At 43.5% G+C, this 58491-nt stretch overlaps 1 protein-coding gene and 3 long non-coding RNA genes across 14 annotated transcripts; 3 read left to right on the forward strand and 1 right to left on the reverse strand.

Annotated features, from left to right (window-relative positions):
- Nucleotides 1–2032: 2032 nt before the first annotated feature.
- On the reverse strand, nt 2033–41261 carry ptprc (protein tyrosine phosphatase receptor type C). Of its 11 annotated transcripts, none has more exons than XM_028961245.1 (37): nt 41110–41261; nt 23410–23544; nt 19784–19810; nt 19413–19487; nt 19029–19055; nt 18663–18737; nt 18317–18343; nt 18090–18134; nt 14091–14162; nt 13681–13758; nt 12972–12986; nt 12633–12890; nt 12274–12465; nt 11748–11846; nt 11517–11624; nt 9778–9906; nt 9548–9691; nt 9182–9408; nt 9036–9096; nt 8574–8682; nt 8456–8487; nt 8007–8107; nt 7834–7924; nt 7574–7647; nt 7461–7497; nt 7286–7383; nt 7005–7130; nt 6761–6918; nt 6327–6462; nt 6063–6212; nt 5877–5967; nt 5660–5793; nt 5055–5189; nt 4859–4981; nt 4616–4776; nt 3452–3587; nt 2033–3046 (listed from the first exon to the last, which is right to left on the reverse strand). In XM_028961245.1, the coding sequence occupies exons 2-37, from the start codon at nt 23468–23470 to the stop codon at nt 2735–2737; spliced, it is 3924 nt and encodes a 1307-aa protein (XP_028817078.1). In that variant the 5' UTR covers nt 23471–23544; nt 41110–41261; the 3' UTR covers nt 2033–2734. The 11 variants fall into 11 exon arrangements, with proteins under 11 accessions (XP_028817078.1, XP_028817077.1, XP_028817076.1 ...); XM_028961244.1 differs by lacking the exon at nt 41110–41261 and adding an exon at nt 23677–23788; XM_028961243.1 differs by lacking the exon at nt 41110–41261 and having other exon boundaries at nt 23410–23660.
- Nucleotides 23353–25210, forward strand: LOC114768858 (uncharacterized). The gene is made up of 3 exons (XR_003743153.1): nt 23353–23563; nt 23981–24154; nt 24842–25210. It is a non-coding gene; the product is annotated as an uncharacterized LOC114768858 (long non-coding RNA).
- LOC114768857 (uncharacterized) lies at nt 35254–37923 on the forward strand. Its single transcript, XR_003743152.1, has 3 exons — nt 35254–35382; nt 36401–36712; nt 36860–37923. It is a non-coding gene; the product is annotated as an uncharacterized LOC114768857 (long non-coding RNA).
- A 357-nt stretch (nt 41262–41618) lies between the features above and the next one.
- LOC114768856 (uncharacterized) lies at nt 41619–43422 on the forward strand. The gene is made up of 2 exons (XR_003743151.1): nt 41619–42275; nt 42712–43422. It is a non-coding gene; the product is annotated as an uncharacterized LOC114768856 (long non-coding RNA).
- The last annotated feature ends 15069 nt before the right edge of the window (nt 43423–58491 follow it).

The following is a 58491-nucleotide window of genomic DNA, read 5'->3' on the forward strand; positions in this document are numbered from 1 at the left end:
TATTATATGTTATAGAATATCCAGTGGTGGCCTAGCAGCTTAAGAAACAGGTTCAAAGTACCGTCTGTACACAATGCTCCCACGGCGCCTTTCATGGCTGCTCTACAAGGGTGATGGTTAAATGCAGAGGACACGTTTCACTGTCTCACCGTGTGCTATGCTGTGCTGTGTATCACAATGACAAAATCACTTTCACCAACCTCTACACATGTAAAATGAAATTACTTTTAAGCTATGGTTAAAAAAACTAGGCTAGTATGATGCTTGTAAAATGTCATTTATGCCAAGAAAACATTGCCAATAAAATAAAAAGATTTTTTTTTTGCTAACTCTACACGATTTACTTACAACTTATGTAAATCAACATATGCAAATCATTAAACACTAAATATTGCAAACACCCCAGGAGGGGTAAGTGAACTGTAAACACTGCTCTAATTGAACAAACTGATGAACAGTGGGGGGAAAACAATAAAAAAATAAGATTAAAATATAATACACTTAAATTATTATTTATTTTACAAAGCCACAGAGATACGCAATGGAAGGATCAAAGAGAAGCATGGGGTTGCCAACCCCTCCTCTAATTGAAACTACTCTAAATTGCCATTACATCAATTATTACACATTGTAGACCAAACTAATTTTTTATTTAAGCGAGCATTACGCCAACAGCGCTCTGAAAAAGGCCGAAAAATCCAACCCGCGTACCGTTCATATTAAGCAGATTTGGCAACACACGTTTATTAACGTGTAATCTTGTACTGCAGCGACAGGATGTGGATGTATGTGGTACTGCAAGGCCTTCTTGCGTTTTTTAAACTAATACATTTCGAATAGGAAATAATTGAAACTTAAAATAAAGTTGATGTATTCATTTATATCCATTTAAACAGTTTCTTATTTTACTGTTCATCTCAATTTACTGCTGTCTTTTATTCAACTATATTTCCTTAAACAGCATATAACCAGCTTTTTAATCATTTTTCATATATGAGTGTCACATTAATCATATCTGTTTTTTGGAAGAGTTCGTTGCAGACAGGTGACACTGAAGATACAACCGAACTTGATTACAAACACCAACACCTTGAAGAAATTGGGGACGGTGCTTTGCTCAATGGCACCTCAGTGGCACCTTGGCGGTTTGGTATTTGAACCAGCAACCTTCTGATTAGGGGTCCGTTTCCTCACCCACTAGGCCTCCACTGGCCCCTGTGTGTATATATGATATGTACATAATACTTATTGTAAGATGCTCTGGATAAGGGCGTCTGCTAAATGCCATAAATGTAAATGTATAAATATGTGTGTGTCTGAATGAAATGTTGTATGTGAAAGTGGTTAAATGTGAGGATGGGTTTCACTCTTTTGAAGTATCTTTCTGAAAGCCATGGTAACGTGCAGGCAACTGGGTCACCTTAAGCGCAGAGAGAATTTTGAACAGATGTTCAGAGCACCTTGACGGGAAATCAGCACCAGCACCGCATCTATCCTGAATATCTCAAGTGACTAACGTTTAAATATGTCAACCGACTTACACTGGATTCCTGGTGTCTGTGGATACCAGAATGGTTTTTAGAATATATGAAATTCAATTTAATTATCATGATTTATATGCAGTATTTCACATTGTGGACATTAATGGATGTGTGTTTAGATGTTTTGAGGGGACAGCAAATTTTGACTGTTATACAATCAGTACACTGACTATATTGTGTGTAACTACTGATTGTAAGCTCGGTTAAGGAAGCGACCCCGTAATCAGAGGGTTGCCGGTTCGAATCCCGAGCCGCCAAGGTGCCACTGAGCAAAGCACCGTCCCCATACACTGCTCCCCGGGCGCTGGTCATGGCTGCCCACTGCTCACTAAGGGTGATGGGTTAAATGCAGAGGACAAATGTGCACCGTGTGCTGTGCTGCTGTGTATCACATGTGACAATCACTTCACAATATGGGCATCTGATAAATGTAAATGTATTATATTTTAATTTCATCCCATTTACTGCCAAATAAGAGTCTGTGTTGCATGTTTCAGGTATTTTAAACAAAGAGAATTTTAATTTCATGCTGCATTGTAACGTTCACCTGCTCAACAAAAGTATTTTACATCTCAAACCTCACAGCTGCACAGGAAAATAAGTGGCAGAAGGCTGATGGGATGTCCCACAGGTGTGTATGTGGGGTGTGGTCCTGATGTGTTCAGTGCATTGTTCCATAGAACAAACTGTCCACAATAAAGCATTAGCAAAACATTGGGGTATTTGTCAGAGTCAAGGATGGACAAATGTCAAAGGTTGGCCATTAAAAAGAGGCCATTTGATCATTTGTAGATGCTAAGAAGGAGTCCTGCGTGTCCCTGATGGACCTCCTAACATGGAAGGATCCTTGACTTTGAGAAACACCCTTTAGTTTGAGTGCAGCTATGTAGTGAAAAGTTAAGCCAATGCTCATGCCAATTATATGCAAAAAGGAATATATTAGAAAACCATCCAAAAACATACAAAAAATGTTTAGAACTAATCCTCAAAAACATTTATAATTTAGTTATTTAGAAATTAAAATTATTTTGTCATATTTTAGCTTTACAATACATTCAGTGAAATCAATATACCGTTTCTGACTATCCTTTTTTACTTTAACATTTATCCCAATACAAAAATACTAAAAAATCATTTCTATACATATGGAGGCCATTTGAATTCTATTTCATTTTAGTTTCCCTGAGTTGCTGTTAGACCTCGACTGTAATGGTCGGGCCGTTGGTGGGGCTCGGCTGGTCGGGGGGCTCGGTGGTGCTCTCTGCCGGCAGCAAAGCGGTCTTCTCCGTCTCGCCATCGGGAGACTGGGCTTCCTCGTTCACAATCTGCACAGAGTCCACGACCGCGGGAGCCGGAGCTGGGGCCGGGGCCGGAGCTGGGGTCGGGGCCGCCTCTGGGGCCGGGTCAGTGGTCGGGGTCGAGGCTGTGCTGGAGGTCAACTTCATGTCACCGTTCTGTATGGGGAACGCCCTCTCCATGGCTTTGTACAAGAACTGGTAATCCTCCTGTTCAGACAAAACAACAGGGTGCTTTTTTTTCTTCAAACCTCTTTGTCATTTTTGTTTGTTATTTTTACATGTTTTACGTTGTCACATTCATATCATTATATTATTACACCAATTGCTAGTTACATGAAACACAAATAATTTTTGCTGCAGAAATATGAACTTTTTCAACACTGAGCAACACTTGGCACACTGACATAGAATCCAAGTCACGGTGAAGTTGCAGGTGTTGAGGTTGAACCACATCCTTTACTGCCCGACAGGTCACTCGGTCAGCACTGCCGTAACGACTCAGTGCAGAACTGACACATGATCTTATTCATCATTATAATAATATAGTAACAGCAAAGCAATAATAATAAATTAGTCACTCTGCTTTGGGGAAATGTGAATTTGTCCACTTACGAAATGGGCGACGACTCCCCACCTCTGCTTACGCAGAACCTTGCAGACCTGGAAAACGTCGATCAGTTTTTCAGTGCTGGCGCTGTCCATCATGTTCCACAGGGCGCAGAAGGTCCCACTGCGGGACGAGCCATTACTGGGAGAGGGGGGGGGTGGCAAGAAAAGTTAAATTTGTGCGGTGGTCCAGAGTAGCGCATGCACTAAGATAAGATAAGATAAGATAAGATAAGATAAGATAAGATAAGATAAAGGGAAATTGCATTGTCACGGCAGAAAGTGGATAGAACAAAGGTAAGAGAAGCAAAAAATAAATATGTATATGTATTTATCTACACAATGTCCAATCGGTATCTACACATGTACAATGGGTAACTACCATAATACATAACTACCTATACAAAATGAAAACCCAAATCAATCTACTGCCAGTAAAAATGGCCGTGTGTCACATCCCAGTTCCTCTGGAACACCCTTGTCTGGCTCTCTGTCTGACTGCTAAAAATGAATAATAACGTCTATTATCACCTGCATGAGTAAAAACCGCCTGTGAGAGCTGAATTTACTCAAGGATTTTTGGTTTCTGTTCACATTTATGTTTAATAAAGTCATCTTGCAACGCTACATCTGACCCTCACCACTTAGAGGGGAGGCTGAGATCCCGTGATCTCCATACACTCCCATTTAATAGTAGACTGACAATATGTAGTGAATATTCCCTCTCTGGACACGGGGAACAACTCCCTAGAAAAAACCCACATGAAGGACTAATTCAGAGAGGGACCCGCGTCCCGGGCCGCAAGAGCGAGCAGTAGGCATCACTGCAGTGGGCTGACAGGAGTCATGGGTGTAAGAAGTGCATCATTTCTACGATTGTCCACGGCCATGATGATGCTCAGAGTTCATCTTTTGAAACAGTGGGACCCGGGTTGTGTCCACACCTGCACCACTTGGTTCATCTTTAACCATCACCCTTGGTGAGCAGTGGGAAGCCACGAAAGGCGCCCGAGGACCAGTGTGTGGGGACGGTGCTTTGCTCAGTGGGACCTCAGTTGCACCTTGGTGGTTCGGGATTTGAACCCACAACCCTTTGATTATGAGGCCACCTCCTTACCTGCAAGGTCATAGGTGGCCCCATTTGATTATTATGTATTAAAATCCACTCACTCGCAGTGAACCATCACAGGGACGCTCCTCTCCTCCTCGCGGCAGCCGATGCCCTGCTTGATAGCCTTGATCATGTTGGTCAGGTCCTGCGGGTTCTCGGGGAGGCCGCCCTGGGGCCACTTCTGGAACTGGTACTGACAGACCTCATGGGTGCTGGTTTTCTGAAGGGGGTGGAGCCACGCTGTTAGCTGCCACTCTTTGATGTGAAAAGATAACAGGAGAGCGATGAAAGTGCATTTTTACCTTGGAATGCAGAAGCTTGATGTTCCTGGTGATGAACGTTGAGGAGCTTGTGGTCGACGTCACCTGGACCTCCATGTCCCCGAACGTTTTCTTCTCTTCGCTCCAGTACTCAGCGCAGAGCTCCTGGAAACGTTGAGAAACATGAAGCGAAGCCACTCTCGCGTCCCCAGGACTGTCCACGAGATCTGTCCATTACCTGGTCTCCCTCCGTGCATGGGGTGAGCATCACCACGTGTTTGACGCGCATCTGGTAGATCATTTCCAGGAAATCTGCAATCGTGCCAGGCAGTGGTCCCTGAGCAGTTATCAGACTTTTGGGACACCAGTATCCCTATTGCAGGGAAGTGTTAATAAAGATTAAATATTAAAAATACTAAATATTAAAATGTCAAATTTACAATATACTTTATAGAAGATACATATTTTATATTCCACTGCAAAACCATGAACTAATATTGGTGTGTAATGTATGTTTATAATGATTATTAACGATATCGTGGTGCAGATTAATATTTAAAAAATGGTTAAAATCCAACCCATCTCACCTTCATTCTGCCTGGTTTCAATGTTTATAAATGTGAGATCATGTGACCGGCTGCGGCTAAATATCATTGTCATGTCATTGAAAGTGTCTTTAAGTCTTTAATGTCAAAGCAATCATGAAACATTTCATTATATATTATTATATAATATATTATAATACTGAATTATAAAAATGTTAGTTTCAACCATGCATTAATGGGTTGACATAGCTTGACATTGGGTGACAACTCCACAAATCAATTCTCTGCGCAGACTTACGTCAATGAAAGAGGCATTGATGTATTTGGTGGGTTCGTCCTCTTCCTCATCTGATGAGTAATCTTCATCTTCCTCGTGGTCACTAGCAGTGCTGTTCTCGGTGTTTAACTTTATTTGAACTCTGTTGTAATCATCTGTGAGCATAAAATGTGTCCAAATTTATTTCAAAATCCACAATTTAGTGGGAATGACTGACTGCAAAATGCTCCGTTGTTACATGGAATAAATGAAGAGTGGCGGTTCTTCTTCTGGTTCTCTTCGCTCATCCCGTTGTTGGAGGTTCTCCAGTTTTTGTACTTTGGAAGTCTCTGCGTAATTGGTGAGATAGAGAAATAAACCCTCAGTATCATAACACTGAGTTTCAAGGTTTGTGTGGCTGAATGCGGGGAAAAAGGAAAAGAACCTGGAACTCCGCCTCCATCAGCGTGGGCTCGTTCCTGGAGTCCCGTTCATTGAGAGTGGTGAAGGCGGAATGGAGTTCACTCAGCGGGATTTCCGTCTCTCCAAACTGGTTGTGCTCAATCAGAGCCTGGTGGATCAGGATATACTGAGCCTGGGAGAGCACACACACACACACACGCACACACACAGTGCGGATTAGATTTAACCCGTGACACCCCGAGTCTTGGACCGATGGCGGCGGCCATGGTGACAAGGCTGGCCTCACCTCCACCTGCACCATGAGGCAGCGCTGGCGCCGCAGTTTCACCACATATCCGTAGATATCCACCCGCCCCTCGGCCTCCAGACTCTCCATCATGGCGTCGATGCCGATGTAGGTTCCTGTGCGGCCCACGCCGGCGCTGAAATGTCACCGAATCACAGTTAACAGTTCCAGCTGAGAAGATTTCTACCCAGAGCACCACTTTCCATGGGAGGGCATTCATGGGAAATGTTTGGCCTTAGAAATATTTGTTCTTCTTCTTCTTTTTGAATTGATTGTTTCAGCAACTAATTATCCAATACAGGGGTTGGTAGTAACCCAGCGGGAACCCACACTTGTTTAAAAAAGCCACAGGTTCAAACCCCACTTTCTGCCATTGTGTCCCTGAGCAAGACACTGAACGCTGAGTGTCTCCCGGAGGAGACACACCACCTTACCTGCAGTGGACCACAATCGGGCCGCTGAAGAAGTTCTTGAAGGCGTTGACCCTGCGGCGGAGCTTCAGCAGGAGCTGCGGCTCGCTGGGGACCCCGTGATCGGGCCAGCTGGTGAACTGGATGTGGGTCACCTCCCTTTCAGACACCTTCTCCTTGCGCTTGCAAACACAATCAAACAGGCAGGGGGGTGAGGATCTCGGCGGGCGGCCGGGGCACGTCTCGTTCTGCACCTTCAGGAACTCACGTTGGTGAGAGTGAGGTGGCTGATGATGTAATCAGGGCACTGAACCTCCCCCTTGATCTTCACCACGAAGTCGTCGTAGATCTCCACGTCTCTGTCCACGGATGGCCAATACTGGGCACATTTGTTCTGCATGATGCAAAGAAGATATTTTTTTTGTTTGTACGATAATTCATGTATCATAATCGCCTGACACATAAATGGATGTTATTAAGCATCACGTAATAAATTAGGCTAATTTAGAATGACAGAATCAAGTATGGGCTTGAGTATCATTTACTCACCCTGTTCCCCTCCTCACAGCGAGTCACCATGACGATGATCGAGGACTGCTGCTCCCAAATCATTCTCCAGAAATCCACGATGGTCTCATCCTTGGGGCCTAAAAGCATGAAAACAGAGTGTTGAGGAAGCCATGCCAGCCTGTCTTCTGTGATCAAAGGGGCTATCGATTAGTACCTTGGGCGGCGATGTATTTCTTTGGCTCCTTGAAACCCTGTGGAGGTGAAAAACACCAACATAAAAGATGGGAACCGTGTAGAGCAGGCCCAACCCACCGAACGAACACTAACCTCGATAAAACTCGCATTTATGTAATCAGACCCGTCTCCCGCAGTCCTGGACAGCTGGACACAGTTGTAGTCGTCTAAAGAACAAATGTATACCTCCATTAACAAAGCACAAGATAAACCTCCGTGTTGGTATTACAGTCAAATCCAGCCCTGGAGACCCACTGCTGGTAAAACTGAGATGGGCCACTGAAACTGACAGTGGGACCCCAGGACCAGATCTTTAAACACCACACGATGGCATCGTCATGTGCAATTCTTACATGGAAGAATGTCCACGTAGCGATTCTTCACTTGGTTCTCGTTCCTCTTGGCTTCCTTTATTGTGTATTCGCTGAAAATCCGCGGGATGCTCTAAATCGAACACGAGGCAAAGTGTCAGGGCCCGCATGCCTCCCAAATCAGTGAATTCAGGAAAACGAGTGTGAACGTGCACCTGAAACTCGTGCATGAAGAGGCGCCCTTCATCAGCGATCTTCTTCTTGTAGGTGTCCAGGAGTGTTTCTGATGCAATTGGGTCCACATTCAGCAAGGGCTCTGTGTACGATATCATGACAGCCCGCTAGTCACTGGGCAATGAAACCACAGCTATGAATAAGCTTACAGTCGTACAGAAGAAAATTTTTTTTTTTTTTAAGACAAATAAATGGGTTTGAAGGACAATCGTTTTCTTATATGGAAGCACCACTGGATGCAGCTGTCTGGCTGTGAACATGTGTGATCAAAGTAGCATGGTTTTATGTCGCCCCCTTGTGGTCTAGGAAACCTATTACTCCAGTGTGCATTAATCAAAATTCAACTGATTGATTTCTTTCACAGGTAAACTAAAACTTTTAATCAGTAATAATGAAATAATAAATCATTAAATTTAACAAAGATTCATACCTCTGCTAAGGGGGATCGCTTCTCCTCTTTCACTGTGGGTAAACAGAGTTTTTGACTGTAAAAATCACTGAAATTAGTTGAAAAAGCTTGCAGGTACGTTAGAAAGCTGGCTTCTTACTTTGAGTTTTTCTTCTGAAGGATGTAAATTTTATGGAGGACGAAAAGGAGAGCGATTGAGGTGAGGATGATGAAGAAGATAAGGATTCCAATGACTGCTTTGTGATTGTCTGAAAAAGGGTTTAAAGTGTCAAAAAGCATAAAAAGCACACAGAGTTTGAAGAACATTTCAGTTTGAATATTATGCATTATCATTTACTGATATTTTCAATCACGTGGTCTATTCAAAGAAGGGTCATCGTTTTGGGAGTTATTATTCAGGTTCTCTTAGAATTAGATCAGAAATATTCAATTAGTGGAGCGGTACCCAAAATATTTGTGTTAGTCTATTCCAAATTTTTTGGTAAAAAATTATGTAAAAATATTATGCTAACATGGTTGTATTTTTTTAATAATTGTGTGTACAGTGTAGAATATAACTATAGAATATTTTAGAAATGCTTAAATTATAAGCAATACTTACAGCTTGTAGAAATTTCCTTTTCTCTAGCATGACTGCACAACTCCTCATTACAGGCTCTAACCTGATGACAAGAGACATTTTATTCATTAAAGTGATTATTTGCTGACAGTAAAATTTGATGAATTAAAGCAACATTTCATCCATACCTCAACCGTATATGTGGTAAAGTAGCTGAGGTCTTCAAATGTAAATGAACAAGGACTTTCCTTTTTTTCACTTTTGACTGCATTTTTTGAACCAGATAAATAAAGTTTTGCATAGTAGGTCATTTGCTGTCCTTTCCACTCTGTAGGTTTTAGCTCTACACACTTTACTGTAATGGCATTATTGGAAGACAATTCTGCTTTTCTTAGCTCTGTCATCTCCCCAGGTCCTATAAAATCATATGGATATATAATGAACAACAAAACTTATACATTTTTTGTGATCTTGCTGAAAACATTATGTAATATTTGGGTATTCATTTGACAATGTTTTTTTTACATGAATTGAAAATAATATTTGACACTTACTGCCTGGTTTGGTTTTGAATGGGTCAATTGGAATTGTCTTTACTTCTTTACCACTATAAATCACAGTAGTTGTGCATTCATATTCTGTATATGGTTCCAGTTTGCTGAGATTCTGTGACTCATGATATCGACCATCAAATTGAGCTGAAGAACAGAATTATTTAATTAATGTTTACATTTTTCATATCTTATGATATTACGGTGAAATAAAAAAAAAGCTGCAAACCAACCTATATGGGGGCCAGGAATACAAGCAACACGATAGATAAATGACTCAACGCTACAATTACTGCTCCTCTTCATCAAATTAAAAACAGCAGACGTATTCTCAATATTTATTTCCAAATCTTGATTCAAATCTGCAGGAGACATGAAGCATGTTATTATCCATCAAACACGTCACCAAGTGTGTCCACTGTACTGCAGATGGCGTCCTGCGTTGTGTCTCTGTGAGAGACGACATAAAGATCAGTTCTTGACATTTAAGGAGAAAACGAGTCTAGATAACTTAAATGAATGTATTAAGACAACTTTGTAACCTCATGACCCTGAACATGTGATATATTAGTAAGTGTGGTCGTTTCTGACTTCTGAACACAACACTCATTATTTCAAGCAAATCTGACACAACATGCGCAACATTTTTAATGTTCTTTGATTTATTTTTTTGGAGATTCTTTTTCCCTAATGGCATTATTTCAGATGAAATCCAGCGCACTGTTCTTTACATTTATTCAAATTGTTCCAAAAGTCTCCAAACATCAGGCCATGGCATCTATGACTGAGGTCGATCTCAGGATGATTGCCTTACATTTGACTCCATAGAGGGTCATTTACTGCGAGGACACAGGACTATAAGAAAAGCCTCTATCTTCTGGAGTAAATTGTCCAGAGATTGTGTGAGTTTGGTAGAATCGCGACCCCCATTTCTTGGATAGCATGGTCTTCTTGTTTCGTTTTTTTTTTTTTTGCTTCATCTTTCAGGTGTAGTATTCCACTTGTCTAAACTCTTCTCTCCTGGTTATTTCCATTAACCACATCTTTGCATAACCATAACCTTATTATAAATACATCTTGGTTGGTTTGGAAACGAGCAGCTACTATAATAAAATGTGTATCTGGACAGCTCTATATGCTCTTTTCTGTCTCGATTTAAAAAAAAAAAAAAAAGGCTTTTCATCTGAAATTGTTCAGGAAGAAAAGTGCACAGCATGCGAATAGAACTGATTTAAAAATGAAAGTGCCAATAATTCATGCAACGATCCTCCCCGGCGTCCAGCGTGAGCTGGGCATGATTACCGGCCCCAGGTCACTGAGTGCAGGCCCCGCCCCTTCCTGATTAACCTCTACCCGGTTTCCCTCCTTTATAGGAGTACCTGCACCAGTGTTCCGGGTCCGGTATTTGCCATCTGTCCGTCACTGTGTGTCTGCGTGGCGTCAGTATGTGGTGTTGCTGAGTGGGTTTTGTCGGTGGGCGAACCCCTAGTAGACCTCGCCTGCGGTTTTACTGAGTCTGGACATTGGGCTGGAGTCAGTGTGACTCTGGAGTGTCTCTGTGTAGGTGAAGTGTGTGTGTGTTCCCCGAATGAGTGTAACCTTTCATTTGCCCAAAGTACAGCCCTATGTGTTTGTCCAGTTTAAAATAAAATGGTCCTTCCCTTCTTTGGTGTCGTGACACTACAAGAATTGGGGGAATGACAAGGTATCAGAGTCTTTTTCTCTACACACAACATGTCATTGTTTCATAGAAAATAAGGAAATTCTGAAATAAGCACTTTAAATAAATCAGCATTTGCCCAATATTTAGGGGACATAAAGACTTAGATAAACAGTGGTTTTATTTTGACTGGTTTATATTGGTGCCTTGCACAGTACCGTATGTATAAAATATACTGAAACATGCCTATCATAATAGCAGGAAGACCACAGTGAGCAACATAATAATAAAATAATATGTAGTTTTACTCACCACATGTGGGTTTATATTTCACAGATGCGATAGTGACGTTTTTGTAAATCCCTGTACATGTGTATTCTCTGTAGGGTGTCAAAGTTTCCACAGTTCTATGGTTCTCAGCTGTAAATGCATGAAAATGCAAAAAAAAAAAAGAATTTTTTCATTTGCTTGATTAACTCTTCTATACATTAATTGACATATTTTGCAATACCAATGCAAACTGGACCACATTTGATGACTTACCTTCACAAGTGATTGTCACATATGTTTGATTGCAATTTGAAGGTAAGTTTTTATATGTCCAGTTGGCGTTAAAGCCACCCAGTTGTGGGAGTTTAATAACTGCAATGTTCAGAATTCAGAAGATAATAAAGTCATAATCAAACACATACAAACATTCTGTTACATACAGAATGGATACAGAAAAAATATGAAATGATTCCAGAAAGAGAGGCTGCAGTACAATTACTGTATTGTAAATTGTAGTATTTATACCCTGATTTACTTGTTTGAATGAGAACTATATTTTGCCAGCAGGACTCTCTGTCCTTCAATGTACAATAAAGTGGTGTGATTATCTAACATTATCTTTCTATGGTTTGCCCATATTATAAGAATTAGTGAAACACAGTGAGAATAATGTAAAATAATAATAATAATAACAACAACACTGTAATGTTATATATATTATAGATATATAATGTCAGATATATAGATGTTTGTTGAATCCCTACATAGCAGAGAAGAGCAGAATGAGATGAACTCATACCTGGGGGGATGAACACGATCTTATTTACTTGCTGACATCCCTCTTGGTTTAAAGTGAAGGCTTCATTTTTGCATGTGTGATCTTGACTTAAATCGAAACAGTTTTCTTTAGAGTTTTTCCAGCTGGTTTTAAAACACACTTGTTGAGATGTTGAGCGATTGAGGTGCCATTCTGTAATAAAATCATCTTCTTCTAAAAAGTAATGATGAAAAACAGGCTTTAAAGTCGTCAGAGATTCTAATGAGGGTGTTTGATATTGGCAGATTGGAAGTAGAGTGATTCAGATTTAAACTTGGGATTTAGAACTGGGTTTTAAACATAATTTAAATATCTGGATAAATGTATATTTCTGCTCTTACCTAGTTCTTTTGTTTTAACCGTTGTTTGATTCTGATGGACACAAGTGCCATGGGTGTCTGTACAACGGACACTGATGTTGTACGTGGTGCACTGATTCAGTGGCTTCAGCAAACAGCCATCCATGCCGATGAAATGTTTGGAATGATTCTTGCTTGAGTTGCCGTGAAAGTAGTCCACAGAGCAGTCCACACCAGAGATGTTCACATTGATCTTTATACCGTTGTCAATCGCCTCGGCTATTAGCCGTGTTCCATTTCCTGAAATATACCAGGGTGGCGTTGAAGACCCACTACGACACTGCAGAGAACATTTGAAATGATAAAAAACATGCAACTCACCACAAGTGTGTGCTCCTGGTGGGGAAAGGAGGAAGAGAGAATATGAATTAGGAAGGGCCGCTCAGACATTTAGCAGAATTTACAGAAAAATAAAACACCAAATAATGAAGCGCACAGGGCTGTTTTTATAGTTGGGTCCGGAATTTTAAGGTAATAATTCTGCTGAGACTGCAGGCAGAAGTGATTTAAAGATAAGTGCACATGAGTGAATTAGCATTTATTACGCTTTTTAATAATCACCTTGTGAAATTTCTAAAATGCTTTACTTTATTATATAAAAAAAGATGTGATTTCTGCACTCCTTCTCAGCATATGCAGCACGTATTTATGCAAGAAGTAAACAGAGGATGGACAGAGAAGTGCTTCACCTTATTATCACCTTACGGTCAATGAAGAAATGTGTGATGATTGTGTTTTTGTTTTTTTTTATGAATTATCTGCACTGTGTATGGATTTTAATGTAAGCAACCCACTCACACACTGGAGGAAACTCACAAAGCATTACCGAGCTCTGTTGGGGAAGAACCCATGAGGCACGGGTGCTACAGCTGAGGCAAGTGCTTTGTTACCTGGAGAGGTGGGGGTGATGGAGCTGATGTGTGTGGAGGAATGTATGATAACTGGCCATAACTGTTATGGTGAGAGGTGGTAAGTTCTCCTCGATGTGATGGTCATGATGCAGAATCTACAGGAGGGATGATGCTGGTACCTGGTGTCTTGTCTATTGAAGCGGGGATGAGTGGAGGTGAGGTGGTGTTAGTGGAAGTCGAGATGTCTGACGTTTTAGCTTTGTGAGGGAGAACCAGGTGAAATTACAACAGGTCAGGAAGGTAGAAATAAAATGAATATTTTAGAATGAAAATTAGGAGATTCTGGTCCATTGAGGGCAGCAGCTTCACATCCTCACTAGATGCTAAACCCAAAATGTATTATTGAGCTTTATTGAAATTTTTAGAGTAAAAATTTGTACATTGGACATGTCAAATGTTTATGGTTATGGTTACGTGGAACTCAGACTGGACAAAACCATTTGAAAGACGTTAAGCCAGGAACAGACAAATACGGGAACCTGAGATCCATGTCTGCCTGGGTGCAGACATGCTGCAGGGCGTTTGTTACCTGGAGAGGTGGTGTTGGTGGTGGTGTTGGAGCTGCTGTGCGTGGAAGATTGAATGGTGGTGTTTGTAGAAGCTGAAAAGTGCATGAAAGAAAGGCAGCTCAGGGACGTGGAAAAGTTTAACATGTTCTTTTTCCAGTTTGAACTAACGGCCTCCTTAGATTAAAAAATGTTCTTCAATTTGATAGCAAAAGGATCACTGACTTTACTTTATGGCTTTAGATAGAAACATACTTAATGATGTGTAGACCACTTTAATCACGTCAGAAAACATGTATTCTTTTTGAATAACAGCAAATATCTTGTTAGTCATGGATGGTTTACACCACACTGGCCAGAACTGTGTTAATCTGGGACAAAGTGGTTATGGTGAGAGGTGGTAAGTTACTGGGCTCCTGTTCAGTAACAAGAACTGACTGAGTTTTCAGTTCTCCTCGATGTGACGGTCATGATGCAGAATCTACAGGAGGGATGAAGCTGGTACCTGGTGTCTTGTATGTTGAAGCGGTGATGAGTGGAGGTGAGGTGGTGTTAGTGGAAGTTGGGGGGACTGAAGTTTTAGCTGTGTGGGGCAGAACCAGGTGAAAGTACAACAGTTCAGTAAAGTAAAGCCATAGAATTGAAACCAGACTGGATAGAGTAGAAAACAGGAGGGTTTGGTACATTGAGAGCTGAGACAAGCTTCAGATAAAATGTGATCTTTTAAAAATAATTTGGTCTAGAACTGTAAAAAATGTGTTATCATACCATTTGTTATGTGTTATCATTTGTTATGAGGTCACGGTGCCCAGCCCCACCAGGGCACACTAGTTTGCTGTTTGTATTGTCCCAGTGCCCTTTATTGTTTCTTAGGTTTCATTCCCCAATCTAGAACGGACGTAATGTGTGCCATGTACCAGTGTTGTGTTGTGTGTTTCCAGCCACTGAGAGCCATGTTTTCATTCATAAAAAAATTTCAGTCTCACAATGTTGAGGGCATTTGCCTCCCCCAATTCCAGGTGTGGCATGACAGAACACAAGACACTGCAGGTGTAGAAGGCGACGACCAGGGGATGAGGGCGTCCCTCACGTCTCAGCATAGGCATCAGTGGGCAAGGGTCGAGCAATGGTGCGGTGAGCACAACATCTGACCACCATGAGCCTCCACCCTTACCGGCTGCCACCTGTCCTGGCGACCCCGACGCCAGCGTTTGTTGGCATTCTGGTTTCATTGGGGCTGACTGTGCCACCACTGATGGTCACACTCCCCATGCTCCCCAGAGGGTCAGCAGTGAGAAGTCAGCCCCGCCCACGTGTCACAGCTTTTACGTGCATATTTGTGCTAGAAATAAATCGCTCACACCCCCATTCCCCCCGGCTACCCCTTATCTACTCTGTGCCCCTGCCTGGTCCCCCCCAGCAAAAAACATTCCTGCCCACCGTGAGGTGTAGCTGCCTGAGTGCCCGGGCCCATGCTGGAGTGGAAGGAGGAGAAAAACCCAAAGATGCAAAGGCTGGAATAACAGGGATTCACACTAGTCTGTAGCATGTCTGGAGCATGTCTGGAGCATGACTGGAACTAGTCTGGAACATGTCTGGAACATGTCTGGAACTAGTCTGGAACATGTCTGGAACATGACTGGAACATGACTGGAACTAGTCTGTAACATGTCTGGAACATGTCTGGAGCATGTCTGTAACATGCCTGTAACATGTCTGGAACATGTCTGGAACTAGTCTGGAACATGTCTGGAACATGTCTGTAACATGTCTGTAACATGTCTGGAGCATGCCTGGAACTAGTCTAGAACATGTCTGGAACTAGTCTGGAACATGTCTGGAACTAGTCTGGAACATGTCTGGAACATGTCTGGAGCATGCCTGAAACATGTCTGAAACATGTCTGGAGCATGCCTGGAACATGTCTGGAACATGTCTGGAGCATGCCTGGAACATGTCTGGAACATGTCTGGAGCATGACTGGAACATGTCTGGAGCATGTCTGGAGCATGAATGGAACATGTCTGGAACATGTCTGGAGCATGCCTGGAACTAGTCTAGAACATGTCTGGAGCATGACTGGAACTAGTCTGGAACATGTCTGGAGCATGCCTGGAACATGTCTGGAACATGTCAGGAACATGTCTGGAGCTTGACTGGAACTAGTCTGGAACATGTCTGTAACATGCCTGGAACATGTCTGTAACATGCCTGGAACATGCCTGGAACATGCCTGGAACATGTCAGGAACATGTCTGTAACATGCCTGGAACATGTCTGGAGCATGACTGGAACTAGTCTGGAACATGTCTGTAACATGCCTGGAACATGTCAGGAACATGTCTGTAACATGCCTGGAACATGTCTGGAGCATGTCTGGAACATGTCTGTAACATGTCTGGAGCATGACTGGAACTAGTCTGGAACATGTCTGGAGCATGCCTGGAACATGTCTGGAACATGTCTGGAGCATGACTGGAACATGTCTGGAGCATGTCTGGAGCATGAATGGAACATGTCTGGAACATGTCTGGAGCATGCCTGGAACTAGTCTAGAACATGTCTGGAGCATGACTGGAACTAGTCTGGAACATGTCTGGAACATGTCTGGAACTAGTCTGGAACATGTCTGGAACATGACTGGAACATGACTGGAACTAGTCTGTAACATGTCTGGAACATGTCTGGAGCATGACTGGAACAGGTCTGGAACATGTCTGGAACATGTCTGGAGCATGTCTGGAACATGACTGGAACTTGTCTGGAACATGTCTGGAACATGTCTGTAACATGCCTGGAGCATGTCTGTAACATGCCTGTAACATGTCTGGAACATGTCTGGAACTAGTCTGGAACATGTCTGGAACATGTCTGTAACATGTCTGGAGCATGCCTGGAACTAGTCTAGAACATGTCTGGAACTAGTCTGGAACATGTCTGGAACTAGTCTGGAACATGTCTGGAACTAGTCTGGAACATGTCTGGAACATGTCTGGAGCATGCCTGAAACATGTCTGAAACATGTCTGGAGCATGCCTGGAACATGTCTGGAACATGTCTGGAGCATGCCTGGAACATGTCTGGAGCATGACTGGAACATGTCTGGAGCATGTCTGGAGCATGAATGGAACATGTCTGGAACATGTCTGGAGCATGCCTGGAACTAGTCTAGAACATGTCTGGAGCATGACTGGAACTAGTCTGGAACATGTCTGGAGCATGCCTGGAACATGTCTGGAACATGTCAGGAACATGTCTGGAGCTTGACTGGAACTAGTCTGGAACATGTCTGTAACATGCCTGGAACATGTCTGTAACATGCCTGGAACATGCCTGGAACATGTCAGGAACATGTCTGTAACATGCCTGGAACATGTCTGGAGCATGACTGGAACTAGTCTGGAACATGTCTGTAACATGCCTGGAACATGTCAGGAACATGTCTGTAACATGCCTGGAACATGTCTGGAGCATGTCTGTAACATGTCTGGAGCATGACTGGAACTAGTCTGGAACATGTCTGGAGCATGCCTGGAACATGTCTGGAACATGTCTGGAGCATGACTGGAACATGTCTGGAGCATGTCTGGAGCATGAATGGAACATGTCTGGAACATGTCTGGAGCATGCCTGGAACTAGTCTAGAACATGTCTGGAGCATGACTGGAACTAGTCTGGAACATGTCTGGAGCATGCCTGGAACATGTCTGGAACATGTCTGGAGCTTGACTGGAACTAGTCTGGAACATGTCTGTAACATGCCTGGAACATGCCTGGAACATGTCAGGAACATGTCTGTAACATGCCTGGAACATGTCAGGAACATGTCTGTAACATGCCTGGAACATGTCTGGAACATGTCTGTAACATGTCTGGAGCATGACTGGAACTAGTCTGGAACATGTTTAATAGCAGAAATGTGAACATTTGAACATTTTTGTTAGTGTTGTGTGAATGTGAGGAGGTGTGAACTGATGTTAGATACTTGAGGAGTGGTCTTAAAGTAGAGATGAAGGTGTTACCTGGACCCTCATCTATGGAGGTGTTGGTGGAGCGGCCAGGTTGGTCTGTGTGGAAGAACCAGGTTAATTTAAAACGTTATTAAAACTTTTATCTAATCTATAATCCACATTTTACAAAAGGAACCACACTAACATGAGCCAGGATTACAGTCATAATCTAGTCTAGAAGTGTTGACTGGCTTTAGGTCCTGGGTGGAAATGTAAAGATCAGATAGCATGATATTTACCTTGGTCACCTTTCTTGGGTTTATTGTCTGTTTTTGAGAACAGAACAAAGACCACAAATCAAGAAGGAAACTTTATACTATTATAGTGTTCGGTGTACAGAGACGTGTACTCATATTCATAATTGTTCTATACATCAAAAATATGAGCATTGAATCAGATATTCTGGTTTATTTTAATGCTCTTTTCCCAAATTAAGGGGACATTCTGTGTTTAATAGCAGGCATGTGAACATTTGAACATTTTTGTTGGTGTGTTGTGTGAACGTGAGGAGGTGTGAACTGATGTTAGATGCTTGGTGTCCAGGTGAAGATGAGGAGTGGTCTAAAGCAGTGATGAAGCTGTTACCTGGACCCTCATCATTGGAGGGGTTGGTGCGTGTGGGTGAGCTGGTGCGTGTGGGTGAGGGGGCAGGAGTTTTGTCTGTGTGGTAGAACCAGGTTTGTTTTAGACTTAAATTTGGTCCATTTAGACACCAAACACAATGATAAGAAAATACAAACCAGATTATCTCACAGAAATCCCCCAGCAGGATTCACACTGGGACAGACTCAGTTTATATATTTGATCAACTTTTATCTAATCTATAATCCATATTCTACAGAAGGAACAGCGCTCACATGAGCCAGGATTACAGCCATAATCTAGTCTAGAAGTGGTGACTGGCTTTAGGTCCTGGGTGGAAATGTAAAGATCAGACAGCATGATATTTACCTTGGTCACCTTTCTTGGGTTTATTGTCTGTTTTTGAGAACAGAACAAAGACAACAAATCAAGAAGGAAACTTACAGAAATGCAGTGGAACCATTACAAAACGTTCATAAATAAACTATTATAGTGTTCGGTGTACAGAGACGTGTACTCGGTATCATAATTGTTCTATACATCAAAAATATGAGCTTTGAATCAGATATTCTGGTTCATTTTAATGCTCTTTTCCCAAATGAAGGGGACATTCTGTGTTTAATAGCAGGCATGTGAACATTTGAACATTTTTGTTGGTGTGTTGTGTGAACGTGAGGAGGTGTGAACTGATGTTAGATGCTTGGTGTCCAGGTGAAGATGAGGAGTGGTCTAAAGCAGTGATGAAGCTGTTACCTGGACCCTCATCATTGGAGGGGTTGGTGCGTGTGGGTGAGCTGGTGCGTGTGGGTGAGGGGGCAGGAGTTTTGTCTGTGTGGTAGAACCAGGTTTGTTTTAGACTTAAATTTGGTCCATTTAGACACCAAACACAATGATAAGAAAATACAAACCAGATTATCTCACAGAAATCCCCCAGCAGGATTCAAACTGGGACAGACACAGTTTATATATATTTTTAGATATACTTTTATCTAATCTATAATCCATATTTTACAGAAGGAACAGCGCTCACATGAGCCAGGATTACAATCATAATCTAGTCTAGAAGTGGTGACTGGTTTTAGGTCCTGGGTGGAAATGTAATGATCAGATAGCAAGATATTTACCTTGGTCACCATTGGTGGAGTCAATGCCTGTGTTTGAGAAAAAAAATAAATAAATTAATGAAATGCAGTGTAACCATTACAAGGACTTCATAAATAAAGTGTGTAAGTGTTCAGCATACAGACACAAGTACTCAGGGTAGAATAAAAAGTCACAATGAAGGTGAGCTTTGGATCTGTACACCATTGAAATATTCCATATATTGCAGTCCAATGTCCATTCGTTCTGTACCCTATTTATTTCAGGCAGTAATGCACCTCCTAAAATCTCCAGAAACAGTTAATGTTACTGTTGTATCTAGAAAAGTTCCCAATTCACTTTGGTCTTATACACAAATGATTTTTTTTTGCACAGCAAAGATTTTCTGTTTCAGATCGAATAAAAAAAAAATCGTTTTGTCCTGGAAAACAAAGCCAAGTCCATATTGAGTAGCTTTTTAGTGACAATAGTGACAGTCACAATAACCCCGCAGTTTCACCCCATATCCCATGAACCCCCCCAAACAATTCTGGCAGTAAATTACCATCAAAAGTCACATAATTAGTGAAATGATGTCCACATGTGTGCAATCTATGTGTCACATGATATGTCGGTATAAAAGCCACCAAGCAAGAGGCAGCACACCGTGAAGACCAAGAACCTCTCCAAACGAGGCAGGGACCACGTTGTAGGTTATAATAAAAGATTAAAATCCTCGATGATCCCCTGTGTCAGGCTGTCTGTGATTTGGGACTGAGGCGGAGGTTCACCTTCCAGCAGGACAATGAACCAAAGCACACGCTCAAGTGGTTTAAGGGGAAACATGTAGATGCAGCCAAAAAGTCCAGTGCCTAAATCCAAATGGGAATCTGTGGTTAGGCCTGAAAGTTCCTCTTTACAAGCTGTGGCACATAGGTAATGAAATTATGATATTTCCGCAGCAGTAATGCATGAACACGTGCCCGTTTTCTCGCGTGCAGCGCATTGTTGAAGCCGGGGTTGCTTTGTGTTTTAAGATTTTTTTTCCAACTTGTCAAAGCTGGAGTGCAGTGCTCGGTGCATGCAAGCCTAGCAGGGCACAGTGTAGAGGAAAGAGGCGTAGTTACTGGCGGTTTCGAAGCCAGCGGCTTAGCCTGGTTAACACGGCAACGTGTCATGTACAAGATCGGCTCTATTTCAGCGCTTAAACCACAACTTCCTGCAAAGAGTGTGTTTCTGTCTCTTTCTCTTTCTCTAAAAGCCTTTCTCTCTCTTCTGTCCCTAATTTCAAGATTAAAAAGTAAATAAATTTAGTTTCACATCAAACCTATGTATGCGTTCATATAAATAACCGTTTATATAAGCCTGGCCTACTTTATTCTGCATGACACTGCAATTTATGATCATTTTCTCAACTTGTGTTTTCTCATCTGTCTGAAGTGAGACCTTTCGCACTCACAGGAAGTGTGTGGGGTCTGACCTTCCTATAAGGATACAAGCAACCAGCTTCATGGTTAGTAAGTAGATGTTTGGTTCAATAGTCATTCAAAATGAAGAGAACAGTTTTTTCTCTTTGTTGTAGCTGTATTGAGATGTCTCTCTCTCTTTATTGTAATAAATAAAACTTAAATTTGTACTGTGCCTTTCAAGGAAACCAACGCCACTTTACAAAATGAACCAAAGGACATTTAATAATGAAGTAAAATGTGGAGACAACTATAGCACGATGGAACTGGGGCAGTGGTGGCCTAGCGGTTAAGGAAGCGGCCCCGTAATCAGAAGGTTGCCGGTTCGAATCCCGATCCACAAAGGTGCCACTGAGGTGCCACTGAGCAAAAGCACCGTCCCCACACACTGCTCCCCGGGCGCCGGTCATGGCTGCCCACTGCTCACCAAGGGTGATGGGATAAATGCAGAGGACAAATTTCACTGTGTGCACCGTGTGCTGTGCTGCTGTGTATCACATGTGACAATCACTTCACTTTACTTACTTTACTTAACTATCAACGATTTCTAAAGGCCTGTTACCGTTCAAGTCTGTTCTCCAAAACACCACTGAATAATGCAAACTACAGTAAAAAGCTACATCTGAATGGACCGCACCAAGAATTCCTTTATACTGGGGGATATATCGAGATTAGCATTGGATGATTCCAGAATTAAAATTCAGCCAAAAATACATCGCAAATATAACTAAATCACAAAAAAATTACCTAATTTCACAATGCTTAATTAGAAATTAAATGGAGATACTGTGCAGCTGTATACTGCCTGAGGCCTGTAGGTTTTAATGTAAAGAAAACGGAATAAGTAACCCAAGTATTTTTAACTTAAATAAAATAATATGAACAAGTCATTAGCGATAGGTAAGTAATACATAAGATTTAAGAAATGTGAAATTCATTAAAGTGAGTATAGGCACATGGTCTTTGAGGATAAAAAATAAGCAAACTATGTAAATCATTAGCTATTCAATTATTTATGATGTCGAGAAATGCTAAGAGAGGCTTAAACTGGCCATTCAGATTTGCATCAGATTCAATAATAAGCGATCATCAACGCTGTAATCAAGCGGCTCCTCTTTACCCAGCCAAGCCAATGCCAGAGTTTCATGTACAGTAAGAGAACCATACCATACATCCTTTAACTGATTTCCTTAAACTCCATTTTACAGACAGACCTGCCAGGAAGAGAGAACATCTCAAAATGGTACAAGGAAGTGGTAAGGCCTAAGCCTGTGATGCATCAAAAAAAGAGAAGAAGAAGAAGAAGCAGAAGACACAGACAAATGAATGCAAGCCAGTACAGTGAGGTGCTGAGCCCACGAGTGAACACCAACGTGAGGCAGAAGTGGACTGGCGGCCAACAGAACAGGAATGGTCGGGAAAGAAAGTGAGATGATGATGAATGGACGAGGGCGGCAGAGATAAAGAGAGACAAAAAAAAAAGAAAGAAAAAAAAAAAACAATCTGTCCCTTCCAGCGCTTATAGTTTTGTTTGAGGTGACACATCCTGTCACCTCTCTTATGGGTGCTAGTAGCCTAGGGAGTAACACACTTGCCTATGAACCAGAAGACCCAGGTTCAAATCCCACTTACTACCATTGTGTCCCTGAGCAAGACACCTGAGTGTCTCCAGGGGGGGACTGTCCCTTTAACTACTGATTTTAAGTCACTCTGGATAAGGGCGTCTGGTAAATGCTGTAAATGTAAATGTAAGCATCTTATCCTTCACAGCCTGACCTCCAGGTAGCACCAGCAAGGGCAGCGTATAAAACCAAAAATTGAAAATCATGTCTGGATCCCCTGATTATGAGAATCCATTTAGCAAAGTATTAGATGTATTAGAAATAAGACTCAGAACAGTGCAGATAAAGGGCAAGAAGTGCACTTAATTCAAATTATTTATCCACTTTAAAGTATAGATGCTGGTGGAATCATTGATTTCTCTCCTTTTACTTCTCATTTCTCACTGGCAAAGTGAAACCCAGTTCTGCTTCACTATTTAATACATTTGAACAATCAACGTCTAAAGATTCAAATCTTTTTTTTTTTTCTGTTTTCTGATGCCTCGCGTAAGAAAAAGGGACAAGCATCAGATGTTCGGCAGCAGACATCATGACGCACAGCCCGATCTGCCGTTCTTGAAAAAGCAAGAACCGTGTACTTACGCAGGGCCAGGCCCATCAAGGCGACCAGCAGCAGAACCTTTAATCCAGAACGTCGATCCATGTCCAGGCGTTAAAGCCGCCCATACGACACCATACGTTCCGCCTTGGACCAGCTCAGGGGCCGCGCTGTTGTTCCTGCCGTCAGAAGAAGCCGGTAAGGATCTCTGTTCGTACAGCTCGCCTTATCTGTCCGAGCCAATTTCCTCTTAATGGCTCTTGTGGCGGAGGAGCGCACAAGACGAAAAGTTATGTCAGTCCGACACTTACCTTCACAACTCAGCCAAGGCCCTTTCTTAACAGGAAGTTACATTTTCGAGCTACGCCACAAACTCTTGCCCCGCTGCTCGCCTTTTTTTTCCCTCACAAGTCTTGTTTTTGGTCTCCTGTTTAGTTTAAAGTTTATTCATTTATTCAAAGACATAAAATACATAAAAAATATACATATAAAATACAAATCTTATGTCTGTCTGAATTCTATTTAGTTCATGCAGCCTCATTTTGAAAAAGGCACAGAACTAAATAAAGAAATTTCATCATTTCAAAAGATCTTTTATTATCTCCTTTGGCCAAGAACATCAGAGGAATCACCAGATTGAGAAGATGAAGCTCTGCTCAGATCTCAGATCAGTTCGGGGGCATCGGAACATTTCTGAAACAGAGTGGTCACAGCATGGGTAACGTGTAGCTGCCCTGACCCCCAACCCGGGACCTGAGGTGCTTCCATGCTCCTTCACAGACACACAAAGTAAAGAATCATATCACTGCAGGATGAAATATTATAACGGCAGAAGCTAAGTCTGTAATAGTCCACAAAGTCATCTTTTTATTTTTAACAAAAGTTATTTTTCCTACTTTTCACATCTTATTGATTTTTTACAATTATATTCGTTTGTAAAAAAAAAAAAAAAAAGGAGTCATATTTGCACACTTAGCTTCATTTTTTCACTTTTTAAGCATCATTTATTACTATGGATATGAATATGGAGCTGAATCTGTTAGTGAGTATGTCTGGGTGTCTGCTGTAAGAGAAGAAGTGATCTGATAACAAGAGGAGTGGGTGTCTTGCAAAGATCACTGCGAGTGTGAAAGCATTGTAGGCTCATGTGATCGAGCTCAACCTCTTTTTTTTGTGTTCATCGTTCGATGACACGTCGGATGGGTGAAAGGTGGGTGCTGACGGGATCGCTCATTAACTCCACCAAGCCCTTCGCATGCAAGTTCTGACGGAACTACTTCCTTGAAAATGTTGGTTGGTTTCACAGCAGTTTGAGGAAGTGAAGAGTGTCTCATTCTAACACGTCCGGCGGAGATGCTGCCCACGCCCACTGACATTTAGAAATAGATTTGCTTTCCTTTTTCTGTAACTTGTAGTGTGGGGACATTTTGCTTGTCTATTGTTCTGAAAGTCACCATGTTGTTTCTGGCAGATCAGGTCTTTGTGTGGAGCTGCAATGGCTCACCAGACACCACGTGACTCTTCAGAGGTGACAGAGGAGCCATATATATAGACGGAAGAAGGCTATAAATGTAAATATATTCTCCTGAGAGAAGAGATCATAAGGAGAGTACACCCCCTCACCACAGCAGTGTGACCCCTAGTGAACAGACACGGTTTTTCACTGACCTTCTCAGCCTTTTCTGGTGCCAGTTTGCCATCCCCAGCTGTTTCAAGAGGACAAACATCATTCCCAGAGAAAACAAGATGAAGTGGTCGTAAAGTCACCTATTCACCTATTGTCATGATGGCTGGACATGTTGAGGAAGGAGGACACCATTTTTTTTAGGGGTGGTAGTAGCCACACTCGCCTATGAACCAGAAGACCCAGGTTCAAATCCCACTTACTACCATCGTGTCCCTGAGCAAGACACTTAACCCTGAGTGTCTCCAGGGGGGACTGTCCCTGTAACTACTGATTGTAAGTCTCTCTGGATAAGGGCGTCTGATAAATGCTGTAAATGTAAATGTAAATGTAAGGACGCACACACACGACGTCACGAGAGACGGGATTTATTACACGGATCACACGACAGGGGAAACATCACCAAACAACGTCCCAAACAGGGCACTTTTACACAGGCAGGCACGGGTGAAAAAAATCAGGACTCATAATAACACAGGACCAACACGAAACTCCGGAGTAGCCCCTTCCCGACCTTCCCCGCTTCACTCGTGTCCCCTCAGCGCCCTGGCCGATTCAGTTGAGCCAGAAGCTTGAATCGGCGCGGAGAGGGAAGCAGTGAATCCGCCAGCCTCGCTGGCAGCCGTCTGCTGCTCTATTTTTAACGCCCCGTCGTTTTAAATACGATGGCCATCCCACCGATGTTGCCAGGAGCTGCAGCAGCGGGACTGGTGACCTCATAGAACTCTCTGGCAACAGCGCACGCCGCCTTCCTCTTTTTATGGAGCGTGATGGGCGAGTGCTGCACGCTTGCTTCATTTTTGAGCAACGCCGCTCTGCCGTCGCAGCGGGGGGGGGGGGGGGGTTCCCCGAAGGAACTGTAACATGAAAATGAAATATGGGCCGACTGCTGACATGTTCCTCTTCGATCACACATCTGTTACCACAGTGGGGTCGGAGTTGATACAGAAATATAAGGATGCTGGCAGAGCACTCGCATACTCACACGCACAGACACACACACGAACAGTGGGCTTTGATGTTTCTGATGCGCCATTCATGAACAATCTATGTCTGGGGGGCGGTGGTGGCCTAGCGGTTAAGGAAGCGGCCCCGTAATCAGAAGGTTGCCGGTTCGAATCCCGATCCGCCAAGGTGCCACTGAGCAAAACACACTGCTCCCCGGGTGCCTTTCATGGCTGCCCACTGCTCACCAAGGGTGATTGTTAAATGCAGAGGACAATCACCTCACTTTATTATATTTATAATAACAAAATTACAGTAAGTATTGCAATTAAATTAGACATTTGGGGAACTGGTGGAATTTTTCTTTCCTTCTATTAAAAGAAAATGTTATAAATGCTGGACTTTTGATGATGGTTATTATGTGTAAGCAAGAGCGACTGAGTGATGAAGGTAGGCTTGTTGAGAGGCCAGAAGGTCTGAGATACAAGAAGCTGTGGCTCACTGGTTAAAACAATTGATTGATGTCAAAAGTTCAAGCACTACTGAAACTTGGCCATCGACTCGACCATACATATACAGAGCACAGTACGTTTGGGGGGAGGAGACAGGTCAGGAAGATAGGGTAAACCAGAGCAGGATACACATTAGGATAGAGGAGGGGGATAAGAATAAATAAATACAAAAACAGATTGTTCTCCAATGGAGAGTACATTGTGGGAACAATTTATAAAAAAAAAAAAAAAACCCACACCTCAACAGCATAAGCACATAGACTGTACACAACATATAAAGTAAAAGACAATTGCCACAGGGGAGGGGGAAAAAGGGCGGTGGATGAAATCCCACGTAAACGAGCATCAGTCCTGGTGCTGCTGCCAAAACGGCGTGCACACAGACCCACCAGTTCACGCCGGAGGGGTAACTGACCACATCCCTCCTGTTACGAGCCGGTCTAGGGGCTCCGGCCCATAACAAAACGTAACCTACTAAGACGAAACGGAGAATTTTAACAAGTATTTTATTGACAACTAAATATATAAAACAAAGAAGAAATACATACGAAACGAATTACAACGAATAACGACAAACACCGAAGCAGGCCGACACAACAAGTTGCGTCGCCTCCTAGGGGAAGCGCAGGGGAAAACAGAAGTGATGTCAAAGGGAAATGGTAGGGAGGCGGGCGGGGTGGATGGCACGGCAAGCGCCGCCCCGAAAAAGGAGACTGAGACTCCTTTTATTCTGTCCCACAGCAGGAACAGGTGGGCTGAATTTGGTAAATCACCAGGCACCTGCAAACAACACAAAACACAGAACAGAAACACACCCCAAAATACCAGGACGTAAGACCCCCCACCACTAAAAATAAATAAATAAATAAATAAATAAATAAAAATCAACATTTACTGATGATCAAAAAACATTTATTGGTAGGAGCGTGACTAGGCATCCACCAAAGCGTTATCAGAGCCCCTTTTGTACCTGATCTCCAGATTAAACCCTTGTAAATATTATGGGCACTGCTAATCCATGATCAGCAAGATAGGCCACCTCAGCTGCCATCGCAGCCCTCTTTGTGGGATTGAGGCGGTATGCATGCTGCTTTATGGGAGCATGGTCACCCACGTCAATGTCATGCCACAGGACATTACAACAAGATGGCACATCTGAAAACAAAGAAGGAAAGAGGCCTATTACATTTTTAATCTCACAAGCATGCTGATCAGAGAGATGTGACAGAAACGAGTCCAGATCAGACATGATTTCAGAATTCTGGAGACGGGCACAAGTCACAGGAACGTCTCGCAGAGTAAGGCCTTCCTCCTCAGGACTGTAGCAGGGAATCACCGCAGTGGATATGGCTGCGACTGGAACGGCTCCAGCAGCTACTTTCTCCACATCCCTGGTAACATAAGACTTGAGCATATTAATGTGACACACTCTAGTTTTACGCCGTCTATCAGGCGTACGAATGACATAATCTGTTTCACTCAGTTTAGACACAACTTCATAAGGGCCAGAAAACCTTGCCTGTAAAGCAGATCCTACAACAGGCAAGAGCACAAGCACTTTTTCGCCAGGCTGGAACTCCCGACTCACAGCCTTACGGTCATAACGCCCCTTCATTTTAACTGAGATTTTGATAAAGCTTCGCGTGCACACTCACATGCTCGATGCAAACGCTCACGAAATGAACTCACCTCAGATACACGCGCAGAAATCACAGGCGGAGGGTCGAACGAGTATCAGATAACCCAACTTCATCTTGATACCTACGAGCTTGAGCTCGAGTAATGACACACGCAGGGTAGACTGAAGCCAGACTTGAGTCCACATCCATAACCAACATCGGTACGTCTACGACCTCCGGAACTGGAGGGACTTTTCCTGCAGCGACATCATTTCCCAAAAGAAAGGAAACCCCTTTCACTGGAAGCCGAGAACAAACCGCAATCCTAAAAACACCCGAGACCAATTCACTTTTTAAGTGCCGAGTGTGCAATGGGACTCTAGTGAAGCCCATTTCAATTCCCTGCACCAGCACGTCGGAATCACAACAACTCTCCGTAGAGAATGGGAGAACCGAATCTAAAACGAACAATCGTGCAAGCACCAGTATCATGCAGAATTTTAATAGTAACGTTATCTTCCACACGACCAGTAAGAGACACCGTTCCATTTAAAATAAATGACTCATAGCCAGGATCAATCGTTAATGTTCTCTGAAGTGAACGTGTGCACCAGCCCAACTGTCTTTGGGAGTGATTTGGACGATGCTAGATTCTTTTTCTGCAACCGAGGACAGGCAGCAATTAAATGACCCGGCTCATGACAATAAAAACACCCACGAGGGTCTTTGGGGGGTGAAGATTTTCTGAAATTCCTCCAGCTCTGTTTCGGGCTGGAAGGTGGCGAACGAATGCAGCGTGAGGGAGACGAAGAGAACGGGACGAACACACTTTTATGTGTCAGAGCATACTGATCAGCACAAACAGCAGCTTGAGCCAAAGTGGTAACCTGTCAATCATGCAGATAGGTAGCGACAGCATCAGGAACACAGTTTTTAAACTCCTCCAACAGTATTAACTCTCTCAACTGTTCGCGGGATGTAACGTGCTCTGATGTGCACCAGCGGTCGAACAGGTTCTCCTTCTCACGTGCAAATTCAACATATGTAATTCGGTCAGTTTTACTCAGTCGACGGAATTTTTGTCTGTATGCTTCAGGTACCAGTTCATATGGAGTTTAAAAATCGCAGTTTTAACAGTACTGTAGTCTGAACTCTGCTCAACTGTGAGGGCAGAGTAAACTTCCTGAGCTTTACCAGACAACACACACTGTAATAAAAGACTCCAGACAGCAGTTGGCCATTTTAATGTGATGGCAACTCTCTCAAAATGACTAAAATACTTTTCGACCTCCCGTTCGTTGAACGGAGGGACGAGACGAATATTACGGGACACATCAAACCCATAATCACCTGGATCAGAAGAAGTCTGGTCCACAGGAGGGACGTGAGGAGGAGACACAGAGCCAGGAGGTAACAGCGACACGGGAGGAGCAGAGGCCACCGCCGGAACTGCGGCGTCTTTACTAGTGGACAATTCTAATTTCTTTAAAGCAAAGTCCCGCTCTTCCCTTTCGCGCTGACTTTCAAATTCCCGGTTCCGCTCTCTCTCGCGTTCCTCTCACTCTAGTCGTTTTACTTCTAATTCGATCTCCATTTTAGGAATCTGCAACTCTTTCTCGATTTTCCTTCTCCCGCATCTGTAATTCCATTTCAGAGACGCTACTGGCTGCAGGTTGCGGGGACGCTGGACCCTCGGTCCGCGCCACAAGTACGTTAGTGCCCAATTAAGCCCGTTCTACAGCTTTAAAAAGAGATTCCTTCAGCTTTTTAATCTTCGTTTGTTAATTCAAGAGACGCGAGAGACACAAACGGAACGATATGCAGCAAAAACATATAAGACTGCGAACGGACCGAAACGTGCACTTTCTCCACAAATCCCGGACGAAGCCACCAATTTTGTTACGAGCCGGTCTAGGGGCTCTGGCCCATAACAAAAGTTCACAAAACGTAACCTACTAAGACGAAACTGAGAATTTTAACAAGTATTTTATTAACAACTAAATATATAAACAAAGAAGAAATACATACGAAACGAATTACAACGAATAACGGCAAACAAAACAGAGAAAAACAAACAAACACCGAAGCAGGCCGACACAACAAGTTGCGTCGCCTCCTAGGGGAAGTGCAGGGGAAAACGGAAGTGATGTCAAAGGGCAAAAGACTGAGGCTCCTTTTATTCTGTCCCACAGCAGGTACAGGTGGCCTGAATTTGGTAATCACCAGGCATCCTGCAAAAACTCCCAAAGTACCAGGACGTAACACCTCCTCATCTTATAGTGTGACTTTCCCTTTACATTTACAGCATTTATCAGACGCCCTTATCCAGGGTGACAGAAGTTACAGGGACAGTCCCCCTGGAGCAACTTAGGGTTAAGTTGACACAATGGTACTAAGTGGGATTTTAACCTGGGTCTTCTGGCTCATAGGCGAGTGTGTTACCCACTAGGCTACTACCATCCTTCCCTTCTGATAGACGTATTTTCAGAGCAAAATCCACAATCAGCATTGTGGATGACCAGGTCCACCTCTGCGTGGAAGGTTATCACTGCGAAGAAAAAGGCCTTCACAGTTGCTGTGTGTTTAAAATGTGGTGTAGTTATTATTCTTTATATTATCAGCACAGTACTGTTAAAACCCTTTGAAAATGCACTCACTGTAATATAATCTGTAAGGCAAGAGTTTTTATAATGATGGAACATTGTGAAAAGTCCAAATCATGGCCCAGCACCACCAAGCCATGTGTTGACATCCACACAATGAAGATCTTGCTGCTTTTAACACTGACAACAATAATTATAATAATAATAATAATGCACAGAAAACACCGTAAAAAGCCCAAACTTGAGACTGCTGGATGACTGCTTGAAGTATTTTAGCAACGTCTTAATTCACCACCGGAAGAACGTGAGACCATGCATGCTGTGCATGTCAGAGAGAGGAACTCAGCATCTGCGGTCGAGTTAGGCGAACACAGGTCAACGCTGGCTTCTGCCGCCTCAAAATGCCGCCAAAGCGTCCATTTTGTGACGTCGACAGCCACGCGGCAGAGTGAAAGTCCCTGGATCTTGGTCTGTCCCCCTCCCCACACAGACAGTCAAATTCATGCCTCTTCTTACCAGAATAAGTACTATTAAAGACACAAAAGATATCGGCAGGGCAGATCGGCCGCGGTTTCACTTCCTCACACAGTCTTCCGGCTGCCGTGAGCTACTGTAACACATCCTGTGCGCTTCACGGGTTTTTAATGAAACGTGTAGTTTGCGTTGGAAATCAAAGCTGTGATTGCGCTAAACTGAGAGCTTCAAGCTTCTAACTTTGAACAGGAGCCAAGTTCGAAGTTATAGGCAGCTTCAGAAGTGTATTAACTTTAATGGAGGTTATTGTTATTAATATTTTACCAGTCAGAATAAAATGTTGTCCTTTCATGTATGCGTCATAATTTATAGATTTTTAACATACACTCAATTCCATGCTATTTTATGTGTTCAATGTAAAAAAAAAATCCCAGTCTCAGATTCAGCCACTTGAGGGCCGCATAAAAGAAAATTCCCAAAACCCCTACTCAAAATCCTAAAGCTATAAAATTAACAAGTACTTCAAATCAAACATTAGGCACAGTTTAACAACCAGGAATCACCCACAAAAGGCAGGAGGAGTGAAGGAGCCTTGAAGGAGCCTGCAGGAGCTTTAGGAGAATCCTGCTTAGACAATTCACCATGCTTATAAACTGTGACCTCCAGGCTGGGCGGAATCGACCCTGGGAAGAAGGAAGTGACAGACTACCTTCCCACACTATTTCCAGAACTGTCATAAATGACGTCACCGTACGTACCAAATTAACTGTCTGAAGAACTAGCTCATCTTGTGACAGTGAAAGTGAACTGAAAGTGATTAGTTGTCACATTGTGACACAGCACAACACCCAGTGCACACGGTGAAATGTGTCCTCTGCTTTTAACCATCACCCTTGGTGAGCAGTGGGCAGCCATGACAGGCGGCCAGGGAGCAGTGTGTGGAACCTCAGTGGCACCTTGGCGGACCAGGATTCGAACCGGCAACCTTCTGATTACGGGTCCGCTTCATTACCCACCTTTTCAGCTCCCGGTGAAATTCTCACCAGAACCTGCCTGCATTGTCCCGCCTGCAACTCTACAAATGTGTTTCCCATGTGCAGACAGAAGCCGCCGCCCACAGCTCATCGTTTCCCGTGTGATTTGTCTGTTTCCAGTCGGTGGCTAATGGCTGCCCACTTTGTGTTGCTTTTGAGTAACAGTCAGAATGCAGGCAGGGTGGTAGTAGCCTAGTGGGTAACACACTCGCCTATGAACCAGAAGACCCAGGTTCAAATCCCACTTACTACCATTGTGTCCCTGAGCAAGACACTTAACCCTGAGCGTCTCCATGGGGGGACTGTCCCTGTAACTACTGATTGTAAGTCGCGGGGTGTAAGAAGAGTGAGCAGAAACAGTCATACATGATGCATTAGGAGTGAATCTATCAAAGGCGTCCCCCACAAGTTCCATGTGGCTTTTTCACTGCTAAGTAAAAAGTTAATGCGCTGCTATGCATTGTGGTTTAATTAACCAGGAAGTTTCTAGAACAATCAATTCTCGTTCGTTGCATGTAAGCTTGGTTTTTCAGTGTGTGATGGCAATGACAATGACATGCAGCGAGAACTACACTGTAAAAAATGTTGTTATTCAACAATATTGTTGTACAAAACAAGGTTAATAAGCACATGAGGTTCATAAATCTTGTCAGTAATTAATAAGCGAATAAAGTTGAGAAGGCATTGTCTAACTTCCAGACAATGCCTTTCTATACATGAATTAAATGAATTCTTCATGGCACGTCAGAGGCAAAATAATTCTGCCATTTTTTGTAAGGTAGATCTTCAATAGTTGAATAAAAGCATTACTTTACACAGCAGAAAGAAGCGATTGAAAAAAGCTTCATCAGTGGTTGCTTCTGGGTCTTTTCACAGGCAGCAGAGGGGTCTATTTCATAATGGCAAGTGTCCAAGTTTGGCGTGGGTGTTACGTCCCGGTCTAGGTCAGGAACGTGAACAATTATGAAAGAGGGAGGGAAACGTCACAACCGTTGGAACGAAGTGATTTTTAATAAAACAAAACAATACAAGTCACGCCTTGACACACAGTCAGGTCACGAAAAGCACCAGGTAGACTAAATGGGAACAGGGCATCTGTCCTGCATATTTTCCCTTTCTCCTTCTCTCCCTCCTCTCTCCCTTTTTCTCTCTCCGCGGCACGCCGTCTTTAACGGCCTCATTCCGATGGGAGCGCGAATCAGCGTCAGGTCTGGGAGGAGTTCCGTAAATTACAGGCTCCTCCTACAAAAAGGAAAAACACCAACAAGACAGAACATACAGACCACACATCACATGATCCCGGGATGTAACACCCCCACCACCAAGAATCAACATCCCCATGTTGATTAATACCACTTTTAAACGCAAAAGGCCCGTGACATGGTGTCCGCTAAAACATTGTCCCCTCCCCGCTTGTACTTAAACCCTGTAGTACCAAGGACCAGCGCATAATACGCTGGTTTGAGTTCTTCATATGGGCTAAAAAGACTAGGGGATTGTGATCAGTAAAAACCAGGACAGGGAGTGGTGTGGACCCAACATACACTTCGAAATGCTGTAGTGCTAAAATCAGGGCGAGAGCTTCTTTCTCTATGGTACTATAGTTCAGTTGGTGCTTTAAGAACTTTTCAGAGAAAAAGGAAACGGGATGAACGACCCCATACTCATCCTCCTGTAGAAGCACCGCTCCTGCTCCAACAGCACTGGCATCCACGTCTAACTTAAAGGGGCGCTGGAAATCTGGGGCAGCGAGGACTGGAGAACTGCAAAGAAGAGACTTCACAGCCTTAAACGCACCTTGACAGTCCTCAGACCAAACAAAGGATGAGCTGCTTCGAAGCAGCTCGGTTAACGGCAGAGTCGGACAGTAACGGAGTACATTTACTTGAGTACAGTACTTAAGTACAATTTTGAGGGATCTGTACTTTACTCGAGCATCATTTTTGGGGAGTACTCATGACTTTACTCAAGTACATTTGAGAGGCAAATATTGTACTTTTATTCCGCTACATTTACATCCATAAGCGTGAGTACCCATTACTTCTTTTAAAAAAAAAAAAAAAAAAAAAGGAAAAAAGAAATTTGTTGTTTCCCTCTCAAACGCGATTGGATTGTGCAGGCGCCACTCATTGGGACAGCCTATCAGCAATCACCTTCAGCTCTCCGCCAAAGTCAACTCCATGGTCAGATAATGATTTAGATAAGAGACGAAACCATGGACGAAACAATGGATGAAGACGCAGCAGGTCCATCCCGGGAATGTGCCAACCCGTCCGTAGCCCCACCTCGCCAAACTATTTCAATTTTCTGATGTCAAGGTACGTACATTGAAATAAACTTCCTTACATTTCTAAGCTACATTCAAGCTACAGAAAAGTGCACTAAATGATTTGCTAGCTGTGATAATGCAGCTTTTTACATTCTCGGTTACGTTTGGGTAGTCGAAGCCAATTTGCCAGCTGTAGCTAGCCACTCAGATGGCTAAGTTTGGCCTAACAATAATTAACATAAGCCAAGGCGAGCTAATCGTGTAACATGCTATGCTAGTTGCAAGCAGGGCATTTCAGCTCACTTATTTCACCAGATCGAATAACTACATAGAGCTAGCCCTACAGGGGCTATTTACACAATAGTGTTTGTTGAACTGTAAGGCTTGAATGCCTGTTCAAGTGGGGGAACGCTCTTGAGTGTACTTATACCTGTCTTGTTATACCATAAAAAATTGCTGTAGTATTTAAATACATGAGAGATATGCTACCCAAAGTCTTGTATTTGCCTGACCTAATATTGCAGCACTTGTTAGAATGTCAGAAGCACCTAAATTAAAGTTAGTTGCACCAGTAAATTTAAAAAGTTAGTCTGGAACCATTGGAAAATTATGAACAACCAGCACTTCATAATTAATAATACTGCTATCTTTTCTAATATTTATTAGTTTATTATAGTGTAAACTGAAATATTATACTGTGTTTTACAGAGAAAGCATGAGACACATCTAGAGGAATACTGTCAACTGACTTCAACAGCCTGCAAGAGGCCATCAGAAGGTGGAACAGGCTTCAAGGCGAAGCCACTGAAGCTGCTGGAGGCCAAGCAGGTGTCTCAGAAGACGGTTGATCGGGCTATCCTCCGCTTCATCGTTCAAGGTCTCCAGTCCTTCTCCCTGGTTGAGACACCATCCTTCCAAGACCTTATTGCAGAATTACAACCGAGTAGTGCTGTCATGTCCCGCACAACTGTGCGCCGCAAGATTGATTCAGCTACATCTAAAATGAAAGAATGTCTCAAGAACTAAATGAAAAAGGTACCATACATTGCCACCACTACTGATTGTTGGACGGCCAGGAGAAGGAGCTTTATAGGTGGAACAGCCCACTGGCTCGATCCTTGCAGTTTTGAACGTCGTTCAGCTGCCCTTGCTTGTCGTCATCTAAGGGGCTCTGACATTCATGCAGAGTATGAAATAAGTCTAAAGGCTGTTAGAACTACAACAGACAACGGGTCGAATTTCGTCAAAGCGTTCCGTGTCTTTGGTCAGCAGGACAAAAATAATAATAATGAAGAGTTAGTTGCAGAAGGCACAATCGAAGAAGAAGTAGGAGAAGATTGTGATGCATCTGATGGTGAAGAGGAGGTGGAATTCATGGATGTGGAAGCCATTCTGGAGGAAGATGATGGGCTTCAGAATCAGCTGCCGAAACATCATCGGTGTGCATGCCACGAACTAAATTTAGTTTCCACAGTTGATGTTGATCGGGCTAATAAGACAGAAGCTTACAAGAAATTGTCCAGATCAGCCTTTTCTAAGGGTCAGGCACTCTGGAATAAAGCATCAAGGTCTCCTCAAAATGCAGAGCTTATAGAGGAACACTGTAAGCTTCACTTGGTACAGCCTAATTCAACTCGGTGGAACTCCTCTTTCATGGCCGTGGAACGTGTGGTCAGAATTATTAGAGACCAAGGAGAGGGGTCTATGAGAACAGTCTGTGCTGCACTCAGTGTTCCAATGTTAATGTATAATTGTGTTCTTATTTTTTTTAGAGTAATGCTTACCACATTATCTGCTGTAGGTACATTAACAAATGAATAAATGTCCAGCATTGCACAGTGGTTCTGTATAAAAAAATTTTAATATGTGTTTGTTTATTTTCTTGTTTTCATTAGGTACAGTCCGGCTGACAAAGCTTTTTTAGGGGAATATGTCACCACCATGAGTCCAGTTGCGAAGTCCTTGAACATACTACTAAGTCAACATTCAGATGGGCTGGCTGCTCCCGACAATCACCACCCTCACAACCAAGCTTGAAAAGTCCAGACCGTCGCTCAGATTTTGCAAGCAACTTGTTGATGCTCTTCTTGAAGGTTTGAGGAAGCGGTTTGTGAGCATGATGTCAGAGCCAGAGCTAGATGCAGCAGCGATTCTCGTTCCAAGGTTCAAAACCTCTTGGACCAGCAATGACACAGTCCTACAGCTTGGTAAGGAAAATGTTGGGTTTTTTTGTTTTGTTTGCTTGCTTTTTCCAAAAACTTGACATCCAACAATGATTCTATGCAGCTGTTTACTTAGAGTAATAATAACAAAAATATGTGTTTGTTGGTGTGATTCTGTGTTTCTAAATCAAGGCCTTAGTTACATCAAGGAACATCTGCCAGAACACTGGTATCAGTGGTATCAGTACTCCTGATACCACATCAACCTCTTCTGAAGATGACTTCTTCTCCAGTGTCAAGCAGACGCATTCCCATGAGATAAGTAAGCAACTTGATGGATACCTAGCTGCTACAGCTGAATGAGCGAATACACTGGCCCCATATCCAGCTGTGCGTAACCTCTCACTAAGGTGGTAGTAGCCTAGTGGGTAAGACACTCGCCTGTGACCCGGGTTCAAATCCCACTTACTACCATTGTGTCCCTGAGCAAGACACTTAACCCTAAATTGCTCCAGGGAGACTGTCCCTGTAACTACTGATTGTAAGTCGCTCTGGATAAGGGTGTCTGATAAATGCTGTAAATGTAAAGCTCAACACAGCCCTGCCAGCTTCAGCAGCATGTGAAAGGCTTTTTAGCATAGCAGGTTTGCTTTTCACCCCAAGAAGGGGATCAATTCATTCACAGAATTTTGAGAACCAAATTCTCCTCAAGTGGAACAAGGACTTCATGACATTTGATTGAATTGAAGTACAATACACACACATACACAAGAGTTGTCAAACATAGATTGTGTAGAATGGTGTTATTCAGCTGAAAGTATTTTCTCCTGCCTTTGGCTGTATGTCAATGTCAGAGGAAGGGGTTTAATATAGTCACTCAAATGAGCTGAATTTTATTTTTCCTTATTTGTACGCTGACCTAAACACAGCTGATTAGCTGATTTTCTTTAATCACTTAATCACGGTCAGGTTCATAGGTGTGTCAGAACATTGCTATATTGCCTTTGCTGGTTTAGGTTTATAGATTTGATTGATGAAAAAACAGAGAAATGTACACACAAGAAATGTACACACAATTGTTAGCTGAATTTTCTTTTCTGGCATTACACATTAATGTAAGCTGAGCATTTGCTTTTATGTTCTTGAGTATGCGGTGTGTTTAACACAGTCAGGTTCAAATGTGTGCCACTGTTGTGCTATTGCCTTGTGGGCAAGTGAGAAATGTTAAATAAAGCAAAATGGTAAAAAGATGAAAATGACTTTACTCTCAATTCCTTTTACATTCTCCAAGGTATTAACATTAAGAGTTTTCATAACTCCATGTAGGATGTTTCTGTATGCAATATTTAGAAAATTTACTATTGTACTCTTGATACTCAAGTACTTTTAAAAACAAGTACTTCACTACTTTTACTTAAGTAGACATCTGACTGTAGTACTTTTACTTGTACTTGAGTAAAATTTAGCAAGGGGTATCTCTACTTTTACTCAAGTAATTAACCTGTGTACTCTGTCCGCCTCTGGTTAACGGGCAGACCACGTCTTAGAAGTTCTTACAAAACCCCCAATAAAATCCAGCATCCCTAAAAACCACCGCAATTCCCGTTTCGAATTGACCGCCTGAAATTTGGCCTCCACAGGCCGAACTTGGCCCTGACCTACTTCTTTTCCTAGGTAGGTCACAGTCGCTTTCCCAAATTCACATTTGGCGAGGTTGAGGGTTAGTGACGCTTGTTGAAGGCGCTTAAAAACAGACTCTAGTGTCTCAAGGTGCTGGGTGCAGGTGGCTGCGTAGATTACAATATCATCTAAGTAGGCTTCACAGCAAGGGACTCCAGCAAGCACCTTACATATTAAGCGCTGGAAGGTAGCAGGCGCATTGCGTAATCCATATGGCATCACTGAGTACTGCAGAAAACGATCAGGTGTAACAAAGGCAGAGATCTCAGCAGCACGAGGAGTCAATGGTACCTGCCAGTAACCCCGCAAAAGGTCTAATTTGGTGACAACTCGGGCAGCACCAACCTTGTCAACACAGTCTTCCATCCTAGGTCACTGAAACGAATCCGGTTTAGTAACCGCATTAACCTTTCTGTAATCAGTACAGAATCTAAAAAGGTCCCGTCCGGCTTAGGAACCAGTAGGCATGGACTACTCCATGCACTGCAACTCGGCACAGACAGCTTGTTCTCCAACAAGTAGTTCACTTCAGACTGCATCACCGCTCGCTTCGTTGGATTCAGCCGATACGGGTGCTGCCTGATGGGAGAATGACCACCAATGTCAACATCATGTTGCATGACAGACGTACCTAGAGGGATGTCAGAGAACAAATCAGCATGTGACCGAATTAGTCTTGTAACTTGTCTGCACTCTGCTACAGGTAAATGAGACAAATAAGCTTCCAAATTCTGCAGAATTTCACTATTCGGCAGCTGGGGTGAGGCTATATATAATATAGTCCATCCTCAGCTGGAGAATAAGTCATAGGTACAGAAAGTGATGCTGCAGACATAACAGGTTTTCCCTGTTCCTCAGCCTTGTCTTGTACCACCACGTTCTCTCACTCAACGTAGCTTTTCAGCACGTTGATATGGCACACTCGAGTTTTCCGTTTCCTGTTTGCCGTACGGATGATGTAATCAGTCTCACTTAACCACATATGGACCCACAAACTTGGCCTGCAAAGCAGATCCCACAATAGGCAGTAAAACTAAAACCAGGTCACCAGGCTCAAAAGATCTGGAGACTGTTCTCTTATCATAATGAGTCTTCATGTCCCTCTGGGCTGAAGACAACGAGGCTAACACAGCTGAACAAGCCTTATGAAGGCGTTCCCGAAACGCACTGATGTAATCTGAAACACCCACGTCTCCCGTAAAAGTCTAAGAGGACTACGTACAGTGTGACCAAACACTAAGTCCGCAGGACTAAATCCCAGGGACTCTTGGACCGTCTCACGAACAGCGAATAAAAGCAAAGGGAGTCCCTCATCCCATTCTTTAGCTGTGTCCAAGCAGTAAGCTCGAAGCATGGTTTTCAAGGTTTGGTGAAATCTCTCTAGCGCCCCCTGTGACTGAGGGTGATAGGCGCTAGAAACAGCATGCTCAATTCCAAAGTGGGACAACACCTGCTTAAAAAGACGTGACAGGAAGTTGGACCCTTGGTCCGTCTGCACCACCTTTGGAAGCCCGAATAGTGAAAAGAACTGGGTCAGTGCTTTCACCACGGCCTTAGTTTTTAATGAGCGTAAGGGGACTGCTTCGGGAAAACGGGTGGCACTACACATCCGAGTGAGCAAGTATTACTTTCTCAAAAAGGTTCCGTTAATACTGGTACGGGGTACAGGGGTGCAGGTGGTATCGTCTCCCAGCCAACTGACAGCCAACTACATCTGCTTTTAAACCCGGCCAAAAGAAGTACCGCAGAATACGGTTGTAGGTCTTCGTTACTCCCAGGTGACCCGCAGAGACATTGTCGTGCTCCAATGTTAAAACCTGCGACCTGAATTTAAGTGGAACCACTACAGTGGTTCAGTGGCCCTGCTGCTGGGCTCTGCGCTGTGGACGAAGACGCTAAACCCGGCGCAGAAATAAAAAAATAAATAAAAGTGTCGGCTAAAAACCGTCACAAACTCAGCGTCCACCTCGACCGGACTGGGTGACTAATCTTCAACCTTCCCTGGTCCCTCCATCTCTGAAGGTAAAAGGAAGACATGCATCTAGACTCTTCTCCGTCTTGGCCCCTCGGTGGTGGAATGAACTTCCCCTCGAGGTCAGAACAGCTCAGTCACTGATGACCTTCAAACGACAGCTCAAGACCTTCCTCTTTAAAGAATATTTAGATTAAATTGTAATTTTCTTGTTGTCGAACTTTGTGTACAGAATCTACAACAGAGTGAATAAAATAGATGTATTCATAGTTGGGGTCCTAGTGAACCGGAATTGATCTCTTCATCGATGGTAACTTGAAAGCACGTTGTAAGTCGCTCTGGATAAGGGCGTAAATGTAAATGTAAATGACTCGGTGGGAGTGTCGATCACTTCCGGAAGAGGAAGTACCTTCCCACCCGCTAAATCATTCCCGAGGATAAAATCAACTCCTTTAACAGGCAGCTCAGGACGAACCGCCACTTTACACAGGCCGGAATATAAAAAAAAAAAAAAAAAATCACACCGCATTTTTTTACTAAGCGCAGGGGCGCCTTCACGATGCCCAACTCGATCCCCTGCACTAAAATATTAGACCCACAGAATGAATCCCCAGAGAACGGTCGAAGACCCTCTAAAATGAAAGACTGGGCCGCTCCGGTGTCACGTAAAAATGCGGACCGGGACCTCACCTCCGCCCTCCGGCGAGAGAGAGACGGCACCTCGTAACACGAACGGCTCGAAAGACGCATCTAAGTGAGAAGGTGCGTTCACAGCACGAATAAAACCAACCCCGTTCGGTGCAGGTCCTCTTTGCGTGTTTTTCTTCTTTAAATGTTGGACAATCCGCGATGAGATGGCCAGTCTCATGGCAGTAAAAACACGCCCGGGATCCCCGCGGCGAACTGGGTGGAGATCTAGAATATGTTCTGCCGCCCCGCACACCTTCTCCATTGTGTGGAAGAGTACTCGTCCGCACACACAGCAGCCTGTGCCAACGTGGAGACCTTCTGGTCGTTTAAATGGGTCGCCACGTCTTCAGGAATACAATTCTTAAAATCCCTCAAGTAACATTAACCCCCGCAGCTGATCCCACGTCGTTACTTCACTTGACACACACCACGGGTCGAATAAAGTTTCTTTTTCTCCGGCAAATTCCACAAACGTAAGATGATCGGGGTTTTTTTCTAAATTTTCGGAACTTTTTGAGTTCATACGAATTCATGACGGCAGTTTTTACCGGGGCAAAATCACAACTTTATTGGCACTGATAAAATGAAACTTAACTACGCGCTACGATAAAAATAAATAAATAAATAAATAAAATTAAACGAACTGCATGCTGGGTAACAACCACGACCTGCGGTGACCTCGCGTAACCCCGGAAGTCCAGCCCCTAAACCTGCCTGCGCCACACTGCCTACCGCCTCGCTGGTCTTCGAGGAAGTGCCGGTTTTAGGCCACTTTAAACGCGGAACTCGCGGCTTCTCCCACCACAGTTTTCCCCCAAAAATAAGAAAGGCAAAATAACAAAGAAAAACAAGAAAATGGCGCCCGAAGGAAGGATCGTCGCTCGGCACGACCCGGCAGGACGCGTCTTCCTAACCGGAGTTCAGAGTTTACGCGAGAACGCAGCGAACTTACCCCGCAGCAAATATCACTGAGACATGTGAACAGTGACAGCGATCGTGGAACGAGCCCCCATTTGTAGGTCAGGAACGTGAACAATTGTGAAAGAGGGAGGGACGAAGTGATTTTTAATAAAACAAAACAATGCAAGTCACGCCTTGACACACAGTCAGGTCACGAAATGCACCGGGTAGACTAAATGGGAACAGGGCATCTGTCCTGCGTATTTTCCCTTTCTCCTTCTCTCCCTTTTTCTCTCTCCGCAGAACATACAGACCACACATCACATGATCACGGGACGTAAGCAGATGAGGTGCGATCAGCAGAAGGTCAGTGTTAGTAGGTATCAGACCCCTGATCCCAATGATCCTTCAGAGGGGACGGGTTTTGTAAAGCAGCCGTCACGTTTTCTCATCCAGGGTGGTCAAGGACAAGGCAAAGTTCCACATTTAGGGTTCGAAGGTGGAACACCTGCAACACAAAACTCTTCACACACACACACTCCTGTTATTTCCTGGTGCCTTGTGGACACCTCTTCAGTCTGTCCATGTATCTCACCTCTATTCCATTTACCTTGTCCCCACTTCCGGTTCACTGTAAAATTTAATAGACAGTACTGAGTGGACACAACTTCATTTTTACAAACCTGTTATTAAAACTCAGCTTAAAGTAAAGTATTTGAAGAAAAATCATTTAGTTCAGTTAACTTAATAATTTTATGTAAAGCTGTGGCGGTTGAGCAAGTTTTTTTGTTTGTACTCTTAGTCTTGGTTTGGTGGAGGAGGAGGAGGAGGAATGCTGCTATGACTCCATGAACATTGTCCCCACTGTCAAAAATGGAGGTGGACAACTACACAGCATCAAAGGGAGGATGGATGGGGACATGAACTTCCTTCCCTCATGCACTAAACCACATTTTGCAAAATGACTGCAAATGAATGTATTTTTCTGGGTTTTTTGTTCTTGTTCTGTCTCTCGCTGTTAAAATTATAGACATAAGTATTTGCTACACTGTATATAACATGTACATTTTAAATGTTATATTTATTGATAGTATATGTGTTTAACATATTCATGATTTCAAATGGAGTATTAGTATAAGCATCAATTAGTGCACTAATATTAAGTATGATGAAGTACTAGTGTGGTACAATTTGCCCCATCTAAGTTATATTTTGGACAGTCTGGTAGTAGTATATAAAAATGTGCTAAACTATGTGCTAAAGAAATGCTCATATTGAAATGCATTTATAATTAGTATTTTTAATACTATTTGACACAAAACAATAATCTACATGAAATCTCACTGATCCTAACGTATTTTTGCATGATATAATTCTATTTTTTTATCTGTGGGAGTGTTTGCAATTTAAAATGACCAGTATCCTGATGATCCTCTCCTATTCACAGAAAATGGGAAGCATCATATCACTGTGTACAGTGTATGGTAATAAACACCTGACTACTTTAAAAACATATTGGGTCCATGTCACTTCTGTATTATAGTAACAATTATCTAAAATTGGGCTCATAAAGTGTCCTTGTTTTTTTTTTTTTACAAAGAGATTCTGAATGTCATTATGAATATTCTTTATGATTATTTACTGATTTTTTGTATCACCTGATCCAAATCACATGAGTTAAAGAAGGGTAATCTTCTCTTGGAGGTTTGGTCTATTCCAAATTTTCTGTAAAAATGTTAATGTGGTTAACATTTGAGATATTAATGAAAATAAACAAATGAGATGGGAAATATTTTGATCATAATTCCCCTGAGAATCTTCACGCTCATATTTTCTTCAAGAGTTCAGGTTAATTAGCATTTTAGACTGACTGATAGCACTGTATTTTTTCCATTTTAAATAATTGTGTGCACAGTTTAAAATACTTTACAAATGCTTAAATTCTCCAGGTTCTTATATCATATGGATATATAGTACAGGCCAAAGGTTTGGGCACACCTTCTCATTCAATGTGTTTTCCTTATTTTCATGACCATTTATGTTGGTAGATTCTCACTGAAGGCATCAAACCTATGAATGAACACACGTGGAGTTATGTACTTAACAAAAAGTGGAGACCTGGCCTCCACAGTCACCGGACCTGAACCCAATCCAGATGGTTTGGGATGAGAGTGAAGGCAAAGGGACCAACAAGTGCTAAACACCTCTGGGAACTCCTTCAAGACTGTTGGAGAACCATTTCAGGTGACAACCTCTTGAAGATCATCGAGAAAATGAGTGTGCAAAGCAGTAATCAGAGCAAAGGGCGGCTATTTTGAAGAAACTAGAATAAAAACACGTTTTCAGTTATTTCACCTTTTTTTGTTAAGTCATTGGAGTCACTGCCTATGAAAGTAAGACATTTTTAAAAAACATTTAATGAAATGCAGTATTTCAGTGTTCAGCATACAGAGACATGTACTCTGTATAAAAATCCTCTAGACATCAGAGTAGAATCAAAAGATTAACTCTTTTTTTTTCCAGATGTTTCATACAAAAACATTTGACTGACCAGAAAGAAAAATATATATATATATATTTATAAATAGCAGGTATGTGAACATCTGAACATTTTTGCTGGGGTGTTGCTGTGAATATCAGGAGGTGTGGACTGATGTTAGATGCCGTGAAGATGTGGTACAGTTTAAACCACTACAAAGATTTCAGAAATTGCATGTTTTAGAATTTAGCATACAGAGACATGTATTCAATGTTGTAATTGTTCTCTAGAAAACATTTTATCAGCAGTAGAACATCTGAGTGGGTTCCCCAAATGAAAGAATAATAATGTCATACTAATTACTAATATGAATGACCCAATATCTCAGTGCTATTTAAGACATGGTGTTAATTTCACATTAATTATACATTCAGGATTTATGGAAATGAACAGATAGAAACTGACTTCATGTTTCAGTGCAATTTTACAATTTGAGTGCATTTCTGAAATACAGACGATGAGTGATCAGTTACTACAGTGAGTGTTGTGTATGAAAAACGACAATTCTCATTCCTCTAAATACTATTTCTGACAAGAAGAAACCAGTGTTTTATTATTTAAATTATTTTCTTCTTTGGTCATAAGAATGATGAAAAAGTGACCAGAGTGGAATTTTACATGATCAAAATCAAGAACTTTAGTTTCCAGCTGCCAGAGCCGTCCATACGACACCAAACATTCTGCTGGAATTTATGCTGAGACTTCCTTCTTGCGGTTTGTCAAATGAAATAAGAGAACTTGATATCTGATTTCAGACTGATCAACACAACCTTGTACAGAAATGCAACTACTGAGTTTGCAGGCACATAGCTGGACACGATAGCAGTGTTTAAAAAAGCTATTTTGAATTAAACCAGCAAGAAATAAAGCTGACAATGAGGAGGTCACTAGTTACTGAAAGCAGTTTTAACTTGTGTAGTGTAAATCATTATCACTTTCATTATCAGTCTTAACTTGATCTAGTTTTTTATGAAGAACATGTAGCACACTTTTCAAAGCCTCAGAAGACCTTTAAAAAATACCATACAAGGACTAGTTTTTGTGTTAAAGACATCACATGTTCTCTTCAAAAATGACCTGTACTGTCTGGCGGTTCCACACAAAGTATCAGGAAGCAAACTTGAGGCTGCGTTCAGATATTTCCTGTTCCTAATAACATTTAGCATTGTTAGTTAGTCCGTCTTACTTTTAACGCCTCAGTTCAGTTTTATAATCACAGACAGACGAATATAAAAACCGAAAATCGTGTTAAAATGGTCCATGAAAACAGCGTCCAATTGACTTTCAATGTCACATGAGATACCAGAAATCTGATCACGTTCTGCTTAGAGAAAAGAAAAAAAAAATTTTGAGATAAGACTGAGCACTGAGTGCAGGCCCCGCCCCTTTACCTGGAGTGCCTGCACCAGTGTTCCGGGTCTGGTATATGTGTCCATCACTGTGTGTCTCTGTGGTGTGTTTGGGTGTGTATTGTGCATGTGGTCGAAGGCCAACCTGTGGTTTTACTGTTCAGTGGGTCAGTGGGCTGGCAAGGCCATCAGGCAGACCCTGAGTGGCTGAAGGAGTCACGGTGACTCTGGAGTGTGTGTTGATGGAGTGTGTGTGCGTGCGAGTGCGAGCTGGTTCCCTGAGTGAGTGTAACCTTTCCTTTTCCCGTTTCCACTTCCATTCTATTTAAGCACCAATGCCTGGGTCCTCCCCTTATTTGGTGTCTTGACCGTTCACTGTTTAATTGCTGTTCATCACTTATTACTAGGGCTGAACAATTTTACCAAATTTTAAACGACTGCGATATGTTTGCAACCCCTGACTCTGCTCCATCGGTTAATGTCAGGGTTGCTGCAGGAAGACACATTTGAGGACATGGTGGGTTGGCTGTAAACAGACCCTTTCTGAACACAAGGAAAATCTCAGCTAATAAACGGCTTCTAAGTCATGGTCCACAGATGCAAGTTTTCTAACTGCAGTACTGATGGTGTGTATGGCTTACGGTGGCATGTGGGGGCAGCCTAGCAGGTAAGGAATTGGACCCGAATCACTGAGGTGGCACTAAATTCCGTCCCAACACACTGCTCCTCAGGCACCTGTCATGGCAGCCCACTGCTCACAAATGCAGAGGACACATTTTGTTGTGTCACCGTGTGCTGTGCTGCAGTGTTTTATAATGACAACCACTTCACTTTCACTTCACTTCATGTGACCCTCTGGTCCAGTGGCCCAGCTTGGTGACTGCTCATCGTTGGGGTCCAGAGTATAGCTTGGAGAAAGATTATTTTCATTAGGGTGGCTGGGACCATAGAAAAGCAAACTGTAGTCTGACACTGAGCCACTGGAGGGCAGTGTGGTTCCATTAAATGTCCTATCATGCAGCAGCAGGTACAATCGTTCCTGTTCAGCACACTTCTGCCTGACCTGATCAACTGGGCTTCAACTCCTGTCCTTTGAAATACAAACCATCTTTTCCAAAATGCACCCTGGGTAAGTGGGCAGCCATTAGCCACCTACTGCAAACAGATGCATCACACAGGAAGCAGGGGGCTGTGGGTGGCGGCTGCATACTGGAAGCCTATTTAAAGATAGGCCTATGTTTTGGTGCAGGGCAAGTTCTTAACATTCTTGCAGGAGAACAATTTGTGGCTTTACGGGGAGCCTACGGTGGAACTACAAATGTCAACATGATATCAAGAGGAGACCTGCACATTGCAAAAAGTTCAGGACCTAATGATGAAATCTGAACCCAAAACACCAGTCACTTAATTCTCTCTTGCTGCCACTGTTTATATATTAAACATAATGCAATTTTATTGCCATTGTACTTTTGTCTGTTTACTCTTCATTTAGATGCCCATGATGGTTATAGAATTGTCACCACACATTTCTGAGACCGCACATGCCAAAAAATGCAAAACTGTTAATGCGCTAGACAGTTGCCCTTAGTTCCTGAGGATGTGGTTATAACCGGTGCTAGGATGTTCACAAGCGGGTCGTAGGTTTGGCTATATGAAAGAAGTGTTTCCAATTGAAGATCAATCATAAGTAGGACGTCAGGCAATAAAACCAGCCTTGAGCAATGTACCTAGAAAAACCAGCAAAGAAACATGAGGGAGATCAATATTTAACATATTCAATTCACATTCAAAGGAAACATTCATGCATGCATACGTGCATACAAAATATTGCATGCAAAACAGCAATGCATGCCCCACAGTTTGTTTTTTTATTATATTATATTATTATTAGATTATTATATTCCGCTCCTTTTGCAGGTTGTTGTTGCAGGTCCAAATAAATGATGTATAGTGATCCTTTTGCCCCGTGTAGGACAAGATCTCCATGTTTAATCCATCACCACTGATCCACTGGCTGTTCAGGTTAACTGCATCAAGCCCACTGGCCAGTCAGCTCCACAGTTTGTGGCTCAGCAGCCATCTGGTCTGAATGACAGCTGCCTGACAAGCACAGCCTGAAGCTGTGTCACCCCACACCAGAGCCCGGACGCTTCATACACGCTTATCTATACATCCACATGGGAGATATAGATACATGCATCGGCCTATGCATAATTCATGCGTTTCGGTGTGAGACATTTGTATTTCCCGTCGCGGGTAAATCTGTCAAACGTGTCAGTCTGGGTGGCTTGGATGGCCTGGGTGAATTTCAGTGCAGAGAAGTGGAGGGGAGCTCATCAGAAATGCCGGCGAGGCACAAGGAGAGGCATCTGCAGCACCCGAGTTTATTCTGCGGTGGCACCCAGGGCAGCATCAAAGTTAAAGTGCGACTGCATGGTGGGCACAATGTACAAAAGACAGGTCCAAATAAATCTGACCCTGTGTAAGTCTCATTAGTTAGTAGGGCTATCTAAATTAACTATTTAAATGCTACAACCAATTTCTAATGCTTAATGCTTTAAAATAAATGTTAAGGCATTTGCTGGTGGGCGTGTCAGTCATGCAGGGAGCACAGGAACAGTAAAGCAAAAAAGCCGACTGATTGGGTGGAGTTTGCGCTAGGTGACATGCATAAATGCAACTGATTGGCCGACATGTCCATAATGAAATCTACATGAATTTATTTGATTCTCAATGGATTAATAGGACATCACACTATAGCTGAAAATCCGCATTAGCTACAATACTTTTATTTAAACTGTAATGGTCTGCAAGTGTACGAACAGAAAATAATTAGAAAGGTTCAAGTGTTGCAGGGGAGTTTTATTTCATTTAGTAGATAATGACAAGTCATCCCATGATATTAAGGATTACATTTTGATATACTGATCACTGATTGGCAATATAAAAAAAGCTATACCATCATTCCCTGAGTACAAGGCTGAGGCTGCGTATAACTAATTAAATAATCATTATTATATTGTTTATCGCAGAATAAAAGGATATATATTTTTCATTAGACACTGTGGCCCATGATGGGTAGTACTGGTTTAGCATATCCAGCCAAAAGCAATCAGAAAGACGTGGATCATCTTGTCTTGAATGATTTTCATGAACGTTGTCTGGTTGTGGAGCCCTTATGATGCGGTACCTTCACCAGTGAGCAGGAAATACTGGTGGTTGCCAGGAGAGACACTTGAACGCTTAAGAAATTTACTTTTAAAAAGAGGAAAATATGTCCTGCTGAATCTGCTGACTGGGAATCTTATTCAGAACTGCATCTGACTGGAATGAACAACACACACACACACACTCTAAGGGTCATTATGTGGCTGAACAATGAGACCAGAGCAACCATCACAGGCCTCCGGAACATGGAAACCGGGCGCACCTGCTCGCTCCTCTTTAAAAATGCATTATCTGTACTGAGTAGAGCGTAAACAGCAATTAAAATTCCCGCTCACTGGATACACACAAGCGCACGTGTACAATAATGAATTAATAAGGGCCGCGCTCGCCTTCGCTGTGTGTGGGGTGGTGAAAATTTCAATGGAGACCTGTGCATGGTATGCAACCTGTAACCGGGCCGCATGAAACACCGTGTGTTTTGTTTAGTGAGGGAGGGATGGGAGGAGAGACTCACCCACCAGGGATCTCCAGGCCGACTCACGGCACGGTTTTTGATAGATACATCTATTTTTAAATGCATACACATATAGCCTGGGATTCTCTTGGCAAACCAGAGGCGGCGCATGGCAGCACCAGGTCTCTCTGGGGCCTGCACACCATCTGACAGAATAAACTCCTTCCCATAGACCAAGGCGAGCACTCCCACCGAAAACCGCCGGTCACCGGGACGCTCACCACACATTTCTTCAGAACCAATACATTTTTTTTTCTATTAAAATTGTATATTTTTTATATTTTAAATGATTCTTTTTTTAATTGCTCCAAGCACCGATCTCTGGCGGGAAGGCTGCTGATCGGGGACCCTATTTAGGAGTTTTTCGAAAGCCGTCTGGTGACCCGGGACTTATGTGGGCCTCCACTGTCCACGGACAGTTTCCTAGACTGCTGCACACCTTCTAACAGCTCACACTGGCCTCTCCGCTCTCCACTTTTATGTGATGCCTTTAAGTATGTTAAATATGCGTGCAGCGGTTTAAATCCACATAGCACTGTTGCTATGACATGCAGCATGCAGCATGTTCATGTCACATTAAGAGCTTTTCATCAATAAATCAGTGCTAGACAGGGATCTCCGGCAGAGAAGGATCCTTCAGGGCCATGAAAAGACCTTCAAACCACTGAAACCAGTCACACCCTTCTTCTAAAAGCAGGTTAATTTATCACCAACAATATGACAAATTCTGCCCAGCGCAGGAGACGGTATCTCGCTGCCTGGCCAGCTGGTTCGTGGTGGAATCCCCGAGGAACATTATCAGCAGTGAGCGCCGATCATAATTAATAGATTGGTAGGAACTTGAGTATTTTAACTCTTGCGAGTATTTTTATTATTAATGTTGCACGACTATGGCCGGGTTAGTGTCTTAATTTTTGTTTCATATTGGGAACTGCCATTGGCATTATTTGCAGTGCTACAGAAGAGAGCCGGGTCAAGAGGATCTAACTGAGGATCACTTCTGATAATGAAGAGGCCATTCAATACAAATCTGGTGTGACTTCCAGAAAATTGGAAAATCTAGAATTCTAGTAGTAGTCAAAGTTCCTACTAGTGTAGTCGGGGCATATTGAGAGTCTAAATATCTACTTATCTAAGTATGAAATTATTTTTTAATATGTAAAGGATACAATTGACGGTCCGTTTTCAGCACAGAGACAACTATTGCTGCATATTTCCGACCTATAATCAAGATCAAGTCTCAATAATTATTAAAGTTTTCCATAAGCCTCCTTATGGTGACGTGAAATAGGAATCAGTGACTCAGACCCCCAAGGTTCCAGCCAGGAGAAGCGTTTTGTGATTTATAGGACGCCGTTTACGGCTTTCCTTTGTTGCTGTGAGCATCGACGACCCGCTGCAGCACTGACGGGGCTATATGATGAATGACCTTAATGAGGTTGAACCCGCCGCACTGCCCTGCTGTTGCCCCTAATCAAGATTCCGCGGCTTGATAAATCGCAGTCGATATATATGGACGTCTTATAAAACATCAGCCACACGGCTCAGACGCTCACCTTTTATCAAAATCAATACGCGCATTTCAAAGCTCGCCAGCTTAACCCAGACTATTGTGGAGGGGTCGGAACCAGGGGATTTTCAAAGAACGTTAAAATGATAATTTGACTTTCTGAACATCTTCAAAGGGTGCGGATGCTGAAAGGACGTTAAAAAGACGCTCTTTTTTTATGCTGTTGTTAAATAACAGTCGGTTTGTGGACTGCGCGGTACTCCCCTGTGCATTCTTTTTTTTTCATCATTTATTTTCGGGGAAACGTAGACTTACAGTGGCACTCGGGAGGCAGCAGTCAAAGCTAGCCACACACGGCCCACTGCGCTTTCATAGTGTTGAAAGCACAGTGAGAGGGGTTAAAACGATATCACAGGAGATGTGTGCGCGACGCCCGGAGTGGGATGAAATAAACGAGTCGGTATTCAGCACGGATGGGTCGATTCTGCTGCCGAAGAACGCCCGTTTCCACCATGGCGGCGACGTCCGCCTGGCTTCTGATTAAATGAATGAATTTGTCCAAATGAGAATTTTGATAGATTTTACATGCACTGGCACAATTTCATGATTGACAGTGTCCCAGGGAGGCCCGAAGTTGATCTTAATCCTTTGTCTTTAGAGATGTGTGAACAATTAATAAAATTTTACCTTTTACTGCAGTAAAAAGTGACTCTGTATCTGAATGTGTCTGAAGAGCATTATATAATCTGGACTGGCGGAGAAGGGTCCCCGAGTAATGCCAATCACAGGAAGAGGAATTCTGGGTAAACGGGCGGGGCCAAGGCAGGGCAGGGAAAGAAAGAGAACAAGAGCTAGATGGCCAAGAAGCCTGAGTGAGAGAGAAAGAAAGCCCATCTCCCCCTCCTCACCTGCCTTAACCCCCATCCGTCCCCTCCAGGTTAACCCTGTGTGTCCCAGCTAATGAGCAGCACCAGCTAGCCAGTGGCGGGCGGGTCCCCCCCCCACGTCCCTTGGCGTGTGGGGTCCTGGCGATTGCCGTGGCGTGGCCCCCCGCGTGTCACCGGCTCGGGCAGCCTGCATACATCACAGTGGTCATTAGCACAGATCACCGTGGACCTTTGGCCAGCACGGCTTCTCCGAGAGGGGATTTTTTTTCCGTTTTTTTGGGGGGGGGGGGGGGACAGGCCCTGTCACTCATTGTCACTTAGGCGAGAATTTATCAGGACTCACGTTGGCCTCTGCCGGCAACCGTCATGAATAATGAATGAAGCGCCGTGGCGAGTGACGATATTAATGGGCCTGAAAAACACTGCAAGGAACAAAAAAAAAAAAAAAAAAAAAAACTCCCTCCACCTCCTTCCTGGCGTGCTGCAGATTTCACTTTCGGAGGCTCTTCCTTCTCCCCAAACAGCCAGCTGAGCGCCTTCTTCTGCGCCGTCGCGGGTTCCGCCACAGGTCATTCCGGGCCGCACCACCCCAGACCCTCCACCACTTTTCCACCAGATCTTACAGACAGACTGATGCCAGCGGGGACGTTAAAAACATAGAACACTGAAAGAAAATCCCCAATTATTTAAAGCTAATTTCCATTTGGGCCTTTTGCAACTGCTGGACTCTAAGTCATTCTTTTTTTACTGCACAGTCTTAACACTTCCAGAATCTGCTAATTCATCCTGTAAGCATGTAAAGTGTGGGGCTATTTATAAATAAAAGATTTATGAATTAATATATATATATATATATATTAAAATGCAATTTAGTTATGTTTTACATAGTTACTGTCACAACCTTTATGCATGACGAGGCAGGCGAACAGAGAAGGAGGACGAAGAGGTGACGAGATGACGAGAAAGAAGGACGCAATCGCACGACGTCACCATACAAGGGTTTAATGGTGCAGAACAGGACAGGGGAGACATCCGAGACGCGGTGAACATGTAACATAACAAAGACCCCACGGCAAACAGAAACAAACAGGGCAGCTTCATACAATAAGACACAGGTGAAAACGATTAGGGACCATTACACATGACAAACGTGAAACTCCGGTCCGGATCCTGGACCGGACTAACCCCTTCCGGAAAATGACAGTTACATAGATTGAGTTGTGGAATGGTTCCAAATCTCCGCAGCTTTACCAAACAACTGTTCAGAATGGCCATCAACACCCAGTCTGCACTTAAATGGTGTCACCTTAAAGGTCCCCTGACTTTGGGTCCCCCCAACATTGCCTTTATATCGGCCCTTGTTGGTCCCCTAATACTGTATCTGAACTCTCTTTCCAAAATTCCAAAGCAGCGGTGCAGAATTACAGCCACGTTTATCCACATTTACATTTACAGCATTTATCGGACGCCCTTATCCAGAGCGACTTACAATCAGTAGTTACAGGGACAGTCCCCCCCTGGAGCAACTTAGGGTTAAGTGTCTTGCTCAGGGACACAATGGTAGTAAGTGGGATTTGAACCTGGATCTTCTGGTTCATAGGCGAGTGTGTTACCCACTAGGCTACTACCACCCAGTCCCACAATGAGATTCAGTGCAGCAATGTTCGGTGCAGACAGGAAGTCGTGTCGCCGATTTTCCAGATTAAATGAACCCATGCACTGGTTCTTCAGAGCCTTGTGTGACGGAACATTTTTACATCCAGTCACCGAGCAACTGCAATGCCTTGCACATTTTCAAGCCATGACGTCGGTGGAGATTTTGTTTTAGGGGAGGGGTGGGAAATTCTCTGGCCGGACAAAGCAGGGCAGACAAAGGAGAAAGGGGAGGTGACCTTTCCCTTTATGACGTCATTTTACACCGCAGGCCCATAGACAGACTAGAGGAACTGGTATAATGTTGAATTATCTCACAACGTGAAATTTTAATGATAGGGGACCCTTATAGGGGATAGCCTGGGTAGGTGTGTAGGTCACAGTCAAACAATGGACCCTGGCTGTATTCCAACCGTAAAAAAACTTCCACTTGAGGGTTTCAGTTTCAACATCTGCTTCATTACACAGTCTCACTTTAACCCCTAAACTCCCAGCGAAGCCAGAATGGGTGGTAGTAGCGTAGTGGGTAACACACTCGCCTATGAACCAGAAGACCCAGGTTCAAATCCCACTTACTACCATTGTGTCCCTGAGCAAGACACTTAACCCTAAGTTGCTCCAGTCCCTGTCCCTGTAACTACTGATTGTAAGTCGCTCTGGATAAGGGCGTCTGGTAAATGCTGCAAATGTAATTAATGAACTTGTTTACATTTCTACAGTGCAGGCATTAGTATGTGTTAAGTTGAAGATGCCCGATGGGGATACCCTTGTGTTTTTCATCTTCTGCTTATTGTAACTTATTCGTGGAAGTCTTGTCTCTAATTGCACGCCTCCCCTGGAATTGTGTCCCCTGAGAAGGGACCAACTGTCCCAAAGCACAAAAAAAACACAGGCAGCACAGGTACAGGGCAGAGGTGGCCTAGCTGTTAAGGAAGTGGCCCCGTAATCAGAAGGTTGCCGGTGCCACTGAGGTGACACTGAGGTGCCACTAAACAAGGCACCGTCCCCGCACACTGCTCCCCGGGCGCCTGTCACGGCTGCACACTGCTCACCAAGGGTGATGGTTAAAGGCAGAGGACACATTTCGTTGCGTCACCGTGTGCTGTGCATTGTATCACAATGACAATCACGTCACTTTCACTTACAGGTGGTTCTTCTATTTTAAAAGGGACATTTTGGACATTTACAGTCCCGTTTCTTATAATATGGCTAATTGTTGAAACTTTTTCACTGAACCTACTGATTCTGCTTATTTATCGGTTAATTATGAGCATCAGTGGAATCTGACAAGCAAACAAACAAACAAGCGTCGCGCTCCGGCGGATAGAATCCGCGGCTGCGCCTTCAGCGCCGCGTTTGATCCGCCGGTGGAGACCCGCTCCCGCTGCGCGGCCTCCCCGGGTCACTCCGCGCCGAGGAGCCGGGCCGCGCGTCGCCTTTGTTCTCCGCTCCGGCGGCGGGTGCCGGCACCCCAGGACCGCCTGGAGGGCCGCGCCTCCGCCGGGACGCGCCTCGGGGTCGCGGCGCCGCGTCAGATCTGCGCGCCCCCGCCCGCCGCCGTGCACGCGCACCCCCCACAACACGGGGGTGGGGTCCCCCCCCCCCCGCACCAGCCTTCATTTAGAGGGGAAAAAACGCAGTAAATACTTCATTATGACTCTGTATGCAAATGCTGCCCTTTTAATGGATTCAAGGAATAATTTCCCGTGTTCATATATTTGCATAAATGCATATTACGCACTTCGCCCTGAATAGTTTGCGTCATGCGTTCACAGCGTTTAGAGGTGCCAGTTAAAGCAGGCTTATTAAATAAACCAGTATTTAACCATGTATTTGTCGCTATTCCCATTGTCAGACCTGTAAATTAAAATGAGATATTGATACAACCGTTGGCTCCCCTGGAATATGGTGATAGGTGGTAACAGGTTCGAACCCCACTTTCTACCATCGTGTCCCTGAGCAAGACACTTAACCCTGAGTGTCTCCGAGGGGGGGGCTCTGGATAAGGGCGTCTGGAAAAAGTTGTAAATGTAAATGAATTTAATACCTGTAGGAATCACATCACGGGATGGCCAGATATGGTACAGTTGAGTTTTTCATTTCACAAGAACCTTAAATAACGAAGTAAAAATCTTTTTACACACACACTCAGAAACACACACACCAGCTCACAACTTCTATCTCTCATTTACAAGTTACACACACACTCAGAAACACACACAAGCTCACAACTTCTGTCTCTCATATACAAGTTACACACACACTCAGAAACACACACAAGCTCACTTCTATCCCTCATAAACAAGTTACACACAGAAACACACACACAAGCTATATCTTGTATACAAGTGTTAATAAGTGTACTTGTAAGAGTGGAAGTAGGGTGAGGTTAAGCCTTGTTGTGTAGATGTAGTTACATGTTTATTAGCCCTTTATTACACAGTTACAGTGTTTGTGTGTGTGTAAGTGTGTTTGGTGTTCTGATGTGGGTCTGGTTGCTGCATCATGTGTTCCATCATGTACCCATAACCCCCTGCTTTCCCCCCAACAGCATCCTTGACACGACGTCTCCCATGTTCTCACCGTTTGGAGCCCGTCACAAAGAAACGTGAAAGCCGCTTCGGTTCTGCGGTTCACGTTGTTCTGCTGCTTTCAGAACTCGTTCTCACACAGACAAAGGCCTCGGACCTGCAGCGGTAATCCTCCGCGGTGCATTGTGGGTAAATAAGCAGCCTCTGCACGGGAACAGATGATACTCGTCGTCTGTCTGCTCAGTTTAGGCGAAGTAAGAAGGAACTTTTTCCCGCAGACTGAAAGCGTACAGATTGAGGTGTTTCCTCAGAAGCCGGAGGAAGGAGCCGGCTCATCGGCTGACCGCCTTGAAGCAGGCCCGCCGCCGGCCCTCCGCCGCTGCCGGAGCGCGCCTCGCTTCTTCTTCTCCGGCTGGCAGGCACAACAGAGGCCAGCGTGGGAGGCTCCGAGGCGTCGCCACGCGCACGTGGCACGGGGCCTCAGATGAAGAACCGCCCGGAGACGCTCCTCAGAAGGCGGGAGTGCTTCAAAGGCAGAACGTTGGGGCTTTCATAAAAAAGATACCTCATTAAACAGTTTAATACGTTCCATTCATCACCATAGTTACGTAGACGGCGAAAGAATACGTTTCTGAAAGAATTGCGGAAAACGTAGCAGCTACTCGTCTGAACGCGAGGACAGGAGGTGGAGCGAGAAACGCTGGTTCCAGATCAGCGTTCGGCGGACGGGAGGGAGGAACTTCCTGCGCACTCAGCCTCATGCATTTAAAGAGATCAGGTTGAACACGAACTCCTTCCAAAATCAATCCTGAAGCACAGGAGACCTGACTTACACACACCGAAATAAGATGAATATTCGAAATAAAAGGAGGAGCATTTGTCGTTCCAAAGAAGAATGTTTTTGTTCTTCTTCTTGGAATTCAGGAACGTCCACATTTCAAATGGGATGTTCCGAGACTGTCCCCCCGACAATTCTTTTCTTCTCGCAAACTAATATGTTTGAAGTTTTTGGTTGCCAACTGTGCGCCACGAGCTATTTCAAATGTGTGCACTATTGATATTTCCCGCTTCAGAACAAAAAAACCCTTCAATACGAGCTGCGGAGATCTCTTTCCGGCACGTCTGCTGGGGGCAAGTGAGAGGGGGGAGCCACAGACTTGTGAGGCGTTGTTTACACGCCCTTATCTTCTGCCTCATTGTAAGACTACTTCTGTCTTTCATCCGTCAACGATATCAGTTGTCTGGTTCAGTGTGTGCAAAACACTTGTTATTACTAAACCATTGGAATTAAAATGGATATATAATGTCATTTTGATTTATGCACACACACAGTGTACATATATATGTATATATATATATAGTGTCCTAAGTTTATTAATAATAAGTTATGACAAGTTATATATATTTATTCTCTCTCACACACACACACACACACACACACACACACACACATATATATATATATATCTATATATATAGTGTCCAAAGTTTATTAATAACAAGTTATACATTAAACAACTTTATGGGGTAGTGGTGGCCTAGCGGTTAAGGAAGCGGCCCCGTAATCAGAAGGTTGCTGGTTCGAATCCTGGTATGCCAAGGTGCCACTGAGGTGCCACTGAGCAAAGCAGCGTCCCCACACACTGCTCCCCGGGCGCCTGTCATGGCTGCCCACTGCTCATTCACTTCACTTTTCACTTTCACTTTTATAGATATATATACACTCTCTCAAACACACACTCACAAACACGCACACTTAGTTTACTCCCATGTATGAAATTTAGTGTTTAAATAAAGCTTTTTCTAAGCTTGCTTATTTGTATGCTTTTATGGTTATTTATTATTCATGTGACATAAAATCTTTGAAATATTTGTAAAAGCTTTTTATCCCGTTCCAAAGGAGCAATAAAGGCGTGTGGATGACCTCATCAATGCTCGTACAACAATTAAGACTGCAGCCTTGTCAGCCCGGAGTGGGTGACGTCCTCGTGGGAGGGGACGTGGAATGCAGTTGAATAACTTTGCCACTAGATGGACCAGCGCGTCTTGCCTTCACCGTTGGTGACGCGTGAACAGTGACGCTTCCGGAGTGAAACTTTCCTTCTAATTATTTACTTGTTTGGTTTTCTCTCTTCTAGGTTTTTCTTTACACCGGCATCCTGCCTGTTGTCGAGATTAAAAACAACTTTCATAAAGGTGCAAACCAGCAAACAAACCTTGCATATCAATGCAGGAAGGGTTGACTTTTGTTTGCAGTGCGCTGCTGGTGTCAGGGGAGCAATTTCCTTGTGATGAGCCTGAACTCTCCCCTCCTGGAGGAATTCATTAGACAGGATGTTAAAGGGCTCCCATCCCGCTCCCAAGCCCACGTGGGAGCCGCCGTGCGAAGGGGGGAGACCCAAGGGCGCCGGCATGACACACGCCGCAACAT

Source organism: Denticeps clupeoides, chromosome 19 (assembly GCF_900700375.1).
Source record: "Denticeps clupeoides chromosome 19, fDenClu1.1, whole genome shotgun sequence".
In the NCBI taxonomy this organism is placed as follows: Eukaryota; Metazoa; Chordata; class Actinopteri; order Clupeiformes; family Denticipitidae; genus Denticeps; species Denticeps clupeoides.

Coding starts and splice junctions, on each gene's coding strand:
- ptprc (XM_028961245.1), bottom strand. CDS start 23,470: ATGGATCGACGTTCTGGATTAAAGGTTCTGCTGCTGGTCGCCTTGATG. Junction 9,409..9,547: donor ATTCAAAACCAAACCAGGCA/GTAAGTGTCAAA, acceptor ATGATTTTATAG/GACCTGGGGAGATGACAGAG. Junction 8,488..8,573: donor CTTCAGAAGAAAAACTCAAA/GTAAGAAGCCAG, acceptor GTTTACCCACAG/TGAAAGAGGAGAAGCGATCC.